The sequence below is a fragment of the Primulina eburnea genome, chromosome 3 (assembly GCF_022965805.1).
Source record: "Primulina eburnea isolate SZY01 chromosome 3, ASM2296580v1, whole genome shotgun sequence".
Taxonomy (NCBI): Eukaryota; Viridiplantae; Streptophyta; class Magnoliopsida; order Lamiales; family Gesneriaceae; genus Primulina; species Primulina eburnea.
In genome coordinates, this window is record NC_133103.1 from 48,195,413 (window position 1) to 48,267,501 (window position 72,089).

General features: G+C 35.3%; 4 protein-coding genes across 4 annotated transcripts in view; 1 reads left to right on the forward strand and 3 right to left on the reverse strand.

The window, feature by feature from the left end:
* Positions 1–12,440: 12,440 nt before the first annotated feature.
* Positions 12,441–16,198, reverse strand: LOC140827749 (uncharacterized). Its single transcript, XM_073190563.1, has 6 exons — positions 15,840–16,198; positions 14,323–14,521; positions 13,994–14,066; positions 13,617–13,666; positions 13,115–13,228; positions 12,441–12,860 (listed from the first exon to the last, which is right to left on the reverse strand). Exons 1-6 carry the CDS (start codon positions 16,129–16,131, stop codon positions 12,746–12,748), a joined length of 843 nt encoding a protein of 280 aa, XP_073046664.1. The 5' UTR covers positions 16,132–16,198; the 3' UTR covers positions 12,441–12,745.
* Positions 16,199–19,750: 3,552 nt separating this feature from the next.
* LOC140827750 (signal peptide peptidase-like 2) lies at positions 19,751–33,374 on the forward strand. The gene is given in 15 exon segments (XM_073190564.1): positions 19,751–20,084; positions 20,087–20,155; positions 21,084–21,242; positions 22,609–22,720; positions 22,835–22,954; positions 23,606–23,763; positions 24,549–24,725; positions 28,850–28,884; positions 28,987–29,143; positions 30,132–30,185; positions 30,264–30,356; positions 31,631–31,773; positions 32,113–32,183; positions 32,760–32,843; positions 33,107–33,374. Coding segments are annotated over 15 exon segments (1,620 nt in total). The 5' UTR covers positions 19,751–19,997; the 3' UTR covers positions 33,208–33,374.
* Positions 33,375–51,862: 18,488 nt separating this feature from the next.
* On the reverse strand, positions 51,863–53,557 carry LOC140828522 (uncharacterized). The gene is made up of 4 exons (XM_073191458.1): positions 53,510–53,557; positions 53,345–53,383; positions 52,329–53,209; positions 51,863–52,183 (listed from the first exon to the last, which is right to left on the reverse strand). Exon 3 carries the CDS (start codon positions 53,169–53,171, stop codon positions 52,503–52,505), a length of 669 nt encoding a protein of 222 aa, XP_073047559.1. The 5' UTR covers positions 53,172–53,209; positions 53,345–53,383; positions 53,510–53,557; the 3' UTR covers positions 51,863–52,183; positions 52,329–52,502.
* A 15,502-nt stretch (positions 53,558–69,059) lies between these two features.
* The window catches only part of LOC140827751 (putative late blight resistance protein homolog R1A-3), a 3,081-nt gene continuing 51 nt past the window's right edge, over positions 69,060–72,089 (reverse strand). The window contains exon 1 of the mRNA XM_073190565.1: positions 69,060–72,089. This exon is cut by the window's right edge and continues 51 nt beyond it. Within this exon, the coding sequence (XP_073046666.1) occupies positions 69,291–72,071 (2,781 nt within the window). The 5' untranslated portion in view covers positions 72,072–72,089 and the 3' untranslated portion in view covers positions 69,060–69,290.

Here is a 72,089-nt window from a genome sequence, read left to right on the forward strand (position 1 = left end):
ATATATATATATATAGACACACACACACACACACATACAAGCACATGCAACTGGACGAGTGGCTCACTCTTTGTAGCACACGTCTCGCGCATATGCGCGACCTATCTTGGCGCATATGCGCGAGACCATATGTCTGGGCGCGTAGCTTCACGGAGACTCGCGCATATGCGCGAGGCCTTTGTTCCAAATTGCCAACTCTCGGGTTTTCTCGCGCATGTGCTCGAATCCAAGTCGCGCATGTGCGCCAACCTCTCTAGGTTTCTCGCGCATGTGCGCGCATATAGTCGCGCATGTGCGCCGATGCTACTATCTTTGCACGTCAATTTTCACATGCGATCTCATTTCGTGTCTCGGTTAGCCCTTTCATAATCGTCTCGATTAAAAATTACTAATCGTAATTTAACATGATATAAAATCTTGGGCATTACAATAAAGATACGACCTTTATTGTTGAGCATGAAATTATGAGTAACTTCCATACCTTGAAACCGAATTCTCATAAATTTTTGTAGAGCTTTATCATTGAGCTTGGATTCTAAAATTCGAAAAACATCAATCCTTTGAGTGCCTGCAATAGATTGGACACTCTTTTGTTTTAGAGGTTTGTGGAAACCTCAAATATTCCAACATGCAAGCTTCATTAAAAACCGAAGGCAATTTCGGGTTGCCGCCATGTCTCTTGGTTCTCAAAGTATCTCATCTTCTCATTGTTATTATCCATGCTCACACTTTCAGTGTCACAGCTGCTCGATTCTTCCATTCCCTCAATGAACGCTGCCATGCTCTTGATTTTTCCTGTTGTTCACTGATCTTTTGTTTTCCTTTTTTCTTATTCTTTTTGTTTTTCTTCTTATTTGATACCACCTCAAAGCCATCCTCACCTACAAACTTCCCACCACAGTCGTCAGTTGTCTCATGGCCTGTATCATTCATTGGTTGTTTGCCCTTATCGAGTTTGTTTGGTTCATCATTTTTGACTAATTCATGTATTTGTACTTCCTCCACAACACATCTATCAATATTGTGTTTCTGTTACATCTGTCTTTGGTCCATCTACCTGCACTGACTTGTCAATACCATCAGTATTTCTCAGTGGTTCTGGCACAGGCCACGGTGGTGTATGCAAATATTTTTTCCGAAATCTTGATCTACCCCTCGAATTCTCTTTCCGCCACACTACACTAGCAGAACGGCTGCATTTGATGTTATTGTTAGCTGCGTGATCTGAATTCTGACCGCCATTATTGACAGCGCTCACATTTCTGATACATGTATCCGAACTATGACCAGCACAATGACAATTATCACAGAACTTGATGTCTTGCTCATATTCGAATTTGATGTCTTGTTTAAAAAATAACGAAACTAACCAGTTTGAATACAACTAAGTAATAGGAATGAACATAGAATTAGCAGCTAAATACATGGGGCAATATTTAATTTTTTTTTTGTTTTTGGTTTTTTTAGGTAAAAGGTGACCAATAGCAATTAAATGTTTTCTAATTTTTTATAATTTTGTGTGTTAGGAATCAAAATCTAGAAATTGCTTTGACTAAGAAGTAATTTATTTAACTTTATTTATTTAGATATTCCATCAATGGTGTTATTGTGAAGGTCTGGTTAAAGCATATATGATATTTTTGTCTAGCTATTGGGTATGGAAAAAAATATATTTCATATATGTTTGAGGTAATTACTATTTTTAAAATTTAGTAATGGGCATGATTTATATATATATGTTATTTTCTTTTGTATTTAAATGTTCATTTTTTTGGAAAAATTAATGATTATATTGTTTGAATAATGGCGTTTTATAAAATAAGGTATAAAATATGTTTAAAAATATAAATATTACAGACAAAATCTATTGCTAAGCCTGAATGCAGTTAGGTTGTAGGTGTTTAAACGTGACAGATATGATTCAGCATATTAACACAAATCAAGGAATGAGTATTCTATATACATCCGTGTGAATACAACATTTTTTAATCGTTAAAAAATTTCAGGTGGTTAGTAATAAGTAGATTTTACATATATATTTGATTTTTAAAAAGTGATTTTGACATCTATATTTCTCAAAAATGGAAGTTTTTAAGTTGTTTAGATAATAAAGTGTGGGAAAAAATATGTAGAGACTTAAAGAATTTTTTATGTATTTATAAACCAAAATTATCACATTCTTAGTTTTGTGAATATTGGTATTTTTTATAAAGCTAAGAAACAAGTTATAGGTTGGCTGAATCTTGCTATCAAAATATTAATAAAGTCTAAACATAATAGCAGCCTGAAAATTTACATATATTCTGCATGTGGGGTTGTACCTGAAGAAAACAAATCACATAATAAGATGAGTTAAATTCTAGTATATTAACTGGTACTGAATTGTAGATATTTAACTTGTCATAAATAAAAATATCCAGAAAATCTAATCATATCATTTTAGCTTATTAAAACTAAATAATTTGTGAAAATGTTCAGATTTTATTAAATTTCTTTTTTCTAATAATAAAGACAAACTATTATTCGTAGGTAATTGTAAACAATAATATATTTGCATAAGCTATATCATATATTGGTATTTACTAAACATGTCCATGATTCAAAGGTTATATATATGATTTATTGACTAAAATTAGAAACCAGCTAAATACATTAGCCATTAGCTAGTTTATTAATAACATGTTAAGTTAGATACATCTTGAAATGATTGAGAATAGATATATTAGATTAAAAAATGGTATGCCAATAACATGAGGTAAAGTTATTTAAGTACTGCAATAGGGAAAAGGCGAGTAAGTGTAAAAAATAAAATAAAGGCAACTTTCATACATGTAGGTTCTGTAGAATATATTTTATTAATTTTAGTAGGTCGATGTAAATGTTTTTGAATTAAACGATTTTTAAACTACAATATAGTTGTTCTAGTATTTGTTTAATATACATACTGGGTTTGTCGAATAATGTTGATATCTAGCTCTGTTTCAATATCGGCTGGATAGTCTAGCAGAAGAGAAAGCTTTGATTCCATGTTAAGTGTTCTTCGTAAGATGAATGCCCATATTGGGTTTGAGTAAAATCTTTTTATTAGTTATTCGACTTCTTTCTGAAATAGAGAGTTGTAGTAACATTAATTGGGTGCAATCAATACAATCACAGTACATGTTGTTTTCCATTGGATTTGGTTTAGAAATAGTATTTTTAGATATTGAAAGAAAAGTATTCAAATGTTCAGGTAAATAATTGTAAAATAATAGATGGTAGATAAACTTATGTATATCATATGGAGAAGGGTGAGTCATAGATGGGTTATGACACATGATATGATTGTTTTTGGCCACCTCAGTACAAGTAACTTAGACGTTTTAAATTGTTGACAAGTGCAAGGGCGTAATTGATTGTTTTATAATATAAGTGTTAGTCATTATATTATTGATTATATTTGCACCACGTGTTGTGTTTTGGAAAAGTAAGACATTAGTTTTTTATTTTAAGTATTAATAGAGTGAGTTTTAGTGTTAAAAAAAATAATATTGTGTATTTAATTTGTGATGAAATTTTAGTTAAGAAGGTATTGAATGTAAGAATGTTGATGCTACATATAACATATGTGATTGGTATACTTATAGATATTCTGTAGTATTTTTTTAATGAGGTGTATTGGTGAATATGATAGAGTGAATTAGTTATTCTGATCTTGTAAGCAGTTGTATACATGAACGTGGATTTGAAAAATTAATAACAGATTTAGAGTTATTTAACAAAATATTTGTTTGACATTTGATAATAGATCTTAAGTATTTTCCTTATATTTTTTTAACTCAACATATTGTGCTAAGTCTGAAATGTTAATTATGTAAATTGCATGAAAGAAAAGGAAATGACAGTATATATCTGATATATTAAGCGTCACCAGCTATTATTTAGGTCATCATTGTCAGGATCATGAATATCCTCATCTATGGATTGGCGCGGTGAGGTGTACTGCATTGGAAGCGGGGGTGGCCAGGGTTGTGGTGGAGGGAAGGGTGTATCTGCTGGAGTATTTGGTGGAAAGCGTTGTGCAAGGAATGAGGTAAAGTTAACCATATAAGTCATGAATGTGGTTGTTGATTGTCTGTGTTCTGCTAGTTCTTCACATTGTTTTTGTTTTAAAGCCGAGGAAAATTATTAGTTGTTTGAAATTGTTTGTAAAAGTAGCATTGATGTAATGCCCGAGATTTTGATTCTGTTAATTTGAGATTATTGATTTTGAACTGATATGATTATAGTCGGGCCATTCCGAGACCAGATTGGGCAAAGCATATGAAATGTACAAATTTGGGCCAAAGGTTCCGCGCCAGGGCGGAATTTTTTGACCGCCCGAGCGCCATTGTCTAATGGAAGAAAGCCGAGCACCTCGCGCCCGGGCGGAAGTTTTTGACCGCCCGAGCGCCATTCAATAAAACAAGGGGGCCAAACCTTCCTCGCCCGGGCGGATAATTTTGACCGCCCGAGCGCCAACCAAATTTGAAAAAAAGTGTGCTACGTATCTTACACATGCACAAGAGATATATATATATATCTTCCTTCCTTCAGAAACGAGAAGAAACAAGGAAAAAGCTCCTGAGAAATCCTCCAGCTTCTTCGTAGCGTTGAATTGTGATTGTGCGAGATCTGTCCGTCAGAATTAGAATCCGACTTCAGTACTGTGATCCTATCGTCGACAGCTATAACTGGACGTAAGTTTTGTTACGTTTGATTATGATTTGGAAATATGATATTGCTGGAATCAGATACGATTCATATATAGTGTTCTTGACATGTTAGATATCGTATAATCGAAGTCAAATTGAGAAATGTGTTGATTATGGAATTGTTATGATTTTTCAGATTATATTGGTTGATGTTGGACAGATTTGAATTATGGATTGACTAAATATTGTATTGGATATTGGTTATAGATTGTAATTAACATCTGGTGATATTGTATTGACGGGGATATCGAGATTGTGCGGTTATGCCGCTATTTGAGTTAAATCCATATTTATCAGATTCAGTATTGATTTGAGCAGTATATTGATACGATATTATTGTTATTGTCATTGCCAGATTGTGTATTGACAGACTTTGAATTCCAGACGGGAACGTCGTCAGAACTGCAATAAAAGAAAGGTATAAGTCAATGTGATACCGGGAGAACGACTCGAGTATGATATACTTGAGTTTCCCTAAATCACATACTTTCTGTTATTATGTGCATTGATTTGAATTTATATGCTTGTTCTATTGATTTATAGAAAGCATGTATTAGACGAGTAATCTTATGACATAAGTGCCAGATAGTGGTGGAATCGTCACTGGCACATTGCACATTGTCACAGGATAGTGAGTTGGTGAAAGTGCCAGAGTCTGTGACGGATAGGTCAAGACACCGGATGTTTGGTTATATCGAAGTGGATAGAATTGGAGTTTCTTTTCTTACTGATGTTCGATATGGAATACCAATGTCTGGAAACCGGGATCCCTAGACTAGGATTGAGTCTAGTCTGAGCCGTGGAGTCACGAGTCTGATTGACAGTCTTATATTGATTATGTTTTCAAACTTTGATACGTATTCCTGATATCTGTTTATGCTGTTATATTGATTATATGATTGCATGTTTCGTTGATTTATACTGGGACATATTTCTCACCGGAGTTATCCGGCTGTTGTCGTGTTTGTATGTGTGCATGACAACAAGTGGGACAGGTTCAGGGTCGATGAGATGAAGAGAGATCGTGATTAGAGTGGAGACTACAGACCTGGATTAGATATAGGGTTTGGACACTTGACATTTAGTTGTTAAACCTTAGTTTGAATGATTGTATATAGTACAAGACTTGTACTTTAATACTGATATGTATATTAGAATTCCATTACGTTCCGTATTTAATATTGTATTTAAAAAAAAATTAGACCTTGTTTATTATAATTGATTAAATTGTCCCAATAATGATTAAGAACTTGATTAGCGTTCGAGTCCCCACAATTGACCTCGCGAAAGTGCCCAAATCAATCTTTGTGGAACCAAATAAGCACTGTCAAGCTTCGTGGATAAAGCAAATAATAAAAAGCAAGAAAACGGGCGGTTGTTGATGTTTAGATAACTCTACATACCTTTGGAAATGATGAATATTCAACAAAACTGAGCTTCTAAGGTTTTACCTTGAGTTAACATCAATTCATTTTTTAAACTAAAACAACAAATTTTTTCAGAAACACGGTGTTTTATCCGTACAAAACAGGAAAGGCTATACTATTTCTTGGTGCAAAACAAAAGTTAATAAAATATTTAAAATGGTTTACTGTTTCGAACAAACCAAAGGTCAAATTTTCAAAGCAACAACAATTAGCCTAAAATCCTTTTAAAAGCAGGACAAAATCCCAAAAGCTGCTGCCTAAGCAAGATATTAACGAATGAAACGCAGGGCACCGATTACATATTGAAACAAAGCTAAAGGGGAGAAAATAAAAGCAAAATAACCTAGGAAAAGCTTTCGGGGGCAAGAAAGAGAGAACACCGTAAAGCCAAAAGCAAAGGACTTAGAAGACAACCAAAATCAGTATGGACATCCACATCTCCAAAACAAGGGCAAACACAAACTAAAACCAAGTACGTCATAGTGAATAGAGAGTGAGAAACAAATAAGCCCAAAGAAATTTCAAAAAAACCTTTAAATGTCTAGGCAAAGATGTGCCAAATTATTTCCTTGAGCAGCTCAATTAAATAACAAAAGTCGCAACAAGAAAAAACCAAGGGCTCTCCGCTCAAACAAGGGAAAAACGAGGGACCTCTACAAAGATACGGTGGAAACGACGTCAAAATAAGGACCGGGGTACCGAGCAACACTTCCCAACATGATTAATATAGCTACGAGAGGGGAAAAACACATGGAGAACAGCAAAATCAAAGCGAACGAAGGGGAACACGCACATGTCGACGATGTCTGGTTCTGGAGCGAGAAGATCTAACAGCAAACGAAACTTTTAAGGGGAAATGAACAAAAGCAGGTGGAGAATTGAAAAAGGTCGAACAACAAATGAACAACTGAAGATAAAAGAAAGCAAAAAGATACATGTGAAAAAGAAAGAAGAGGTGGGCAGAACCGATTAACCTCCTCTTGATAGCACAATCTCTTGATTGTTGGGGAAAGAAACGTACGCCGTGTGTTTTTTGTTTTAACCGGGAACCGTACCGAAACTGGCCAAGCAAAAGTTATCCCGCTTTCATATAAGTAGATATATATAATAATATTTCAATAAATATATATTTAGGGTTTTATTATTAGTTGTGTGTTTTTTTAAAATTCACCAAACTATTATAAAATTGAAAGGTAAAGAGAACAAAGTAATGATTAATGCATTAATTCAAGTTAACATAATCCTTCATCTAATTACTCTTATTTTCAATTTTGTCACACTAACACTATTAGCATTGATATTACCTCGTGTGTTGAGACGTGTATTCTTAGATGTATGTAGGGATGTAAACGATCCAAACCAAACCAAACAGTATCAGGCTTGAGCTTGGTTTGTTTAAAATTGTTTGAGGCTCAAGCTCGAGCTCGATTCGAGCTTCTATTATCGGGCTCGAGCTTGGTTTGTATTGAAATTACTGAGCTCGTTAAAAGCTCGAGCTCGGCTCGTTAAAAGCTCGTTTAGCATGTTAATCAAGTCAGGCTCGAGCTCGGCTCGTGAAAAGCTCGTTTAGCATGTTAATCAAGCCAGGCTCGAGCTTGATTCATTAATAGCTCGTTTAACATGTTTAACAAGCCTGACTTGAGCTCGTCTCGTTTTCGAGCTCGATCAGCATAGGATTGAGCTCGAGTTTGAGTTTGAATTGAGTTTATTAAAAATTAAATATATCTATAAACTAATTTTAAATCAGACATAAAAATGTAAATTCATTCATAAATAACCAAAACGACACAAATAAGAGGAAAAAAAAACATAAATAAGTATATTATTGAACATTCCAAAATCATGTTTGTGAGTCACCTAAACGAGCCGAGCTCGAGCTCGAGTACGAGCCACCTAAACGAGCCAAGCTCGAGCTCGAGCTCGTTATTATCGAACATGTTTGCGAGCTCACGAGCCGATTATCCTTAGGCTTGAGCTTGGTTTGATTAAATTTTCGAGCTCCAAATCGAGCTTGGGCTTGGTTTGATATGATTAACAAACAAACTCAAACGAGCTTTTTATCGAGCCGAGCTTCGAATAGCTCGCAAACTGTTTGGTTCATTTACATCCCTAGATGTATGATTGAGGTATTACACTAAATGTAACATCTCATTAAGAGATTTGTCTCATGAACTTGATTTTTAATTATTTTATTTTTAAAAAAATATATCGAAAAGTTCAGATCTCATGCTAAACAAGATTTTCTAAATTATAAAACAATTTGAACACATGATATAAAAAAATTTATTGTTAGGAAAAAATGAAAAAAAAACAATACAATATCGCGTTGAGAAATCTGTGTTGATTGACAAAAAACTAATTCAAATTACATGAATTATCATATGAAATTATAATAAAATGAAGAAAAAAACATATAGAATATATCTAGGTTATAAGAAAAATAAGAAGAAGAATATGCATTAGTTACATAAAAAAAACTAAGCAAATTTTTGTCGATAGAATATCAAACATCCGAATATAATTAAAATATGATTTTAAAAAAGTTTACTGCTCATTAAGTGTATTAATTAAAACATTTGTGAATTAAATAAAATAAATAATTATATTTAGAAAATTATGGAAATTGAAATTTTTTTGATAAATAATTCACTTTGAAATATTTTAATTTAAATGACATTAAATTTCAATTGACTCAATTCTAAATAACAAAATTAGATATTGAAGTCCTGAACATTTTAACGAAATACACAAACTAAAATAACAAAAAAAAAACATATATCTTAATGATAAATATATTGTTTATGAGAAATATGACAAAATCTAATGCATGTGAATGCAATTTCTTGATTCAATTTTAGTACGCAAAAAATTATATCTGTCATTATTAAAATAAAAATCTATGTACCAAACAAATAAAAAGTAGATGAATAAAAAATGAAGAATACAAATTAATTATATATAGATCAATCAAAGCAATAAACATTGAGATATTTTCTCTTGTGGTTCGGTTTACAACAGTGTAGTAGCCCGAATTCCAAATTGGGTAATTAACGGAGTAATGGTGATTAAGAAGGTTTAAGGTGTAATTTTGACCGAGTCATGATCGGACGGACCGAAGATGGTTCGGAAGCACCGAAGAGTTCGGAAGGTCCGAAGTGAGTTCGGTGGATCCGATCATTAGGTGTCAAGAGTTGATCGACACGTGGGAGTTCGGACGTTCCGAAGTGAGTTCGGTGGATCCGATCATGAGGTGTCAAGAGCAGCTGGACACGTGCATGTTCGGACGGTCCGAAGTGTATGATCGGAGGATCCGATCATGAGCTGTCAAGAGCCAATGGACACGTAGCGTTCGGACGTTCCGAAGTGGTGTTCGGAGGATCCGAACATGGCCTATAAATAGTGGTCGGATTTCCTCATTTTGACTCGCCAATTCAGAGAGTTCCATAGCATTTCAGTCGTTTCTGACAGGTTCTAGTCTTGTTCCGAGATTTGGGCATTAGCGGGGAGCTGCTGGTCTTGTAGCAGAACTGTGCTCTAGTTGGGAGCTAGCGGCATCAGCGGGCTAGCGACGGACGAAGGTTTGGAATTTTATCAGTATTTATCTCAGGATTATCTAGTTAAGTCTGGTAGATAAGTTTAGTGATGGTTTTCACTTGATGAATAGGCTTGGATTAGACCTGTTGTCTGGTGGTTTCAGTGGATTAGGATTGCTGTGATAGAGGTACGGAAGTACTATCCGAGATATCCTGGTTGAGTATACATTCTTATATGTGTTGCATGATTATGTGGTGCATTGATATATGTCATATGATGCATGCTATTATGTCACGTTTATTACTGCACGTTGCATTTCATGTTGAGCCGTATTCTCCTTCGAGATAGCCTTTACTGTTGAGCTGTATCTCTTTCGAGATAAGCTATATCTTGGGGCCGCTCAGCCCTGTCTTGTGGACGCATGGACACCGAGAGTACACAGTGGCCGACGGGTCGGGAGGGCTTCGGTGGTCCGGGACATTTTAGGTCCACGTCTGTCTTGTAGTGGATGCAGTGACCCAGAGGTGTACCGCGCGGCACTATCCACTTGGCGCCTCTAGACTGAGCATTGTTGAGATCCTTTTGTGATTCCTGTTTCTTGACTACCCCGGTATCATGATCATAGCATGTGCATTTCATATAGGTCTGTATACTCATACTTTTGTACTGGGCGTTCTTATCGCTCACGTCCTCGGTTTTGTTTATTCTTGGACACCCCATTCCCACGGGGCAGGCCTCAGGTTGGACAGCTCAGGAGGAGCAGGAGGAGGACGTTGAGTAGCTGGTTGGTTTAGTTATCGGTATTGTTTTGATTTGATATGGTTGTATTGGATATTTCATTTTGAGTTATTCTAGACTTCGATTGGGTTGTATAACCATTATTTTGTTGACTTTTCCGCTGTTATCTCTGATTATTGTTAATTAAGTTAGTTGCATGCTTAGGTCTCAACTAGTAGGTGATTCTGGAACGGGTCACTACATCAACAGTCAGAGTAGTATTGGCATTGTGTGCAGTGTTTTACCTATATCTAGAACAACTAGATGCGAAAATGGTGTTTCTTCATGGAGATATTGAAGAAGAAATCTATATGCTCCAGCCAGAAGGTTTTGCGGAAAAAGACAAAGAGAACTTGATTTGCAGGTTGAACAAATTTCTGTACGGTCTCAAACAGGCATCAAGGTGATGGTACAAGAGATTTGATTCTTATATCACGAGCCTTGGATACAACAGACTGAGTGCATACCCTTTTACATATTTCAAAAGATCTGATAATAATTATATCATTTTGATGTTTTATGTGGATGAGATGTTGATAGCAGACCCCAACAAGTATAATGTCCAAAGATTGAAGGCACAGTTGGCTATGGAATTTGATATGAATGACTTGGGACCAGCAAACAAGATTTTAGGGATGCAAGTTCACCGAGACAGAAGTAACAGAAAGATTTGGCTTTCCTAAAAAAATTATTTGAAGAAAGTCTTGCAACACTTAACATGCAAGATAGTAAGCCAATATCGACCTTTCTTCATGTTAACTTCAAGTTATCCTCTGAGATGTGTCTTAGCAGCGAAGAAAAGAGGATATAGTTGTCTCGAATACCATTTGCATCAGCAGTGGGAAGTTTGATGTTCGTCATGATCCATACAAGTCAAGACATTGACCAAGCAGTGAGAGCAGTTAGTCGGTATATGGGGAATCCTGGACAAGAGCATTGGAGCACAGTTAAGAGGATCTTTAGATACATTAAGGACAACTCAAATGCTGCATTATGTTATGGAGGATTGAATTTTACACTCAGATGCTATGTCGATTTAGATGGTGATCTTGATAAGAGGAAATCTACTACTGATTATGCGTTTAAACTTGCAGAGGGAGCAGTAAGCTAGGTTTCAAAATTGCAAACAGTTGTGGCGTTATCTATAATGGATGCATAATACATGGCAGCTACTCAAGCTTGCAAGGAGACAATATGTATTAAAAGATTATTAGAGGAGATCGAACACAAACAAGATAATGTTCTTTTGTTTTTTGACTGTCAAAATATCTTACACATCGCAAGGAATCCGGCATTTCATTCCATGACTAAACACATTAGAGTTCAATTTCACTTTGTTCGAGAAGTAGTAGAAGAAGAAAGTATGGATATGCAAAATATAAAGTATGGATATGCAAAATATCAACATAAAAAATAACATAGCTGATGTTCTGAGTTCTGACCAAGCCAGTGAACATTGACAATTTTGAGTGGTATAGATCCTCAAGTGGCCTAGCGGAAATGTAAGCAGTAGGGAATGACAAGATTGAAAAGATGTATTTGATTCTCAATCAAATATCTCTCATATTATAATATTTGAGTGCTTAGTTCCATAATATTTGTGAAGCTTTTGTTCTCCTATATTAAGAGAATGTGTGTTCTCTTTGGAAACACAGTGATTGACACTATAAAATATTATAGTAAAATTCTTTTTATCTTACTGTGTTTTTTACCCTAATAATTTTTGAGAGTTTTTCACGTAAATCTCAATGTCCAATTTATTCTTTATTTTCATATTACTATATCAAGTTGTCGCACGTGGGACCAACAGAATGAATGATCATAATTTATCCGTTCAACATATTAACACACGAATTATGTACTGAGTGGCATTATCATATAACTAACATGAACAAAACTCCCCGTAACACATGCAAGACAACGAGTTAAAGTCAGCTGAAATGAAAGGGAAAATTTTAACGTGAATATAAAAGAAAAAATTGAAGTTTTAATCAATTGATATACATTTTCACAGCACAACAATACTGAATACTTAATACCGAATAGCATGATCTAACAAAGATTCTCCAATGCATTATTATAATAATACATAACAGTTTCGTGCATAGTTCTGAACTTCTGGACATCAAAATTTTAAGGAACTCGGGAAAGAGGCGGTTTCGATTTATCCTCACATTACACAAAACCTTTTATAACTCCCACAGTCAGACTTCTCCAGTCCCGTATGCATTTGGTATCACATCAGTCAACATTCATATGCACATAGCTCGTCACCTACTTCTTCTTTCCCTCTGAAACGCTGGGTACTGGACCATACAGACATATGCGTAGGTCGCTTGTCAGCAATGGTTGATGTAGAAAGGTCTTATACAAGTCCCAAAACTCATTTCTGTTAAAATAGTAAGGGGGTAATAAATGAGATCTCTGAATGGAAAATATGTTCATACAATCTAGCAAGCTGTTGCTTAGGATACATTTTGCAAAAACCATTATTGTGCTCCTAAAATAAAACCGAACAAACATCACATATTTCCAAGGAATTTAGGAATATACACGAATGTATTGCACCTAACACATGGCCTGGCAACATTTTACGGGATCTTATTCAGCTTATATACTGGAAAACTAAAACAGAAGTCAAACCTGACTTGAGGGAGGGTGAACAAGGAATAGCCTTTGACATCCGTGTGCATGTCAAGTACAATCACTGCTAATCGAGATAAACCCAATGCTTCCATATCTATTAATTTCTTGATTCTGCAACAAAACTGGCTGAGCATATTAACAAACACTGAAACAGCCAAACGATAAGAAATTTCTCAATACTGGTCGGTGATCTTTCTTAAATTATCTCCATATGATAAGTGCACGCACAGTACTCTGAATATATCCAGGCATATTATTCTCGAAATAGAGAAAGCAGATTACAAGAACAATCCAGATGGAATGCTAACTTTACCAAGTCCAGATACAACCAAGTAGTTCTAAAAAACTCAAAGTAGAGAAAGTTCTGTAAGCTTAGGAAAAGTACAATAAATCAATAGGAACTTCAATGAAAGAAAAATGTAGAGAGGGTAAAGTCAATCGAAAAAGCAGCGATAAGAGATCACGATAAGTATGTAAATAAAATTCAAGCATCATGCACCTGCTTGGCGTCCCACTAGCAATATTAACACGATTCTTTAACATAGACACCTGTTAACATCACCAACCAAGAGAATACTCGTATAAGAAATTTAGCAGACCGGTGTAAATTGAAATACTGAGAGAAAGAAATAGAGAGAAAGAGAGAGATCATAGCAGCTAACCAACATGTATTAGTGCAATTTACAATGGGAATTGATACTGAAAACATGTTTACCATGAGAACAATTATGAAGAAGCTTTTGGAGACACCAATAGTTTACAAAAATCTGAAGGTGTTCCTTTTGATCAAATGCTTCGATTCCAAAATTAAAGAACATACTATGTGAAGCTCGTCATTAATCAAATAAATGTTTCACAGACAGTAAGATTCAGCACCTGTTCCTCAACCTTCATATGCTTAGAGAATAGCTTAGCAGCATGACAGTCCTTTGTCAGAGGTCGCAGTTCCCTGCAAAAGCAAAATGTACAGGTCAATCACACTGAAAAAATCTAAAATATATGCGTCAAAACAATTATTACTGTGTTTCTGATTTATTTTGCATGGGAGGGACTTTGGGGTTGAGTGAATATGTATGAAAAAATATCTATATACGCAGATCACACTGCAAAAAGAATGATTTTGGATTATCAGAAAGCTAAGTAAAACGTAGTTACAAAAACCACAAAAGACATGCATTTAATTAAATGGATGAAAAGCATTAAACCTGAGAAGTTCCAGTGACCTTAGTGCTGATAGACTTATTATAAGAAGAGCAGGATTTCCAGGATCAAGTTCTCCTTCTTGAATATGCTTTTCACAAAGCACTTCTTTCCATGAAGATCCAAAAGCAACCTTCATGTGCTCACCCAAGTTGCTGGTGGCGTTTTGGGCTGGACCCTGACACAGCTCAATAAAGCGTGCTTCTGCTCCAACAAAATTGCTATCGCCAAAGTAAATTAAATGTCTTCAAAACTTATGTTAAAACACTTTGAAAAGAAATAAATTCTGAAAGAAATACCACATGCAACATTTTATGAAAAAGAATTTCAGTAGGTTGTGTCGAACCAAGGCGATTAGGCAACTAATTCACAACTACCATTTAGAGCTTGAATGCAGTGGCGTCTTTTAAAACTTAAATCGATTGTCCCAGCCTGACAGGAGAACGGACCCTTTTTGACAATATTTACAACCATAACCCCCCCTTGAAAGGTCCTTCACGAAATTGACCAAGCATCATTAAATTAAATAAACCAAAAATAACAATCGAATAATGTAAAAAAAAATGTCTATAATTAATTATCTTTTTAACTACAATTAACAATTCTTACCATGGGACCGTAGGTCAAGTTGAAAAAGTCATCCCAAAATTAAAAACACTACTCAACACAACCCTTCATTTGTAGCAATCATTTGAGAATATACAGGCTTATTGCCTCACATTCATGGTTCATCCTCCTCGGCTCCTCCTCACTTCCGTCAAATTGATAGGGCAAATAAAATAGTTGAGGTAAGTTAAGTAGAATATTCAATTTATTTTGAACTCTAGGGTTGACCACTAGATTGTGAAGTGTTGGCTCATATAGGACCAGGTGAGAAAGGGTCAGGCACCCTATTAGGATATGCATGGGGGTCGCGTCTCTGCCATATGGTGCTGAGTCCATAGCATGTGTAAATTAATTGTTTTGATATGCATTTCAGTTTATTTTGTTTCCATTGTCTCCTTCCATTAACAGTTGTGATATGCATGAGGTGTAGAACCAAGTTGCATATTGTCTGCAAATAATCTTATCAACTGCGAGATCACACTACAGAAATTTTGCTCCGCCTTGATTCTTTATAGGTTGATGGAAAAATAAATTGAAATAATGAAGCACAACACACAAATTTTGGCCAATTGATCTGTCCTCCATCCAAATTTACTAAATCATACAAGCTTATATGCGTATCATGTGTCATTAAACATGTGAAGCGGAAAATAAATTTTGAGTGGTAGATCAATCAGATTTCTACCACATAATAGGCCCTCATAACCGAGCTGAAATTCTGTGCATAGCCTTAACAAAAATCAAAGACAATCGCTTTTGTTTGGAGGCATTTTGAACAGAGGCAAATGATAACAAAGTGGCATTATTACACTAGAATGTAAAAAAACACTTAAACTGAAAATAGTAGCAAAATTAACACATATACAAGAGGTAAAAAGCATATTCTTCTTCTACGAAGGAATGAGGCAGAGATCACCTTTGAGAGAATCAAGCTCGAGGGACGAAAGCTTCGCGCCATTGCCGGACTGATAATGGTGGACAAAAAAGTCCAGCTGCTGTGAGGCGGTTGCCAGTTGGACGGCGTCGTTTCTCCGCTGTTTGTCCGCCTTAGCTTCAACCTCATTCTTCTTTTTTCCGTTGCTTTTGATTTTCTCGGAACCAGATTTTGCCTCGTTCTTAGTCTCCATGCTGTTTGATTTCTTCGCCGGAAATTTCTGCCTCTTACGCTTCTTGACGGCGGCGGAGGCGGTCCGGTCGGTGGAGCCCATAGAGTCGGAGGATTTGACTGCTGAGCAGCGATTAGGTTTACTTTGTCGAACTTTAAAAATACCTACACCACGCCGCTTGCATCGTATTATTATTTAATATCACTGACTCTACGCACACACGTGTACGAACTTTTTTTTTTTATTATTATTGATGGACTAAAATAAAATTTGATAAATTATGAAAGGATTAAATTGATATTTAAATTGTTGATATAAAAAAATAAAAATAAAAGTGTGTGTTTAAATTTAAAATAAAAACAAAAGTATAATATTAATATCATATAAAGGTAAAGTTGGAAGAAAAAGTTACTGTCATTCCTAGGTGGTTTCTATCATGGCAAAATTTTTGTGAGACGGTCTCACATGTCGTATTTGTAAGACGAGTCTCTTATTTAGGTCATCGTGAAAAATATTACTTTTTATGAAAAATATTATTTTTTATGATAAGAGTTGATGCCCCGATATGTCCTGGGTCATTGATGGATCCCGGATCACTCGGGTCATGGGGCGTGCCCATGAGCGGTGCTCGGGTCAGGGCAGAATATTTTCAAAATTGAATATGGCAATAAACACTCATATTCTGGGTTATGGGTCGCCTAGGATGTGACGCCCGAGTTCTGGCAAGACTACCCGGGAAGTTTTCTCCCATGTCACCTCGATGCGGGGGGAGCATTTAATGGCGTTGACTTGATAGATCACGCATACAGCCGGCCTATCCCTGGTTAATATTAATGGTTGACAGGACAGATGAGATGTGACTAGCATATGATTTGACATGTCAGAATAATAGGGTACAATCAACCACCCTACTATATTTAATGCCCACACACAAAAAACGAGGTCATCATTGCTTCCTCTACTATAAATACCAGGTTTCTTATTCGCATTTATCATCAACTCAGACATTAATTAACATTTAATACTCTCATTTACTACACACCAATCATCACAGCCATCACTTGGCTACATTGGTTTTCTTGTTTGAGTACCCTACTGATTTAAGCATCGGAGTGACCACGCCGGACACCCCTCCGGCGCCCATTCACGTGGTTATCTTCCTTGCTCGCAGGTCCTCTAGAGTATTCGAGAAGTCACACTCCAGATCCGGCGTCTAACTCATATTTCCTTCAATATTTTTTGATAGCTTACCCGGTAGAGTTCCCGACCCGACTCGACCATTTCGCCCGGGTGGCATCAAGAGTATTACTTTTTATTGTGAATATCGATAGGGTTGACCAATCTCACATATTAAGATCCTTGAGACGGTTTCACATTAGACTCACTCTACTGTCATATCTTGAACAAATATAAAATATTTAATTAATATATTTTTGTTCATTTGATTAATTTTTAGCAATTTTTGCTTTAAGTACTTGTATCCATTAAAAAAGATAACTATTATCAAAATCTCAAGAGTGAGTCTCATGTGAGATCGTCTCACGGATCATAATCTGTGAGACATGTCAACCCTACCCATATTCACAATAAAAAATAATACTCTTAGCATAAAAAGTGATACTTTTTCATGGGTGACCCAAATAAGAGATCCGTCTCACAAATAATACCCGTGAGACCGTCTCACACAAGTTTTTGCCAAATCTCAATATTATCATTATTTTAACATAACGAATGTATATTTCATTAAGAGTTTGACTCAATTTCTATCATAACTTAGGTTAAAAATAATTTAGTTATCTACATTTTTCCATTTATTATCTCATCATTTATTAATTATTTCATGAGTCAAACACTTAGTTGTCTCATATTAATTATACTTTGCAACCAACGGTGGAACAGTTTGAAAATTTCAACTAGTTAATGATATGATAATTCTTATTATCGAATCCTATACTTAGAGAGTGATGTTTTCGACAAAAATGTGATGCAATTAATATTAAAATAAAGTTATAAACTTGTTTGACAAATTAAATAAATGGAAAATATTGAAATTAAAAACAGACTCGTTCATCTGACAAAAATTAGACTGAACAGATTCAGTGCGTCAGTTGCGATTAAAACAACATATAGTTTGTATGTTATTGTGTCAATTCGAGGATTTATCCAATGTGCAACTAAGACAAATATAACAATGATTTGCTTTTTTTTTTTTTAGAAATAAAATTTATATAACAATGAATTGGGTTAACCTCATATCTGATCATGTAATTGCCTTAGGCTAACACAATCTAAAATTTTGATACATGATAGTGATTATTAGCCAAAAAATTAATTCACACGCGTTATATTTAAGAATTTTTTTTAAATTAACGAATTTTTTTATTTTTTATAAATATGTTATTTTTTAAAAGTTAAATATCTATTCATTTTTTACTAATTTTTAATAATATTATCTCGTGCATCGCACGGGTTAAATACTAGTCTGAATATTAAATCCAAGTAGAACGTGTGATTAATTTGAGATTTAATGGGCCCAGCCCATTAGCCCGACCCGATCTATAAAATCCTAGGTTTTTAGTAATCTTCAGTTGAAGTTAATGATGCCGAATAAATTACGTAAAATATTTACAATTTTATAATTATACACTAGTGTTCTTAGGCAGATGGTGTATACATATTGAATTCTTTTTTAAAATGAATTTTTTGTAAAACTTTATAAATTATATTAATTTTCAAACATTTAGGACCAATTTTTAAATTATAATTTTTATTTTATGACTTATGAGTGACATGGTTATTAAAAAATTCAAAAATATAGATGAAAATAACAAATATTTTATTAGGTTATGTTAGTTATATATCAGAAACAAATTTAATAAAAATGTATTTATGATTTTTTTTATTAAACAAAACAGATTATTTTTATAATGAGTAGGTATATTGTTAGATGATTTCACACATGAGACGATCGATCTGATCTATATATATATAAAGATTATTTTTGATATATCAAAATAATATTTTTCATGAGCTGTGTCTCACAAAACTAACTCTTGAGACGGTTTCACAAGAGTTTGTCTTTTATAATTTGGGAAAAATGGTATTTTTATTTTTTTAAAAAACATATAATCCTTGACATTGATCGAACATGAGAAATTTTAATACACTGGATAAACATATTATTTTCTTAAAAATATAGTTGGTCGAGGATGGAGATGACAAATTCGTTCCCTCTGCAACATGCGAGGCATTTGGAACATAATATATGTATAAATAATTACTTGAATTAAGTGCATTAATAATTACTTTGCTCTCCTTACCTTTCAATTTCACAATAATTTGGTGATTTTTTTTAAAAAAAACACTTAACCATGATAGTTTTTTCTAAAAACCATGAAAAACTAATAATAAAATCTTAAATAAATATTTATTCAAATATTATTATTATTGTTAAAAAATAAAAATATACGGTAAAAAATAAAATCTTAAATTAACAAAATATATTAAATTACATATTTTATAAAATTTTATCCACTCAATTATGTATTTTTTTCCACAATTGAAAGACTTATTTATATGATCTCTTTAAAAATAATTTAAATATAATTATATTATTATATAAATTATCACACACTAATTTTCAATATTTCCGAATATAATTTTTAACGATTATGTTATGCATTACAAATAATAATAACAAGCATTTTTATAACGAGAACGTCGTGTCCCTATGGTATAATCGCATGAACATTTTTTTGACGTGTCGACGCATCTTTTGCCCTTCTGTCTCCCCTCTTCCCCAAATTCCTCTTCTTCTCTTCTCGATTCTCCATGCTTCAATCAGTAATTGGCATCCTAAAATTGGATTTATCAATTCCCTGCATGGAAATTATGTGAAAATTGAGGATGAACATGTGAAATCTGCTCGATCAATCTCCATTATTTAGAAAATCTGAAATTTGTTAGGTATGGGTGCTTCATCTCATAGATTGTCCCTGGGTGTATTGTTTTTGTCCCGATTGTGTGTTTTATTGCTCTTTCTATTGTCCAATGCCACCTGGGGACGACTGTCTCACGCGCCGCCCCAAGAGGCGCTCCTGCATCCTGTGGTAACGACTTCCGATTGGTATGATATTCTAATCCTAAGTACCATGTCGTTGTTTTTGTTCTTTGTTGTTGTTCAGTTACTTAAAATATTTTTATTGTATTGGGTGAATATGCAAAGACAAATGTGAACGGAAAGTAGCAACATTTTGCTGACATATTGGTGCAAACATGTGCATTTAGGATCCAGTGGCTGCTTGAAGTTTAAGCAATGGCATGTGTTCTTTGAATAACGATGTCAATATCCTTATTGACCACTAAGTAGCACTGTAGTACTAAAGCATTCAGGATCGATGAGATAATAATGAGCAATTCCTATCACCTGACAGTGATTTGATTTTGAGGTTTTGAATGCATTTTATAAACAATACCTGGTAATTTCTGTTTGTTTTTTATGGGGCGTTTGACTTTTTCAGTTCACAATTTAAGGAGATATGATACGGTTACCCATTTTATCATGTGTGACAAACCCAATTATTTTAATCAAAATAAATGTTCACGAAAAAAGCACCAATTTCCGTTCCTAGGTTTGTCCTTTATTCAATCCTCATCTATATATTTTACCGATTTTGTTTCAAGTTATAGTGTTTGGTTGTTGATTGTGTTTGATTCGTGTGATGAAGTGATGTACTTGGGGCTTGATTTCCATGATAGCCACTTGCTAGGATTTTTAGTACTTATGCTATTTGCAAAGAAGGGCGGGGCTATTTGGGTACAAGATTATATGAACTTGAGTTTATTGATGGATGTTATGTTGATGAATTGGCTCCAAGGTGTAGGTACGCGAACTAATCAAACTCATGTTTTTGTTTCTAGAGAGTGAAGTGAAGCTTCATGGAATTTAAAATTTTCTTGTTGGCTATCAATTTATGAGAAATAGCATACCAACAGTGAAAATGAAGTTTTCTTGGTTGATGTTAATTTTTAATTATCGATCATTTTGTTTCCAGGTTAAGGTCAATAGGTGGGTAAATGGGGTTGAAAAGGATCCAATAAGTGGGATAACTGCAGCATTTGGCTCTATATTGCCCACTGACACTGAACAAGGTCACAGACTGCCAGCTATGTTTTCAATTCCCTTGAATAGCTGTTCATCCTCATCTGCTAAGGTATTTCTTCTATGCAGTCTTTTTTCTTTTTATTTGGAGTTTCCTTTAGTTTTGGAGCATCAATTAATCTATCTCATTCAGCGAGTGCATAGGGCAAGCACCCGTCACTTTGATACCTGAGTCTGCTATGTTAGCTTGATCTTGTAATGGGGCTAAGTCTAGACCTTAATCCTTACTCATCCTCATTCACCCGAAGAATGGAGTTTTGGATCTTAGCTGATGGATGATATTTGTCCACAAGCTGCATCACATGTACTATAAGTGTGCGCTAATTGCATTTATATTGAGTTAGTAACGTATGTTTTTTCCTATCTCTGATTAGGATTAGTTCTAGATCTATCGATGTCCATGTGGTCTTTTAAGCTAATTCAATTAAAATTTTGCCCAGAATAATAGGTATATAATAAAAGGTACATTTTCCCCCAAGGGTCACCTTTTTTTTGCATATTTTCTTATTTTCTTTATGCAGTTATTCATCTTCTACAAGTATATGGGGTAAACAATATGTTTTGAGGTGGGGTATTGGATGGAATTCGGCAAAACTCGTCTTTGAGGGATGATATCGGAAAAAAATCCTGAATACCTAAAGTAAAGCTAGGAAATGTTGTACGTAGTTCTGGTTGTGATAGATTTCATTTTGAAAATGCAAAACATACTGAAATAGTCAGGCAATGAGGTGAACACTATTGAACCTAGATTCTAACATCATTTTTGAATTGTCGGTGTCCCCGATGTTATACATGTACCTGAAATTCAAATCTCTTTATTTCTTTGATTTCTAATACTGCTGATAATGATCTGTAGCTGGTGGTTTTCGACTTTTATGTTTTAAAATTCCTCGAGGCTGTACTGGATATTGTCATAAAGGAGGTAGCTTATTGAAAATTCAAGAGAAAAACAAGGTCTCGTACGTTTTTTTAATGCAAGAGGCCTACATCTGAACATCCTAGCATTCGCTGTATGTTTAATCCCTGTAATGAACTAATATTGAACTGTCAACAGGAAATCAGGATAATTAAAACCAGTAAACCATCTGAGTAACACATCAATACACGATTCTTTATATAATTTGTTATGTTTTCGGTTTTTTTGGTTCAGTAATGTAATTCTCACTCCTTAACGGTAATTTCCTCCCTTCATTCCTATGTCCCCATAACTGGTGCTCAAGATTTTCGAAGGATTTGTCATTTCCATCTTTACTATGTTGTGGTTATTGTAAAATCAATTAGGCATAGTTAAGTGTCAAGAAGCATTCATTTTGTTCTTAGATGCAGGAGTCTTTGCATTTATAGCTACTTTGAATACGAATTCTTTGTCAAACCAGTCACCAATCATCACACAAAGAGCGTCTGATATTTCCTTGTAGTTATCAGGATCTATTGTATTGGCACTACGTGGTGATTGCGGTTTTACAGCTAAGGCTAACATTGCACAAGTGGGTGGGGCCGCTGGATTGGTGGTGATAAATGATAGTGAAGGTAGCTTTTATTATTTATTATGCAAATTCATAGAGCTTGTAGTTTGTTTCTGCCAATCTTGGCTTAGTTCATTCTTTTTGCCCTTAATGATGCATCCTTCCTGAACTTCCATAGATCTTTTGGAGATGAGTTGTGCTGCAAATGACACCACTTCAAACATTACAATTCCAGTAGTTGCAATTACTAAATCAGAAGGAGCGGAATTAAACAATTCCCTAGTGGAAGGAATGAGAGGTAATCCCATTTTCATGAACAAAAAATGCTTTATCTATTTCGCTTAATTATGCCAGATTACATGCAGTTATCGATCCATTTATTCATTTTTTTAGTTTCAGTTTTCTGTTGATTCAAAATGATTTGGTATTGGGAATTATTTGAAATTTTGCAATTTAGATGTGCGTATATTATCAATTCTCTGAGACTTTTGATTTATTTTAAATATCATGTAGGCAACTCTATCGAAGGTGCTCTTATGCATCGTTTCTTGTTTTTTTTTTTTTGGAAAAACAAATAATAATAGTTGCTGAATAGGTTGAACTTTTTGACAATCCAACTTACCTGCCAAAACAATAAATCTAGGAATAAAATGTTCAAAACAAACATGTGAGGATGTCTTATTACTGGAGCATGGCCATGAACATGGACTGAACTCAATCGGATTAGCAACAGCAGAAGCCATTCCTTGATGGATATCTTCAATATTGTCAGGAAAATGACATAAAGCTAGCTTTCAATCATGTTTGCCTTAGTCCGATACCTTGATTTTGTCATATTTATTAATATTTTGCATGGTGCTCTTGTAATATCATGGTATCTGTGGATCTCATTCCAAGATATTTGTTTGCTGAGGAATCTGAAGTGCTAAATTTATGTTTTCAAATGCAGTGGAACTTTTGTTATATTCTCCAAATCGTCCAATTTTAGACTACTCAGTGATATTCTTATGGCTGATGGCTGTTGTGACAATAGTTACTGCATCACTTTGGTCAGAATTCACTGGGACAGAGCAAAGTGATGAGCGCTACAATGAATTGTCGCCCAAGGTTACATGAACTAGTCAAATTTTCTTTATGTTCTTGTACAATACAGTTCTTTACTCTTTCTGGATAGACATGTTATTTACAAAAAAAATATATGTTGTTTCTTGAATAGCGTCATGAAGCATGCGATATTGCGATTGGGCATTATGACTGGCGTTCTTACTAACAATATATCAAGTCAATTTGTGAATATTAAAAAGATCTGTTGAATGGTGATTTAATTTATCACCATCGACTCTGATTTTATGTTTCACTTCTTTATATGTGATAAATCATTTACAAGAGATACGTTTCAGGTATGTGTATGTTGTACAATAAGTATATCTGTAGTAGTGATTCTTGGTGCTGATATTACTTTCTTTCGTTCCTTAACCAATTAGCCAGTCGTATCACAGCCTTTGTGAGCTAACTATTTATTCTTATGTTGATTTAAGCTATTGGGATCTGATATAGTTTAAATCAGATTATGATTTTTGTATCGTATTATGTAACTCTCTCTTATTACTTCTTAAATTGATCCCTTGGTTCCTGAACTCGTTGACTAGGATGAAACAGAATAAGACTTAAATAGAACGTGAGAATAAAGTTTCCTATCAGAGTTTGTGCTGTTATTAAAAAATTTACCGAGTTATCACATGATAAAGTTGTTGGCTTCTAGTTACTTATGTTGAGAATTAAGTACAAGAGTTCTTTCTTTCTTCAATTTGTATTTTTTCTCTGAAAGTCGAAGCTTCGTCTGTTTTCCTATGGTGAACACGGGATGCATAAAGTCTCTTTTTTCATGTTAGGGGTCTAATGCTACAGCAGCCATCGATGAGGAAGACAAGGAAATCCTCCAACTTACTGCAAAAAGTGCTGTAATTTTTGTTATAACGGCGTCAACTTTCCTGGTCCTGCTTTACCTGTTTATGTCGTCCTGGTTTGTGTGGCTGCTAATTGTTCTCTTCTGCATTGGAGGTATCGAGGTAGATATTAACTTCAATTACATGTTTGCCATTTACTTCTTGATATATAGATGATACAGATTATATATTATGGTGATCTATAGTCGCGCAAATTACAAACATGAACTATCATGATTTTGGTGATCCTGATGGAGGCTGGCAAACTGTAAACCTCTGTGCATACCATGAAACTAAGTTGAAAAACACAGTTAAATTAACCACAATGAATGGAATAAGTGAATATTCAATCTATTATAATATACTGATTAGATTATTGAAGAAAACAGTGAGAACTGTTAACAATGTTACGCAAAAGTTTTTGTCATCCGACTATTATGGGATTGACAAAAATACTGTATTAGGATGTAGCCTATTAACTTAGAGAGACAGGTAACATTATTCTCTTACATCACCACCATCATCAGATTGTTATATGTATGTATGTTTATTCTTTAGTGCAGAACAACTGTAATGATACGAGCCTTTATAATTTTACTTATTCTTTAGTGTAGAATGAATGTAATGAGCATTTATAATTTTGCTTCATAACAGGCTGTCTTTTTTTTGTGACAAAAGCTACATGTTTCGATGTGGTGCATCATTCTTTGGCTGCAATGAAGTAGAGAATAAAAGAAGTCAAATTAAAACCTTATTTTCAATAATACTGAATAAAGGCTGCAGCTTATTCTTTAGTGCAGAATGACTATAATGAGTCTTTATAATTGCTACATAACAGGGCTGTAGTTTTAGTGACGAAAGCTACATTTTTCGATGTGATTGCATCATTCTTTGGCTGCGATTAAATAAAAGAAGTTAAATTAAAAGCTTATTTTCACTAGTACTTGATTTGTCAATTGCGGCTTATTCTTTAGTGCAGAATGACAATGAGCCTTTATAATTTGCTACATAACAGGGCTGTAGCTTTAGCGACCAAAGCTTCATGTTTCAATGTGGAGCATAATTCTTTGGCTGCGGTGAATTAGCTAATAAAATAAGTTAAACAATAAAATAATTAAACGGAAACCATTTTTTACTAGTGCTGAATATAGGGCAAGTGGTTCATGCATGGGCTTATATCTTTATACCACCCATGTAGAACAATCTTGCTGATATTACATTCTTCACAGGTTTTGATGCAAGAAATTAAGAGTGAAGTTTTCGTCTGACCTGTGAAAACTATTTATATTTCTTGGGACCACTGTTTTATACAGAGATTGGGATTGCATGATTGGGGAAGGTGCTGTGATGGATTGAGTTTGATATTTGATGAAGTTCATCTTCATTGGAAACAACATATAACTTGAAGTGTAGCGTCTCACTACTGAAAAAACTAATAAGCATACATGATTAAAACTTAATAACAACAATTAAACAACGTAAACAATAACTCAAGTACTTTTACAACTCAAACGAAAACAAAACAATAATTCCGGTCTTAATCGTTAATACAATTAAATCGAAATCATAATTCTTCACGAGAATACGAGAAATCAAATAAAACTTCCACTTGATAACCACCAAAAACCCAATTGCTCTAGCCACTGCCATGACCATCCAAACCGTCCAACTTAAGAGACCTGGGTCAATGAAATGGGGTGTCCAAGATGTGAACAAGGATGTGAATGACAATTACCCAATGCGAGAATGTGCGAGTATACGAACCAATATGATACATGCAAAATACAATATGCTCAGTTATCAAAGATCAAGTCAGGATTCTCATGCTCAATCTAAAGGCGTTGAGTGTGTATTCTCGGATCTGTCATAGGCATGTTTTGGCTCTTACATTCATCATAGGACGCGACCTACAATGTCCAGGGTCATTAGAATCCGCGGGTCCCATCGGACATTGTAGTTCTCGATATCCAACCGTCCACGATATATAACATGGCTAAGCGACCCAAACAAACGAGATATCTCAAAAGATATCTAGCCCAAAGTGATATTTGATGCATAATATGTCAAAACAATAAAACATGTATCATGCAACAAATAAATATACATCATATAAGCGTGTATACTACACTTGGATATCTCAGTCAGTACATCACGTCTTTTACTAAAACAATCTGATAGAAAGTCTACTCGTGTGAACCTAGACAATATCAACATACTGAAATCAATATCATGTCAGATCCAGAATCAGTAAACATGCTTCAAAGTTCTTCATAATGATCCTTAAATCACTATTTAAAGCTTTATAATTATATCTGCGTCCGTCGTCAGACCGTTGATGACGTCTCGATCTGTGTGTCTCAGTTCATCGACCCCTTCGAGTCGACACTAGTTCTGAAGCTTCGCGACACTAAACTGCCTTAGAAACTAGCTAAAAACCCAAGGCATATTGCTAGAACTCGAGAGAGAGAAACTGAGAGAAAACGATATAGGAAACAAATGAAATCAACTTCTATTTATAGGCTGCATCCGGGCTAGTTCAGAAGGTCCGAACTCAATATTATCTGCCGTTTGTCATAATCTCATTCATCTAGTTAGATTTCTTTGGATAATATAATATGAAGAAGATTGAGTGGTCCATTTTAAATTCAGTGGATCCCAATATTTCCTTTGATTCAGTGGATCCCAACACGCTGATAATAAATTAATCACTTCTTTAATAATGCTTAATTAATATATCTTCAATAATGTCTTAATTAGTACTTCATTCAAGTACGGATTCGGGTTATTACATTAACCAAACTTTTCATATGGACTTATTATGTTATTTTCTGTTTTGGAACATAAGTCTTGGCTTGTAATGTATGGTTTCATAAACTCCCTCGTAGCTCGTTATTTTGGACTCTCAATTATACATCAGTATGCAGTGTTTTATTTTTTTTACAAAACTATTGTAAAACTAAATATGTTTATTAAAATATAACATAAACAAGAAGTTTATGTTTTTATCATACACCGGGTTTTAAGTTGTAACCAGACTATTCATAGTTACTTAAATTTTTTATTTTAAAAATTTAGAGGAAGCGAAGACTTGGAGGAGCTGCAGACCGAGTCCTAGGCTCCTAAAACACTTTAATATAAATTTGGTGCTTTTGATTCTGCGAAGAGCCGCGGACCTCGTGAAATCTAAAGCACTGAATTTATAATAAATATTCTTTTGAGGAGCCTCAGTCCACGACTCTAATTCTTTTAAGTTGTTTTTTAGAATTGGCAGCCTGTAAAATTCATTGGTGCTTTGCATTCCTGTACAGAAAAAAAATTCTGATCCACGTCTCATTCATCTATTTATTTAGAAAAATTATTTTTAGGAAAAAACCTATTTTTTTTTTAAAATATTTTTAAGAACGTGTTCATACTGGATCAGCGGGTACTACTAAACTACAGGGCTGGTCCGTGGTTTATTATAAAAACATAAACATTTAGTTCATGTTATATTTTGGTAGATATATTTGTTTTTAATTTTTTTAAAGAAATCATCAATATTCTTGATGCTATGAAATGTGCTAATTTATATGCACTAGCCACTGGATATTTAGCGATTTTCTTTACAAGGAACTTTTGGTGATTAATACAATTTGTCATCTGCCCAAGACAAAAGAGGTACTATGTGTAGAAATACTAAGAATAATGGAAAACCATAAGTTATTGTGATGGAACAGCATAGGTGATGAGGTGAATGACAGAATGAGTGAATCAACTTATATGAATAATAAACAAGGCTGCTTGATTTCTGCAGTAGGCATGTGGGACTTATATTCTTTATTGACCTATGAGTGCTGGTCACACATGCTGTGAAAGTTCTTGTTAAGTGAGACATAGATTCAATATCTGATTGGTACAGATCTTAATGTATTCAATAATTCCATGTTTTTTTTTTCTTGGGGATAAAAAAACCCAAAAAACTGCATCCAAGGTGTTATGTCAGAGAATGATGTTATGTTGCCTCTTTATACGTTTGGGACTTTACGTTTGCTGTGACTAGATCTAAATTTTGTGACTTGAATCAAATACTTATGGGACTGACTATTCAGTGCATTTGCATTATAATGTGATGAACTCAAAACTTGTATCAGCTTTTACATCCTTACGAAGATGCTATATAACACCTCCCATTAAAATTTTGTTCATATCTATAAGCTATTAAGGTTACTCCTGCTTCATCGTGATTATTGAATACTTTCTGTAATCAGGGAATGCATAATTGTATTGTATCATTGACGATGAGGTATGATTTGATTTTGTTTGGTAAACTTAAAAGTTTTTATTATTAATGAGTCCCTTGTGTTCTTGTATATATGTCTCTTCTGTGTTGTTGTTATTTGAGCAGCAAACGCAAAAGTCTTGGACAAAAGACATTGAATCTGCCCCTTGTAGGGGAGGTTTCCGTTTTCTCTTTAGCTGTGTTGACATTCTGTCTGCTATTTGCCATTGTGTGGGCTGCAAATAGGAAGGCGTCATACTCTTGGTTTGGCCAAGATGTTCTTGTAAGCTGTCACCTGTTTCTTTCATGTTTACCCTGTTCCTGAATGTATTTGTTCAGTTGAATTATTCCTACCTGCTGTGCTGATTTGACATGTTGGCTACTTGGTTCTGCTGGTATGATTCAATCCTGCATATTGTAAAACAAATGTGTATATTCTGGTTTAGCCCTTCTGCAAACTGGAAAATTTTAGCAAGTGGCTTATTTATATTAGATTAGCATTAAACTGGGTTTGGTAGATTCTCCTGTGGTCTCTGAACGTGAATCTCCAAGTGCTTTTAATTCACACATGCCCTTTCATTTCATCAGAAGCCCACTGGCCACATGCAATATTTCCATGGATAGTTTACCATTGCAAATCAAAAAATCTTATAAATTGCAGCGAGTTTGCTTTGACGTCCGGATTTATTTTTAGTAAGAGATAGGAATGGGAAATGTTGATATGAAGATGAGTTAGTTTGATCGAATATAAACAAGATTTTAATTCGGTATGAAGTATTGACTTTATTTGTGAAATCATTATTGGCTTACATTTATAATCTTCAAAGTTTTTTGAAATTTATCTTAAAAAATTTTAACTGCTAAATTTGATTATATCTACCATTAACACTTGATTTATTATTGATTGAAAGCAAAATATCAACGGTGGAAGCAATGTGTTTTTCTACTTGTCTTTGCATTTAAAATCAGGCTTCCTGGGTTTCATTTCACCTATATGCACTGCACCTGTTTCTCTATTTCACTATAGCTGTCTCTCCATTATGGCTTATGATATTTATGAAAGATGTCTGGATTAACACAGTAATATATTTGTGAGTTTTGGATTATTTGATAGCTGTTTTTCCATTTGGGTCTCTGGTACTGTTATTTAATTTGCATTTATGTTGCCATTTGACAATTTCTCTCAATATTTCTTAATCAATCCTTGAAAAGCTGTTGATTGTTGCACATGAAATAACATTGCCGAATATTTAATATTTTCTTTATTTCAGGGTATTTGTATGATGATAACTGTTTTGCAGTTGGCTCAATTACCAAATATAAAGGCATGTAGAAAATCCGTGCTTTGTAATCCCACTATTGGCTCCATATTCATCAACTCATAATTTTTTGTTGTCTTCTAGGTTGCCACGGTACTTTTGTGCTGTGCTTTCATATATGACATCTTTTGGGTTTTCTTGTCTCCTCTTATATTCCATGACAGCGTAATGATTGCTGTAAGTTTGTATTTATTTGTCATTTCTCTCTTTAATTTTATGCGATTAGCTTATCAATTGTGAACATGGTTCCTATATGGTCTGCTACTTTCCACGGGTAAACTAGATTTTGGATGCTATGGGCTCGATTCTTAAACAACATCCTTGTGTAGATGTGACATGCTTTCAACTTTTCACTACTTTTCCTTTATATAGTTGTTTTGTGGACTAGAATTCGTTTGTCTTCTGATACAAGTACCCCAAGTGTTTTCATTTATATGAAATATCTTCGAGCAACAGGGAAAAATACAAGTAAAAAAACATTTGGAAATATCTGTTGTGTCATATATTATCTTTCGAAGTGATTAAAAGACCAATCTATATGTGAAGCATCAGCCCTTTTCTTTCTCAGTGTTACTTGATGTTTTGTGGATATTGTGTGAAAAATGACTCTGAAGCAAGCTCAGATAGCTACTTTTGCCAATAATTCTTGAAAAATTACAAGCAAATGTGGCCATATAGAATATATGCATTAAACAACCTCTTTGTATCTTCTTATCAATCTTCTTCATGTTTTACTCTTCATTTTAAGGTGTTTCAGACACTGGAGTGCGTCAGTCCATGTCTTCTGTCCACTTTAACTGTGCAAGGGACCTTTGTCATTTATAAATAAAGGTTGAGAGTTTTTTGTGTCTATAGCTTTGACCATTAAGAAATCTAAAAGATCTCACAGTTGTGGGTAAAATTGGTCTAGAACTAATGTCCGACTCAACTTTCAAGTCTTGCTCAAAATGTTGGATGTCTGCTGAAAAGTTTTACCTATATCACAGGATGTGTGAGTGTATTTGATGCTACTATAAGTGCAGGAGTTTGAATAAGTTAATGATATGCTGTTCAGTGCCAATAAAGTGAGATAAGCTTCAGAATATCCAAGCTCAACTGGATAAAAAGCTAACTAATCATCGAAATGTATGTTAGATTTTCTCTGTGCTATATGTTTTCATTGTGCCACCTTTTGTAGATTTGTTGTCTTTGCATTAACTCTTAATATTCTTCTACGTTGAATGTTTTATGGAGTTCCTATATCAGGAAAGTGAGTAGTGATGCGTGCTTTTATGGATTCTTTTGGCACTTTATGTTGTCTGCCAACAATTTGAAATTTTTTAATCTGTGGTATTGAATTGGCTGAATTTAATGGTTAATTAGAATTTGGAGCACATGATACTTGCATTGTTATTGCAATCCTTGTGAATTACTTTATATCGACTTGAAATATTTTTTTTCAAATAATTTAGGTTGCTCGAGGTGATAAAGCCGGTGGAGAATCAATCCCCATGCTTTTGAGGATTCCTCGACTAGCTGATCCTTGGGGTGGTTACAACATGATAGGTTTTGGGGACATTCTCTTCCCGGGTTTACTAGTTTCCTTTGCTCATAGGTACCCGTACGACATCGTGGTTGATGGTGATAAATATGATGATTTACTCTACAAATTTTTTTGAATTGCTTTGGATGAATAATCGTTAGTTATAATGCATTTTTCGGGCAATTTGAATAAATTGCAGCTCATCAATAAAGATGCTTTATTTCGCCTTTTTTTGGATGAAAATTTGTGAATGTTTTTTCACATACCTTTAGTTATGTATATCTGTCTTTGTACAAGTACATGCCCTCTTTTAAGTATACTTACATGTTAGTTAAAATGTTTTAATTGAAAAATCTGAGTTTTTAGGTAATCCACTGTATTATTTGACTGGAAAAAATTGTTTTATTGCAGATTTGACAAAGCCTATAAGAAGAGTACATTGAATGGATACTTCTTGTGGTTGACAATTGGTTATGGAGCTGGTGAGTGTATTTGCTGGATTTTGTGTATCGTTATATTCTAATGTATGGAACATTTGGGCTTGTACTGCTTGGATCCAAAACAATACCTTTCTGGTTTCATCACCTCTTTAACTTCAGTTTCCCATCGGTAAATTATTTATTGATTAAGAACTACACAAATATGTTGGGCATATCTAGGAAAACCAAAAGCTCGCGACTTAAGGATCAACCTTTGTGGTTAGAGTGGGGGATACAATAAATACATGCAATTAAAAGCATGAGTTTAATTTTACAAACAAGTACTTAATCAAGGGATTCAGCATAAAAAATCTTTTTTTCCTTGCTATCCAAAAGTGGTAGATAATACTCCGCTGTCCCATGATTCTTGCTAGTTATTTTTGTTATCATTCAACATTACAGGCAAATGATTTTTTTGCCATGTTCCGTTACTGCATTTGATTTTTTTGCCATGTTCCGTTACTGCATGAAAGATCTGAGTTATCTTTGTTGAAGAACTATGAGATTTTCCTATCAAGTTTCTCTCAATAAATGAGCTTGAACTAAATAATAAGTGATATTGAAGATGCTTTGCTGCAGGCCTGTTCTTTACCTACTTAGGCTTATATTTGATGGATGGGCACGGTCAGCCTGCTCTTCTTTATCTGGTTCCCTGTACACTCGGTATGAATCTCTTGCCATCAATTTATACAGTTAAAGAAACTATTTCCCCCTCTACATCATTTGTAATCTTTAGTTCCATAATTGTTTCTCTATTTCATGCATATAAATGAATGAAATTGCCACTTTCAAGTGTATTTCTAAGGAACGATTGTATTCTTTGTATATGAACACGTAACGGCTACTATTATTATTTTCCTTTCTTTTTTTGTTTGAATTTTAGCTTTCCAACTTTTACAAATGCAATATATGCATGTGAACTTCAGGAACTTGTGTTTTGTTGGGTTTGGTGAGAAAGGAGCTAAAACAACTTTGGAGCCATGGCATCGTTTCTACCGAATCCACATCCACATCAGGCGAAGCTTGACGGATCGGACTCGTTACCAATACACTCAGAATTGACTCATAGTTCGCCTTCCCCTTTCCTCGAGGCTTCTCCTGACTATGGGAATCTTGTAAACTTTGTACTTCATTTATGTGAAACTTAAAGGTTGATTTTTAATATGATCTAAGAAGCATGTACATATTGAAATATGTGAAAGATTATTTGTAAAAATATTTTTTAACGTAAAATATTAATTGAATTATTATGTGATTATGGTTTTGCAATAATTCTTAAGATTATTTTTTTAATAAATTATTTTTTAATTATGGTTTTGTTATCTGTATTTCTCATTGCGCGGGGTAGAAAACATGGTATCATGTATGAATGTGAGCCGCTTTAATTTTTAAAATATAACTAATAAAATTTATGAGATTTTCAACTCTGTTTTTCAGTTTTTCATATTATTATTAATAAACTATATTATTTTTTATATATTTAATTTAATATAACTAATAAAATTTATGAGATTTTCAACTCTGTTTTTTCAGTTTTTCATATTATTATAAATAAACTCTATTATTTTTTATATATTTAATTTAAATTATTTTTATTAATTAATATTTATAAATTTGTGAAACATCTTGATATTTTTATATAGATAGTAAGAAAGATTAAAAGTTGAAAACTTCTAATAAAATGTTTAAAGTTTCGGATATAACTAATAAATTTTGTGAACTCTTCAATTTCATTATATGTTTTCAACTTTCTTAGGTTATTACAAGTATACTAGATTATTAAAAAAAAATTAGAAACTTGAGAATTTTTTATGTATTTAAATTATTTTTATTAGTTGATATCAAAATATTTATGAAACTCATGATATTTTTTATGTAGATAAAAAATGCTAAATATTGACAAATTCCAATAAATTGATTTAAGTAATAATTAAATAAATAGTAGCTTAATAATTAAGTGATTTCACTTATGATTCATTATGTGTTATGATAATATTTTACATAATAATGTTTTTTAAATTAAATTTCCTATTATTACATATTTTGTTATCCAATTTTCAGTCGCGTTCTAAATATAATACAAATTATGATTATATTAACATTATTCTATTACGAAATTATTATTATTATTATTATTAATATTAATTTGCTGTCTTGTTTGTTCTTTTCAAGCTATTAATTAATTTTTCATTGTATATGATGAATTATATATACATAAAAAAATTATTTTCCCTCTTTTTTACATATTAATGAATTTATATACATAAAAAACTATTTTTTACGTTTCAAAATAACAAAATTATTATTTAATATTACTCAATTATCAGATTATCTAAGTTATGTTTAACAATTCATTGTGCATTATTACTATGATTGCAACTTAATGGATCATATGTGATGGCATAGGGTTGTCACCCAAACAATTAATATTTGTGTTAAATTATTATTATTAATTAAAATTACTTTGTGTTCGATGAAATTATTTGATTTGTGAGAATAAATTTGATTTACAGAAATAATTTCTAGAATGTAAAATAACATCCATATTAGATTTGTGTAGGTGTAATAATTGTTTATGCTAAGTAGGACATTTGAAATGTGACGATTGAGTTGTTTTATGATTTTAAAAGATTTTAATTAACGTTGCACCATTACCACCTGTTATAAATTTTGGTAAAGCAGCAAGTATCTGATTCTACAATTGATATATATAACAACCAAAGTCATGTGATCGATTTTCATATATTGCAATGAGTGTAATTATTGAGACTGAGATTGTTGGAGCGCAATAATTGTCCTCGGAGTAGGTCTCATGTGAGACCGTCTCACGGATTGTGATCCGTGAGACGGGTCAATCCTACCCATATTCACAATAAAAAGTAATACTCTTAGCATAAAAAGTAATACTTTTTCATGGATTATCCAAATAAAGATCCGTCTCACAAAATACGACCCGTGAGACCGTCTCACACAAGTTTTGGTCTTGTCCTTGTTGGATACATTAATCAAATCATGACGATTGAGCTACTTTACCATTTAAAATATTTGAGTTGCAGCGTTACCATCAGCTATAGCTTTGGTAAAACGACAAATATCTGGTCCTACAATTGGTATCGGAGCCTATGTCAAAAATCTGATTATCATTGATTGCAAAGAGCACAATTGTTAGGGTACAATATTGTTCCTGCTGAATAGAGCAATCGAAACGTGACGTTTGAGCTACTGTACGGTTTTAAAATATTTGAATTAACGTTTAAGCATTGTTACCACAACTTATAACTTTTGGTAAAACACTAACGCTCTATCTTATAAGATTTATTTCTATCATGACTCAATTAATATTACATTAATTTAACTAAATAATAATTTAATTTGAAATTTTCTTAAATACATTAATTCAAACAATTGATGGAAACTATTTAAGAAAACTTTCATTGACAATTTTTTCAGTAAACAAAATAAATTATTTAGTTTTATTTTTTATTTTTTTCAAACCCCGAATCATAAATTCTAAATTATAATCGAAATTCGAAATCTCTAGTCATTTTCTCTATCAATTCTAAATTGATTTTGTAATATTTGACATTATTTACTACTTTAAAAATGTTTATATATTTCTTAGGGTAGTTTTAACTATTATATGGACTTATAAATGTGGCCAAAATTAATTAAAAATGTAGTGACAATAGCTTAAATGCTTTTGTAATATTTAACATTATTCAAAATATTGTTTTGCTATATATTATTTTCTAATGATTACATATATTTTGTGTGTATGTATATACATTCTAAATTAATTTTTGAATTATGTGAATATATGCATATTTTATGATATTACGACTTAAATCTAAAAAAAAACATTTAGTAACATTTAAAATATTAATATTTGTACCTAAAAATTAGGAAGTGTCCTATTATTTTTTTAAAGGAAGAAAAAAATATATTTTAATGAAATTTAAAATAATAATAAAAAAAATACATGTTTTATTTTTTTTTGTTTTTTTCAAAATTATTAATAAATTCTAAAATAAATTGAAAAATGAAATTTAGCCACTATTTTTTGAAATAAAATTTATACTCTATTTTTTAAAAAAAATATTTTTAATATAATTTAAAATAAATTGAAGAATAATATAATTTTCACTCCATTTTAAAAAATGAATTATATCCTTATTTTAAAAATAATTATTTTTGTTTGATTTCTCTTTTTTTCTTTTTGTTTTATTTATTAACTCTATTTTTATTTTTATTTTTGATGTCCCTTTGTTTGATTTTTTAAAAATATAAATTAATGAATTTAAAATAAATCGAATGAAAATGAAGTATACAACTTGTTCAAAATTTTATAGTTCTCTAATTTTTGTGTTGGTCTTTTGTAAGCCGGTCTCATGATAAATATCCCTGAGATGGATCGACCCAGACCATTTCTAAAGTGGAAAAAACAATTTTTTTTCATGATCCGAGTGGATAGGAAATATGTTTTTAAAAATTGATCCGTGAAACTGTCACATATGAGTTTTTGTGCTGGTTTTTATTTTTAACTGGAGTAAATTAACATATACGAATAATGTAAATAATACACGAATAATAAATTTGAAAACTATAAAAAAATTGTGTGAATTTACATGTATGTCCTTATCTTCGTTAAATAATATTAATAAATACATGTTTTTTTAGGAATTAATTAATTTTAAAATAAATTGAAAAAAATGAAATTTTATTTTTGGAATGAAATTTACACTTCATTTTTTTTTAAAATAACTACATCTCTAATATAATTTAAAATAAGCGACACAATGTCAACAACTTAACGTATGAGAACTTATCAGGAGTTCACCATCCCACTACTACTCTCACTCATACACACTTAACCCAACAAAATTGAATGATAGTGAAATATTAATCTTTTAGATCAAACGTTTCTTGATCTTCAGGTCAAAAGTTATATTTGTATTCAAGACATGACTTTTGTTTTGTGATATCTCGTGCTAAACTAACTAATAATACTTTAAAATTTGCGGAAAACAAAATTTTTTCTTATTTAAATGGTAAATTCCTCGCATTCTGAATTAAATAAAATGTTTGACTAAATTCTTGAAATTAGTCCAAGTACAAAAATTTTTCATGGCATAAAAATATCATTCATAACAACTGAAAAAAACATTATTTGAAAACGAGCATAAGAAAATACTTGGTTGTCAACAAAACGTGAATAAATAAAATCAGATAAAAAAATGTTTAACGTGCATAACTCCTTTCATAACAATAGTGGTCCTCGGGTTTGCACTGCATAGTCCGAGCAAGTTTACTGGTCAGCACCTTCTGTCTCCTCTAAAGCATCAACATCTGCATCGATCAAGTCTACTGAGCCTAAAGACTCAACACACATAAACCATGAATAACAAATAGTACTTAGTAAAATCACATGTATTTGAAAGTAACACGTACGAAATAACAAACATACATAAACATAGACGTGTCATAACTGCATATATATTTTCATAAAAATGCTTCCATCATAACATACATAATCATACTTAATTTTGCATAGAAATATGTTCAAATTAAGCAAGTGGTCTGTAACATGAACCGTCTGATCAGACTAAACCACAATACTGGATTGGCAGGGATCACCACAGTATTTCGACCAGATGTCCACTCCCACATACATAAATCCCCGGTCGTACTTTACCGGGTGGAGAGGTCTCCGGTCATATTTTACCGCTTTTCGACCCCATAATCATAAATCCCCAGTCATGCTTTATCGGGTGGCTACAAGGTAAATCACATACCTCCAAAATAAAATATATTTTTTTGCATGTCAATCACACTTACAACATCGTGGGCTTCGTTTAAACACTCTAGACATGCTGCCCCAACCACAACAGCAAAGATCCAGGAGATTCCAATGAAGTCTGCAACCAAAAACTTGAGAAAACATGAAGAACATGCACAAATTTTCACAGCTGAGTGTTTTACGATAAAAATCATATCTATATAATTTCTTATCGGAAAATTACGAATTTGCTATCGAATCGAAGGTAACACAGAGAGCTACAAATCATATGTTGAAAATATTTCCAAACAACCAACCTATAATTTTCAAAATTCAAAATAACAGAGGGTGACATGTTTTGTGACAGAAATTTCACGGTTTGTGCGGTTTTAAGATAAATATCACATCTCCCTCATTTCTTATGAGACAATTATTATTTTGCTATCGAATCAAAGATAACATAGTGTTAAAAATCATATGTTAAAAATGTTTCCAAAAAACTGACGGATAAACCGCAAGAATCGAAATGATAGCAAATGACGAGTTTTATGACTCAAAATTTTCGAGAAATCGTTTAAACCATAATCCATCGAACTTTGCATATAAAAAGCGAATTTTCATGCACAATATACATAATACATAATATGATTAGATCGACGCATAAAAGAAAAGTTTATGTTGGGTGCAATAATTGTCCCTGCTTGGTAGAGCGGTCGAATCGTGGTGTTTGAGCTGCTATGAGGTTTAAAAGATTTGAGTTGCACCATTACCACCAACTATATCTTTTGGTAAAGCGGCAAGCGCTCGGTCCTACAATTTGTATCAGAGTTAAGGTCACGGGTTCGATTCCCATTGATTTCAAAGAGTGAAATTATTGGGAGGGAGATTGTTGGTGCAAAAATTGTCCTTGCTTGGTAGAGTGGTCGAACCATGGTTCTTGAGCTACCGTGCGGTTTAAAAGATTTGAGTTGTACCATTACCACCAGCTATAACTTTTGGTAAAGCGGCAAGCGCTCGTTCCTACAGTTTATACATGATTTTGTGTATAAATGCTTGAATAAACGAATACCGGCACGAGGGAACGTGAAGAGGAACGAAGGACGATTCCTTGACGTTTTCTTGACAAAAACTCACCAAAATCTCCAAAATATTTCTAGGATGAGTGCTCAAGAGGCTGCTGCTCAAGGGAGGCACAACCATAGCTTTTTCCTCCAAAAGTAACGCATGTGCGTGTGTGTTTAGGTGTAGGTGTGTGTGATTAGTATAAGTAATTAAGGTTAATAAAAGTCTAATAAAATAAATTAATGGGCTAAACTCATACTAATTTAATTATTTAGACCCACTCAAAAAATTAATAAAATATTTAAGTACCAAAGTTTTAGATTAAAATCTACAAATTTTGAAATAGCTAAATGAAGTATTTAAAATCTTAATTTAACTTAAATAAAATTAAATAATTTAACTAAGGCATAAAATTCATTATAAAAATAATTTACACCCAATTTAAGAATTAAATCTTCAAAATCCAAATTTATATTTAAAGCGCTTAGAATTTTATAAATCGTCTAATAATTTAAATTGAATTAAAAAATGCTAAAATTCATACGTCATTTAAATAACTAATTTGCTTGGTTTAAAATAAAAATATAATATTTAATTTTATCACCTTAATCATCTCCAATCTCTTATCCCCGGCCAAGCATCGAATACTCGCCTGAAAAACTCAAACTCAAGAAATGCATTTAAATCTCATAAAAATAAACATATAAATATTTAAAATAAATTAAATATGTTGAATTCATCATTTAATTCTTTTAAATCAATTAACCTATTAAATTATGCATGCGATTTACGTGTGCTGATTTTTGGGTACTACATATTTCTTATAATTGCGATCTACCATTCAAAGCCCTATATTAAGCTGATGGTGAACATAATGATGATTGCACTGACGTGGGTGTCAATAGGTCAAACCGAAAAACTCTATGCATAACAAACACAAATAATTAATTGGTGCAATAAGAGAACACTTTAAAAGAATCAAAATGAGTTTAAAATGATTTTATTTGTAATAAATACTCTTATATACATGAAAGTGATAAAAAATGAAGAACAAGAATGAATTTAAATCGTTTTTATGTGAAACAAAGTGCTCTTATATCTACAGTTACTTAAAATGATTTACAATATTTTTAAAATTTTATTATATTTATTACATTTTTTGTTCAAAAAATAAAAGTTTCTAAAAATGTTGTAGTTATCTTCACGTTTTATGTCATGTAAAAGTTCCATCGATGAATATTGTAGAATTTGTAGATATTTTTTCCAAGAACGTGATTTATGTATAGAATTTTATAACTTTGAAATATATCATGAGAAATTTAGAAATTATGGTTGTTGTAAAAAAAAAATTGATATATATATTTTTTGCTTTGTTACTTTGAACACTCATAATTGACGATTATTGATTTATAATTTGAGGTGATTACGAGAGGATTAATCGGGACACGGTTTGAATTCAGCATGAAAAGATGTATGTGCGAGGATGAGCTCTCGCGCATATGCGCGACCCAGCCGGGCGCATATGCGCGAAATGTCCAGAGAACCTCGCGCATATGCGCGACATGAATCTGCGCATATGCGCGAGGTTACCCGAGAGTTGGGTAAAATGATCAAGGGCCTCGCGCATATACGCCGAATGAGGGCGCGCATATGCGCGAGGTGCTGTGCAAACGACGCGCCGAGACATATGGCCTCGCGCATATGCGTCGAGTGATGTCGCGCATATGCGCGAGACGTGTTTGACAAAGATGAAGCCACCCGTACTTCTACATGCACTATATATATATATATATATATATATATATATATATATATATATATATATATATATATATTTATATATATATATTTATATATATATATTATAAAACTCAGTATTCAGACGGTAAGAAACGGAAGAAAAGGAGAAACGAGGCCAACTTTACGATTTTGATTTTAGAATCCGATTTACGAGATATCTGTCCGTCAGAATTTGAATCCGACTTCGGTATTGTGTTGCTATCAACGTAGGCTACAATTGGACGTAAGTTTTGTTACGTTCTGACATGTTTTGAAATTATGATATTGTTGGAATCGAATACACTTCATCTATGATGTTCTTGGCATGTTAGACATTGTAGAATTGAAGTCAGATTGAGAAACGGATTGATTATGAAATTGTTATGATTTTTCAGAATATATTAATTGATATTGGACAGATTTGGATTATGAATGAATTACAGATTGTATCGGATATTAGTTATGATTTGTAATTGATGTCTGTTGATATGGTATTGATGGGGATACTGAGATTGTGCCGTTATGCCGTGATTTGAATTAAATCCAGATTAATCAGATTCATTGTTGAATTGAGAATGAAATATTGATATTATGATTCCCGATACGTCGTTTCAGATTTACAGAGACAGTCTTGAGTTCAGAACGGTTATTGCTTCAGACCATGACTACAAATGAAATGTATAAGTCAATGTGGTATTGGGAGATCGACTCAAGTAGGATATACTTGGGTTTCCCTAAATCACATAGTTATTGTTATTGTATGCATTGATTTGATTATTATATGTTGTTCCACTGATTTATAGGAAGCATGCATTAGATGAGTATTAGATGAGTAATCTTGTGACATCATGCCTGATAGTCACCGGAATTATCCGGCTGTTGTCGTGTTTGTATGTGTGCATGACAACAGGTGAGACAGGATCAGGGTCGAGGAGATGACGAGAGATCAGAATTAGAGTGGAGACCACAGACTTTGATGTTGCTGTAAATAGGGTTGAAACACTTGATAGTTAGTTGTTGAACCCTAGTTTGTATTGAATGTATGATGTATAGGACTTGTACCTTATGTTATACTGATACACATAATAGTATGATTTCTATTACATTCCGCATTTTAAAAAAAAAATTTAGACCCTGTTTTTTATAATTGATTAAATTATCCCAATGACGATTATGAACTTGATTAGCGTCCGGGTCTCCACAAATAGTGTAGATATGAGTAATATTTTTTATTATTAAAAAATATATAATAAAAAATATAAAAATAGTAGTTAATATATGTTTGATTTGATTAAATTTTAGATAATGTGATATTACCGTTTTGTCTTTTTGAAAATATTAATAAAATATTTATAATATTATTTATTAACGGTAATATTGTAATTTCAATTCAATGATTTGATTGATGTGAGATAAATGATTGATAATTTGATTGATGTAAGATAAATAATTGGGAGCAAACACCCAGCGAGCATCATGAAATGCTCGTATTTCATCTACAAATGAGTTAGAACTATGAGGTGATAAATGAACACTTATTTTGTCATGGCACTTGTAAATATATTTGTATAAATATTTTACAGCCGTTAGCCCAGAACAAATTTCAACATTGATATGAAAATCATAGCGATAGAGTAGATAAGGATTATAAGGAACAACCCATTGAGAATTCAATGTACAATTCCGAACCTCAACAGAGCGACCATCGTTTCTCCTCATGTACAGATATAGGGTAACCATCAGATCGTGAACAGAATGTTTTAAAAAAGGGGGAGGATAATGGTTTTTTGCTTTTTTCATTAAACATACATGAGCATTATAAATTTAACGTGCCACAAGGTCCATGCATCATATGTCGTGAGATCAAACCAAACAATCGAGGAAAAACATCTTTATCTGGAAGCTCAGCAACAACGTAAGAGTCGAACCTTTCAGGCGAGTTAATCTTATAATTAGATTGCAGGATAATAATCATATGACAACAAGGTAGACCTCGTTTCTGGAACTCGACAACATAAACATAAGCAACAACAGGGCCAAATATAGACTTTTTAAGAATATGGTCCTTAATGTCACGTCCCGAAACTAGGGATTTGACACCGGCGTTGTTTAACAATCACACAATTGAAACAACAAGCCTTTCGTAGCACAGTATAAATCGAACCAATTTATATATCATAATTTCAATGAAATAACATTGTCCTTACAAAACCGAAATCTAAAAAAAAAACGACATAGTTAATGCGGAAACGTAAACTGCATAATAATAACTTAAACTTAATCGAATTTCTTGAATCGTCACCATCCCCAGAATTTTTCGGACTCTTCGTCCTCAACCTGTTCTTCGGACTTATCTGGGAAGGGTTGTAAGGGGGTGAGTATTTGGGGAATACTCAGCAAGTGGAGGAAAATGGAGCACAATAAAAACAACATGAATAAATTTCGAATCATAAATCATGAGTTCATACGTACTTCGTAACACATGCATAAACTTTACTAGTCACTGTGATTTATCTAACTTTCTACGGTTTGCTGACGTCAGTCCCTAATTTTTACTCCTCTAAGGGGTCGAGGCCGTATAGCGGTTATGTCCCCCACAGCGTAATGGTACGTCGTGGTTAGGATTCCCTCCCATATACAGTCGACTCTTCACAGTTCTTTTGAAATCGTATGACAATACAAGAAGAGAGTAGAAAGAGGATTGCGCTCGACTATTTATTTTTTTCTTGTAAAAATCAAAAACATGCATACCCAAATCCGAAATTTTAAAGTTAAAAACAAGCTCACTTACAGTGTGTATTGATACTAAAACGTGGATGATTGGCTTAGAAAATAGGTCGCTCCTTGATCCTCACTTCGGCGCGATTTTTCTTGGACGACTTTGAGTGGATTTTGGCTGGGGAGAGGATGCTGAATTTCGAGAGCCTCATCAAGGGTTTTCGAATTTTTTTGAGTGTGAGAATGAGTGGAAGTGGTGGAGTATTTATAGGTGGGGAATGATGGGTCTAAACATGGCATTAAGATCTCACATATTTGCACTCAATATTCCCACGATTTTCTTGCCCAAAACTTCATTCCATGGTGAGTTTATTTACTACCAATTTTTGAGATTCATTCCTTTGTCCCTAGCCCTAGATTATTTTCGAAAACATATGCTAGCTAAGTCAAGGATTTTGTGCACAATTTGATGATTTGTCTCCACTTTTCCTTGAAATTTCCATGCATCCATGCATCACAATCTAGGCATATATATTCTTAGGAGGATCTCGAAAATTTGGTTACCATAGCATGCCTTAATTCTTTAGATATTGTAGGATACCTCAATCTTGTAAATCCCTCATCCCCAAATTTCGAAATTTGCATGCCTTGGTATAACTCTTATTGACATGGTAATTGAGATTCTCAATAATAAGATTTCTAATACAAGGATTTCCCTTATTTTTCTCAATTATCTCAAGGGTCTAATATCTTAATTTCCTTACACATGATTAAATAAAATAAAAAGTTGAAAAATTTTGGTTCTCACATCCCTCCCTTCTTATGAGAAGTTTCGTCCTCGAAACTTGAGTTGGCTTGGTTTCCAAACAAGTAAGGATATTCCTTCCGCATCTTTTCTTCAACTTTCCAAGTTGATTCTCGCTCTGTGTGGTTGGACCACTGCACTTTGACGTAGGGAATGATGCGTCGTCTAAGGACTTGTTCCCTGGTGTCCACGATTCTGATAAGAACTTCTTCGTATTTCAGTCCTTCTCCCAAGTTTCCTTCGGTCAAGAGTGGTTCTATTTCTAAAACGTGACTTGGGTCTGGAATGTACCTTCTCAGTTGGGACACATGAAACACGTTGTGTATCCTTGACATGCTTGGTGGCAATGCCAGCCTGCATGCTAGCTTGCCCACTTTTTCCTGGATTTCGAAGGGTCCAACATATCGAGGGTTCAACTTCCCGGATTTACTGAAACGGACAACTCCTCTCATAGGCGAGACTTTCACATACGCTTTTTCGCCCACGTTGAACTCTACAGGCCTTCTCTTAAGATCTGCCCAGCTCTTCTGTCGGTCTTGAGCTGCTTTGAGCTTTTCTCGGACAATTTTAACCTTGTCTACTGTCATCTGCACTAGCTCGGGCCCTACTATAGCTTTCTCTCCCACTTCATCCCAATAAAGTGGTGATCGACATTTTCTTCCATAAAGGGCTTCGTACGTATCCATTCCGATGCTGTTGTGATAGCTGTTGTTGTAAGCAAACTCAATTAGGGGTAAATGAGTGCTCCAGTTGCTACTGAATTCAAGAGCGCATGCTCGCAGCATATCCTCTAAAGTTTGTATGGTCCTTTCCGTTTGCCCATCGGTTTGAGGATGATAGGCCATACTTAGGGTCACTTTCGTTCCCATGGCCTCTTGAAAGCTCTTCCAAAAGCGCGAGACGAACCTCGGGTCTCTATCAGATAAAATGCTAACTGGCACTCCATGCAGTTTCACGATGTTCTCCATGTACAGTGAAGCCAACTTGTCGAGGTTGTAATTCATGCGGACGGGTAGGAAGTGTGCAGTCTTAGTGAGTCTGTCCACGATCACCCATATACCGTCGTGGCTTTGCCTAGACTTTGGCAATCCTACCACAAAATCCATGGAGATATGCTCCCACTTCCATTCGGGAATTTCCAAAGGTTGCAGTAATCCCCCAGGTCGCTGGTGTTCTGCTTTGACCTGCGGGCATACCTGACATCTGGAGACGAATTCAGCTTCATCTCTCTTCATGCCATTCCACCAGAAACTATTCTTGAGGTCCCTGTACATTTTCGTACTGCCTGGATGGACTGAAAATTTAGACTTGTGCGCCTCTGCCATTATCTCTTGGCGAAGGTTACCACTGTCGGGCACGCACAGTCTTCCCTTCATCCATAAGATTCCCTTGTCATCAATATGATGATCCTGAGACTTCCCTTCTCTGACTTGATCCTTAAGTTTTATCAGTATCGGATCTCGATCTTGGTTTAACTTGACGGTCTCCCGCAGACATGGCTGTTCCGAGAGGGAAGCTAGAGTTATCTTGCATGGGCTCTTCCGACTTAGCGCATCAGCCACTTTGTTTGCTTTACCCGGATGGTAACTTATGGTCAAGTCGTAGTCCTTCAGAAGTTCGATCAATCGCCTTTGCCTCATATTAAGTTCTTTTTGGGTGAACAAGTACTTGAGGCTCTGTTGGTCTGTGAAGATTTCACATTTAGCACCATAGAGGTAGTGCCTCCAAATCTTTAGGGCGAATACAACCGCTGCTAGTTCCAGATCATGAGTAAGATAATTCTGCTCATGCGGTTTCAACTGCCTTGATGCGTAGGCGATCAAATCTTCCTTCCTGCATGAGTACGCATCCCAGACCTTCCTTAGATGCGTCACTGTAGATGGTAAAATCCTTATTCTCTGCAGGCAATATTAACAATGGTGTGGATGCGAGTTTTCCTTTTAATGTCTGGAAACTCTTCTCACAATCGTCATCCCAAATGAATTTAGAATTCTTCTGTGTGAGCTTCGTCAGTGGCACGACTATCGAGGAGAACCCTTCGACAAAATTCTGGTAGTAACCCGTCAATCCAAGAAAGCTTCTGATATCGGTGGCGTTCTTAGGTCTTGGCCACTCGGTAATTGCCTCTACTTTCCTTGGGTCCACTGACACTCCTTCTCTCGAAATCACGTGTCCCATAAATGACTCACTCCTTAGCCAGAATTCACACTTGCTGAACTTAGCATAGAGCTTATTCTCTCTTAAGGTCTGCAGAGCAAGGTGAAGGTGCTCTTCATGGCTCGTCTTGTCAGGAGAATAGACGAGGATATCGTCGATGAATACCACTATGAACTGATCCAGGAATGGCTTGAATACTCTGTTCATCAGATCCATGAATGCTGCCGGTGCATTGGTCAGACCAAAAGTCATCACTGTGAATTCATAATGCATATACCTGGTTCGAAAGGATGTCTTGGGGATATCTTCAGCCCTGACCTTCAACTGGTGATAACTTGTCCTCAGATCCAGTTTAGAAAAGACGACGGCTCCTTTAAGCTGATCAAACAAATCGTCTATCCGAGGTAGAGGGTACATGTTCTTGATTGTGATCTTGTTCAATTCTCTGTAGTCGATGCATAATCTCATACTACCGTCTTTCTTCTTTACGAAGAGTACTGGAGCTCCCCACAGGGACACACTCGGTCGAATATGCCTTTTATCTAGCAATTCTTGGAGTTGTTCTTTTAACTCCTTGAGTTCGGCTGGTGCCATTCTGTAAGGTGCTTTAGAGATTGGTGCAGCACCGGGAACCAAGTTGATTTCGAACTCAATCTGACGGTCCGGGACCGTCCCTGAGAGTTCTTCAGGAAAAACATCTGGGTACTCTCTCACTATCGGGATGTCTTCCAGTTTCAGTTCGACTTCTTCTTTTACTTCACTGACCACCGCTAGGTAGATGTCCTCCCCGGATTTCATGGCTTTCCTGGTTTGAGATGCGGAAAGTAGTGACTTCCGTTCTTTGGATTTACCGTGAAACACGACTTCTTCCTGATCTGGGGTTCGGAGTTTGACTCTCTTTCCTTTACAATCTACCACCGCACTGTTTTCGCTAACCAATCCATACCTAAGATTACGTCGAAATCGACCATGATCAACTGTATCAAATCGGCGCTAAAAGTCTGATCACTAATACTGATTTTACAATCTCTGTAAATCTCGTCCGTTTCCACGGCTCTATTAGTAGGTGTGGCTATTCAGAGAGGTTCAGTTAGCTTATCGGGCTTACGTCCTAGCTTCTTAGCAAAACTCTTAGACATAACGGAATGTGTAGCACCACAGTCAAATAATGCGTAGGCAGGTACTGATTGAATTAGAATGGTACCTGACACGACTTCAGTTGCGTCGTCAGCCTCTTCCTGAGTCATGGCAAAGATCCTAGCATTGGGTTTGTCCTCCTTTAGTTTGCTAGGGCCTGCTCCCGTATTTGGCCCAGTTCCTCTGTTTTGCCCTGCTGGTCGGTTGGCGGCGGTAGGACACTCTGTAATTCTGTGCCCCGATTTTCCACATCCAAAGCATACACCGCTGGCCCTTCTGCATTCCCCGGAGTGCTTGAAGCCACATGTTGAGCATGGCTTGAGTCCTTGATGGTTAATGGCGGGGAATTGCCTTGAGGGAGGTCCACCTGACTGATTGGGTCTCTTGAACACTGGTTTTCCCTGGGAAGGCTGGCTGACAGGGGGTCGCTTGTTCCTGTTTTCCCCTTCTCTTCGACGAATATCAGCTTCGGCTCGGATAGCCGCACCCATCAGGTCTGAAAAGTTGGCAGGTTGGTAGACTGCTAGAGCAGATTGGATCCTGCTATTCAACCCCTTCTTGAAACGATGCAATTTCAGAACTTCGTCTGCCATAATCGCTGGAGCATATGATCCAAGGGCATTGAACTGAGAGGTGTACTCCACTACTGTCATATCTGGAGCCTGACTGAAATTTTCAAACTCACTAAGCTTCTGCAATTTGATTTCTGCCGGGTAGTACTGTTTCAGAAATGTTTCTCGGAAGGTTCGCCATGTGATTGGTCCAGCAGCGGTCATGGCTGGCGAGACTGCTTCCCACCATTTAGCTGCCTTGTCTTCCAGGAAGGGCACTATCACGTCCACTTTTAGTGCATCCGGGACTTTCAACAGTCTCAACTGAGTTTCCACACTCTTTAGCCAACTCTGGCTAACTTCAGGGTCAGCAGCGCCACTGAAAGTTGGACACCTGTTCTTGCGCAGTGACTCATAGTGAAACTTGACTCCATGCTGTGGTGGAGGTGGTGGTGGTTGATTGGCATTCGGGTTCACTAACCCTTAGAGTGTCGTCGCCACGATCGTGGCTATAGCCATTAGGTCCGCTTGATTGAGATTGAACTGAGGTGGAGGCCCATTGCCTTCTTCATTAGTGTTGTTGTTGTTGTTGTTAGCATAACGAGGGTTGCGGTTTTGTCTTGGTGGTCTACCGGCCATTTCCTACAAGTTAAACGCTTCTAAGAATTTGTTGTATATATAACAAGATTGAATAGATAAGTTATGCTGGAACAACTGAAGTTAATAAGTAAGCATAACTTGAATATACATGAACAACTGAGATAAATAATCATAATTTTATTAATTTTTTTGAATGTAAAGAAACAACTAAATGAACAAAGCGTACTGAATGGAAATAAATCATACTGACTGAAATAAAATAGCAACAATGGAAAGATAAACTCCTAGTAATAGGGAAAGGTAACTAAGAACTCTAATCATCTATCTCTCCATCTCCTATGGCAGCTATAGGCTCTTCGATCTCTATCGGCTCCTCTTCTTCCGGCTCTTCCTCCGGCTCCTCCTCTTGCAGTAGCTCCACCATGTGGGTGAGCTGGGCATTCTCTGCATTAAGCTGCGCATTCTCTGCATTAAGCTGGGCCACCTGTGTCTTCCACCCCTGAACATCTGCCTATGCCTCGTCCAACAGATCTATGGTACTCTGGTGGCGTAGTTCGTACCCCTTCTTATTCTCCTTGATCTTGTTCTTCAGCGCTTCACCATGTTGAGTCAGCTGATAGTTCACCTTGGCAATGCAGCTTATAGCCTCACTCAAATTTTCAAGTCACTTTCTGCTCCTGTCATTCAGCTGTTTTTCTTCCTCCAATTCTTTGCGATAGCGCTCCACATCCTCTCGCAACTTTCCATTTTGATATTTGCACTGCTCTATGACGTCCCGTAGGTCCATGTTATCTCCCCTAACTAGTTCACCCTGATATATAGACTGATTAAGGCAGACCTGAATCTCTTCTTTCTCAGCGGTTAAGGTTTCGACCTCACTCCTCCTCTCACTCAATCGGGCTCTAAGTCGCCGAATCTGGCGTGACTGGTAGTGAAGGGCAAGCTCCTTCAGACGAATGGCAGCTTGGGCACGAGTGTGGGGTCACATAGGGGTAGATGAAGCCATTTTCTGAAATCAAAAAAAATGAAAATGCTCAGAATCCGAAATAGACAGTATATAACAGTGAGAATATGCAATATATATGAAATTTTCGAATTTTAAATAAATATATATTTTTTTTTCCAAAAATGTAAAGTTTGGAATTTGACATATGGGTTCGAAGAATATGTCGAGAGGATTCCGGGACAATTGACGAAATCAAATTCGGAATTTCCTATGAGAAGTTATAGGGTCTACAAATATTTCTTAAAACGGCAAAAACGACGTTTCGGAGGCCTAAACGAAGGATTTTCGCGATTCCATCCTGGTGCTCACGACTTTAGGGTGGTGAGCCTTGCTCGTTGGGCCGTTTCGGAGGGGGTAGCATCGGCCTCGAGTTAAAATTCCACCGAAAATTTTTAGGGTTTTTTTTTTTCGAAAATCGATTTTTTTCCACTCGGATTATGAACCTGGCGGCACTGATACCACTTAAATGTCACGCCCCTAAACTCGGGATTTGACACCGGCGTTGTTTAACAATCACACAATCGAAACAACAAGCCTTTCGTAGCACAGTATAAACCGAACCAGTTTATATATCATAATTTCAATGAAATAACATTGTCCTTACAAAACCGAAATCTCAAAGAGTTAATGCGGAAACGTAAACTGCATAATAATAACTTAAACTTAATCGAATTTCTTGAATCGTCACCATCCCCAGAATTTTTCGGACTCTTCGTCCTCAACCTGTTCTTCGGACTTATCTGGGAAGGGTTGTAAGGGGGTGAGTATTTGGGAAATACTCAGCAAGTGGGGGAAAATCGAGCACAATAAAAACAACATGCATAAATTTTGAATCATAAATCATGAGTTCATACATACTTCGTAACACATGCATAAAATTTACTAGCCACTGTGATTTATCTAACTTTCTACGGTTTACTGACGTCAGTCCCTAATTTTTACTCCTCTAAGGGGGCGAGGCCGTATAGCGGTTATCTCCCCCACCGCGTAAGGGTACGTCGTGGTTGGGATTCCCTCCCATATACAGTCGACTCTTCACAGTGCTTTTGAAATCGTATGACAATACAAGAAGAGAGTAGAAAGAGGATTGCGCTCGACTATTTATTTTTTTCTTGTAAAAATCGAAAACATGCATACCCAAATCCGAAATTTTAAAGTTAAAAACAAGCTCACTTACAGTGTGTATTGATACTAAAACGTGGATGATTGGCTTAGAAAATAGGTCGTTCCTTGATCCTCACTTCGGCGGCACTTCGGCGCGATTTTTCTTGGACGACTTTGAGTGGATTTTGGCTGGGGAGAGAATGCTGAATTTCAAGAGCCTCAGCAAGGGTTTTCGAATTTTTTTGAGTGTGAGAATGAGTGGGAGTGGTGGAGTATTTATAGGTGGGGAATGGTGGGTCTAAACATGGCATTAAGATCTCACATATTTGCACTCAATATTCCCACGATTTTCTTGCCCAAAACTTCATTCCATGGTGAGTTTATTTACTACCAATTTTTGAGATTCATTCCTTTGTCCCTAGCCCTAGATTATTTTCGAAAACATATGCTAGCTAAGTCAAGGATTTTGTGCACAATTTGATGATTTGTCTCCACTTTTCCTTGAAATTTCCATGCATCCATGCATCACAATCTAGGCATATATATTCTTAGGAGGATCTCGAAAATTTGGTTACCATAGCATGCCTTAATTCTTTAGATATTGTAGGATACCTCAATCTTGTAAATCCCTCATCCCCAAATTTCGAAATTTGCATGCCTTGGTATAACTCTTATTGACATGGTAATTGAGATTCTCAATAATAAGATTTCTAATACAAGTATTTCCCTTATTTTTCTCAATTATCTCAAGGGTCTAATATCTTAATTTCCTTACACATGATTAAATAAAATAAAAAGTTGAAAAATTTCGGCTCTCACACTTAAGATCAAGTAATTTTGCACGAAACACTCGAGAGACCAAATCTGGACGATCATGAGCAAGCCGACCTTCAAATAAATTTTCTCGAATCTCTTTCCAATCCGGATTGCAGGTCATTGTAATAAACAAGTCAGGTTTTCCAAACTTCTGAACCAATGCAATTGCATCAAAATATCGATGTCGCATATCTCTTGGAACTCCTATGAAAGATGCTGGTAAAACAACATGTTGCCCGACCTCACTCCCACGTGATTCACCATTGGCTACACTGTCAACCACACTTTGGTACAATTCTGACCTTATCTCACTTTGGTGCCTTCTGTAGTAATCTAATCTCGTTGTTTCTAGTTTAATGTACATATGGAAAACAAATTGGTGCAATGATCAACCACCATACAATATTAACGAAGTGTTGCTGTCATGAATTTGCAACCTGTAACAATAGTACTCCCTACAAGAAAGCATCCTATCATTTTTTCCACGAACAACTGCATGAAAAAAATAAAATACACACAAATTAGTTGCAGGAAAAATATATAAATATATGCAGCCGACCATTATCTTGTTTTTTTAGGGGGTAATACAAGAAATAATTACTAAAATTGAGTATGGGGTAAAAGATTAAAAACGCACCACGACTTTCACCAGCGATAATACGATCGAAGGAATTAACATCTGCAAGCGGTAGCACACTCTCATGCACGTCAACATGGGCATACCCATTTTTTACCTTCAGAATATTCTGCTGCCACCCATTGTCCCCATACGGGAAAAAAATGGATATTGCAAGGAATCATAATAGCCACACTAATGTTGTATTTGATGGGTTTGACCATCACGACCACAAGCAACTATGTTCATGTTATGTGAAATGTTAGCATCATCATTGCTTTCGACCCAAATAGCCGCAACTTGATCAGCGGATGGGCTGTTGTAACATCTCTGGTCAACAGGAACATTTTTGGAAATAAACAATCTTAAGTTTCCGATTGAAGAATACTGATTTATCCTCTTTAGAAGTTGTGCATAAGGGTTTACTTTCATTATGTCCATCAGCAAAACCATGAGTTCTCTGTCAACATAAGCGTCCGGGAAAACGGACATCTTATTTTCCCACTCATTATCGTTGTCCCAAAAATAAAGTTGGAAATACCTTGGACCATTTGAATTAGGTATAAGTGGTGTCAATGAATGAAAAATCTGGCCAGGCGCACGAAATGTGTATACCCCGCGTTGAAGAGAAGCCAATTCCTTGTCAAGCCTAACCCCAAATGAAGTGAAAGAGAAAACATTGTTGTACAATCGTACTTGACGGCGGAATAAAATAGCTAAGGCAGACGATGGGTCCTTGAATAATTCCAGCAAGGCAATCTGAGTAATAGGAGATGCCAATCTAATCTTACCACAGGCGCAACAAAAAGATGGAGCTTCACAAGGGAATCTATGTGCGCCACAAAATTGACATGAAGGAACCATTGACAAGACACTGATACCAGCAATATCTCCTTCATTGTCTGAATTTTAAAAAGAAATGCAATTGGGGAAAAATCCCACGTATTTCAGGTGCAAAAAAATGAACATAGGAAAGCCGAGCAAAAAAAATCCAAGTAAAATAAAGGCACGATGAAAAAAAACAACATATTACTTACAAATAGGAGAACACGCCAGAGGAACGGACACAATATGTGCTATATGATGGAATTATATCATTGAACGACAACAGCACATAGGATAAAAATATATAAACAGATCAAAGGAGGAAAAACAATCCAATCGATGCAAAAAAACATGGTGAAAATAACAGAGCAGCTAACCGTTGGAAGTAGATAAACCGGCACCACCAACGCGCCGAGATTGAGCAGCGCCGCTGCCAAATTAAAATGATTACATGAAAATCTTTAAGATAACACACATAGCTAAGAGGGAAAATAACATTAGGAGAACACATCGAAAATACAGGAACTCGGAAGATGCAAAGAGGCCGCAACATAGCAAGCATGAGAGAAATGAAAAGAGCGAAACACATATCCTGAGACAAATCTTGAGATGGTAGCCGGCTGTTAAGAAATGAAATTTCAGGAATTTTGGTATATGATAAATTAGAAATTCTCAACCGCGGTTAGAAATTCTCAACCGCTAGTTTTCAACCGTCTATTCCTTATGGTTCAGTCGTTTCATTTAAGAGATCTACTTATTGCTTTCCAACATTCCCTGACCTGTTGAATGCAATTCAAATTCTCGAAAGTCAACGATCTCACATCAATTCCAAGGAAGATATGCATTAATAACTCTTTCCTAGAAAAGACATTCAGAGACAGTTTTCATATCCTACTGCTGCATGTACAGTCGCTCAAAGGAGTAAACCTCAAGAAAAGAGCTTCAAATTTATGATAAGCAAAAGGAAGTTTAAATACAAGTATTTATTGCTCATAAATGAGAAAGTGACTCATCTGATTCAGGAGCTCAGGCTTACGGTAAATGTACTTTCTGACCGTTACATCACTCGGTTATATTATCTGGAAAGAAATGAAAGCTAGACAAGCAAGCTACACAACTCTAACACTGATTGAAAGAAGTCTTTCAGCTTGCCTTCACAAAAATCTTAGAGCGCATTCACAGTTTACATCTTCATTATCGATCATTTGCACGCAGCTTTACAGTCATATATTTGATCTCTCAAGGATCCTTTCGTGCTACCAAAACAAACTACTGTTTTATCAATAACCTATGGTTACTTGATTAAAGTTTGGAATTCTGGTGAACTGAGGGTTCGTAAACATCCAGAAGTGTAAAGTGATCACTAGGAGTTCCAAAACAGGCAATGGGATAAGTCCTGATTGGATTGGGCTGTTACAAATGATTTGTAAAGTCAAAGTCTTTTAGTGGATTCCTTCCTACCAAGGAAGAAGGGGTGACGTAGGAGTATTTAATCTCCGAACATCCATAAAATACTGTGTCGTTTATCTTATGCAATCTGTTATTGATATTCTTGTTGTTTAGATTACTAAATATTTGAGAAATATCTGTCAAAAGGAAGTGAACCATCTTCCGCACATTTCTGTGGTTCACCTCTTTCGACCGTTTGAGAGAGAAGTATTTCGAACCGCCTAAAAACGGTTGAAAATATATTTTACAAAAGAAAATGTGAAAGAGTTCATTCACCCCCCCCCCCCCTCTTAACTCTTTCTCGATCCTAACAATTGGTATCAGAGCGGGTTCTTCTCAAACATTGATATATCTTGAATAATATGGCTTCTTTCAACAAAATCCCTATGTTTTCCAAAGAAGATTATGACGATTGGAAAATTCGTATGCAGGCACATCTGGCAGCTCAAGATGACGATATGTGGTTTGTAATTACTGATGGACCAATGAAGATAATGAAAGCAAACACGGCTGTTGGGATAACTGAAGGTGCTCCTCAAATGATGGAGAAGCACAGATCTGAATGGACCGCTGAAGATAAAAAGAAAGCAAACTTAGACAACGTAGCAAAAGACATTCTCTATAAAACTCTTGATAAGAACATGTTCGCCAAAATCAAGACCTGCACTACTGCAAAAGAAATATGGGAAAAACTCACTCAACTGTGCGAAGGAAATGATCAGACCAAAGAGAACAAACTGACAGTGGCTATTCAAAAATTTGACAATGCAAAGATGAAGCCAGGAGAAACTCTTGCAGAATTTGATGAGCGATTCAGCAGCATTATCATCGAACTTACCTCACTTGGAAAAGAATACTCCAACAGAGAAATTGCTTTAAAGGTCATGAGAGCTCTTCCCAGAGAGTGGGATGTGAAAACAATAGCTATGCGCGAATCCAAAGATCTAAACAAACTGGAACTACATGATTTATTTGCTGATCTCAAGGCATATGAATTTGAGCTAGGAATACGAACTGAAGAAGAGCCGTCCACAACCCAACAAACAAAAGCCTTGGCAGCAGCTACAGTGACTCTTCCGGTCGAAGAGTCCACAAGTAAGAAATCGGCTGAGCAACTAAGCAATGAAGCCATGTCTTTGTTCGTTAAAAAATTTGGTAAATTTATGCGCAAAAATCAATCTCAAATGAATAAACCTTACTTCAAAAAAGACCATACTGAGGATGGTCAAGGGTGTTTTAACTGTGGAAAGAAGGGACATTTTATTGCAGAATGCAATAAGCCAAAGAAGGATGAAAAGAAGCCGGAAAATAGAAGACGATTCAAAAACGACAAGAAGTTCTTCAAGAAAAGGAGTCAGAAAGTTTTGGTTGCAGAAGAAGACAAAGGCAAATGGGCTGAAACAGAATCAGAAAAGTCTTCTTCTGAAGAATCTTCGAGTGAAAGTGAAGACGAAAGAGTCGAATGTCTTATGGCCAAGGAAGATCAAGAAGCTGCTGATGAAATGGTATTTGATTTTAATTCTGAAGAATTTACACGTGAAGATCTTGTTACAGCACTTAACGAGATGGTGAATGAGTTCAAAGGACTATATATGAAATTCAATGAAGCTGATACAGAAAAGAAAGACTTGAAAAACAAACTAACTCTCTCCAGCTGTTCGCAGCACAAAGAGGTTGAAAGTTTAAAAGTCAAGCTAAGTCTGATAGCAGCTGAGAATGATGATTTACGAAAACTGTTCCATGCTACTTTAAAAGAAAACAAACGTTTATTAAGCACCATCAACATGTGGAACAAGTCCTCTGCTTCTCTTGATAAGATACATGAAATGCAGAAACCAGCCGGGGATAGAACTGGGCTCGGTTACTGCATAAATGATTGTAATACCTCAGAAGCTTCAACTCAACCGTTGCTAGAAAAAGACAGTTTAAGATCAATTAAATTTGTCAGATCTAGCTCGGTATATGAACATGATGAGCCTACGGTTCAAGGCATTCAAAACATAAATCTTAAGAACAACGGGAGGCGATGTGGTTTGGGTTATGAATCCAAACAATTTTGGCACAAACTCAGGCCAAATCCAACTAGATACGAAGGGTCAACCAGACATTACTTAAAAATCAGACCTTACAATTACTACAATTGCCGACCAGTTCAAAAGAGGTATAGATTGAATGATGATAATCAAAGGCCCAAACAACATGTACTGCATTCACCAGAGTCCACTTTTGATCATGATTACCCTGGAACATATCACAAAAAATCCGCAAGGATAATTCAAGTGTGGATTCCTAAGGGTCTAATTAACCCTGGACCCAAATAAAAGGGGTACCAATCTTTCATTGTCAGGAACTAAAGAAGAAGAACCTAGAAAAGTCATCATGGTTCCTAGACAGTGGATGCTCAAGACATATGACTGGAAATAAAGATCTCTTATCAGAAATTGTAGATCTCAAAGGACCAACAATCACTTTCGGTGACAACTCTAAAGGTAAAGCTATGGGTAAGGGTAAGATTACTCATGGCAAAATTATCATCAAAGATGTTCTGTTAGTAGAAAACTTATGCTACAATCTGATCAGTATAAGTCAACTTTGCGACAATGGGTACACGGTTGAATTTCATAAAGAAAAATGCATGGTTAAAACCATTGCAGGTTACACAGTGTTGACTGGTTATCGAAGTCAAAATACTTATAGAGTAGAATGGAATGATCAAAATTTAAATGCATCTACTTGTTTCGTTGCTTTAAATGGAAATAAAAATTGGCTATAGCATAAACGACTAAATCATCTAAATTTCAAATCCATCTCTACTATTAGTAAGCTTAAGTTAGTATCTGGACTGCCTAACGTTGATTTTGCCAAAGATAAAGTATGCAATGCTTGTTAGCTTGGAAAACAGGTTCGATCAACTTTTAAAAGCAAAGGTAGACATTCTTCAAATAAATGTCTAGATCTTCTTCACATGGATCTATTTGGACCAATCCCGGTAATGAGCTTAGGGGGAAAGAAATACACTCTCGTTGTCATTGATGATTATTCTAGATTTACATGGGTAATATTTCTTGGCTCCAAAGATCAAACTGCTGATCATCTAATCAAGCTGCTCAAGAGACTTCACAATGAAAAGAGGGAAAACATTAACAGAATCAGAAGTGATAAAGGAACTGAATTTCTGAACAAATATCTATCATCCTATCTTGAAGATCATGGGATTAAACATGAGCTATCAGCTGCAAGATCGCCCCAACAAAATGGAGTAGCAGAAAGAAGAAACCGCACATTGAAAGAAGCAGCTAGAACCATGCTGGCTGAATCCGGTATCTCGCAAAAATTTTGGGCTGAAGCCATTAACACAGCATGTTTTACTCAGAATCGATCTATGATTAATAAAAATTATGAAAAGACTCCATATGAAATATGGACCGGCAAAGTGCCAGAAGTGGGGTATTTTCGCATCTTTGGCTGTAAGTGCTTTATTCACATAAATGGAAAAATACATCTCACTGCATTTGATGTAAAGGCTGAAAATGGCATCTTTCTGGGATACTCAGCAGTAAGTAAAGCATATAGAGTATATAATCAAAAATCTCTCACTGTCGAAGAATCCATACATGTTGTATTCGATGAATCATCCATATGTCATGACAATAGCAATAGCAACATGCATGATCTAATAAATAATTTTGAAGCTGCTAACCTTGAAGCTAGCAATGATGAAGATGAAATAGACTTACGAAGAACAGGTGAAACAATCTTCAAAGAGAATCCAACCGGTCAAGAAAATTGTCAACAAACAAATGATCAAGAGAACAACCATCAACCACAGATTACACCACTGGCAGAAGAGGCAACAGAACGAGAAAATGACATCATTCCACCAACCGAGGAAGATCAATATGGACCATGTCTCCGGTGGAAAAAGGATCATCCACTCGAACTGGTCATTGATACAAACTGGATAGAAGCCATGCAAGAAGATCAAGCGTTGAGGGCTTATGTCATCATGCCTCTGTTGGGAAATGTGAAGAGTCTTTATCATATGCAACCGACGGTTTTATCCCATTCATGCACGTGTTTAGGGGGAACATGGTTAAGAATGTTAATCATTGTCTATAACCGGTTCTACCTAATAATATTAATGATCCGGTTCATATTTTGTGGACAGAATTAATCCACGTCATTTTCTTAAAACACACTCTAAACTATTTTTCGTCTGCCCCAATATGACGTGACGGTTATCTCCTTGAAATTTGAAAAACACTCATTTTGCCGCCGTCCAAAATTTTAAAATATTTTTGAACACATTATATCAACAGTCCTCTATATGGATATGTTCGTACATCCTTGAACCGGACATACATATTTTTACTTAATCGTTTCTCATCTTATTGCAGTCCACATTACAGGAACTACCTTCCAAAAATCCTTTCTAGTATCCTCAAATGGCTGCATCCATCTCTCAGAATACAGTGGCCATCAACTTTCCATCTGTTTATTCTATGCCTAACAAACCAATGAAGGCCATGTTCCGTACACTTGAAGAATCTGGGCTTCGAACTTTTCTGGGTTGTCGATACTCATACTCTGAATTACTGCTGAACGAGTTCTTTGAAACTGCTCACATGAAGAATGGAGAAATTATATGCTCTGTTCAGGACAAACATTTTACTTTCACCCAGAAGGTGTTTGCTGATTTGTTTAAGTTACCTACGGCTGGCATTACTGACTTCTCTACACTACCAGATGGTAATATTGACATTTGGCGTCAAACTTTCTCCCTTACTGCCTCTCCTATCTCTCATCCAACTTGTCAAAAGCGAGATCTAAAAATTGAATATCGACTGTTAGCTGATATTGTGGCTAAGGGAATTCTTGCTAAAGCTGGTGCTTATGATAAGATTACACTGGAAAAATTTCTTGTTATGGCAACCATTTCTTCTCAATTAGGAGTCAATTGGTCTGATATCCTCTTCAACATTCTGGTGGCCATGGTAAAGAAAGTCAACCAATCTCAAGGGTTTGCAGTTCAAATCTGCCATATGCTACTTTCTGCCGGTGCTCAACCAGTTGAGATGATTGAAGTCGGTAAAACCAAACTGTTTTCATGGGTATCGGTCGACAAATTTATATCGAAAAACAAACCGACAGATGAAGAATTCGTCCACATCAAAACAGAAACTGGAGTTGAATTTGTGAAACAAAAGAAAGCAACTGCCTCCACTCCCAAGGAAACTAAGAGAAAATTGGTTCTGAAATCCAGTTCTGACGAGGAAACTAAGGATGATATTCCGGTCTCTCAGGTGTTCAAAAAGAAACGGACCGCTCCTGCCAAAGTAACAAAGATTAAGTTAATCAAGCATATCTCTGCACCACTTATTCCTGCACCTATCCCATCAGCCTCGATTTCAAAGTTGAAAAGTATTCAAATTACAGAAAAGGACATCCAATCATCTTATTCAGGAGTTCCGATCATTCTGTCATCAGACAAAGGCAAACAGGTTATGAGTACAAACCCTCCGCAAAACCATGCAGTTCATACGGCAATCGTTCTCACAAGTCAGCGTGTTTGTGAAGTTGTTGAGTCCCAAATTAAGAAGTTTGATAAATGGGTAAAATATCGCACTTCTATCTCTTTTGATTCACTCCTCGAAACCGGGAAGATACAGACTGCAGCCAAGCTTGAACGGTCTATTTTGGAATGGGCAGAAACAACAGACATTCCAACCGCTCTTCAAAGACGTGATTTTATAGAAATTCAAATGAAAGAGAGCACTCTCAGAATCATCATCCAGTTAAAGAGGAAAAATTTTGATCCGAATAGTCCTACCGCTCAAGATGACTCTGCAGTAATTTCTCAACTTGAAATGGATGCTCTGTCTCTTGCTACATCAATCGCTTTCATGCGAAACTCGCTCCATCTTCCAGACAGTGCCGCACAGAATAAATTTGATTCTTTGATGGACATTCATGATTATTTTAGCACAGAAACAGTTCCCACAAAGGCTTCTCCGAAGGCTTCCTCGTCACACCCTTGCACTAGTTCTAAATTTTCTACACAGGGCATTCCGACCGCAGATCAACTGGAGCTAAAACTCGTTCCGGAAACTCAACCGTCAGATCAACATGTAGCATCTCCCACTTGTCCAGATGTTTTATCTACTCCACATGATAAATCTGCACTACCTACGGTTATCGTTGAACCGATTCAATCAACTACTCAAGACACGGTTCATACACCGTCTGACCCACCTCTGAACAAAGATTCTGTCTTTCCCATCCAACAATGCGGCCCAGAAATTGTCTCAGTCGCTTCGTCACCACATTCCGATGCTGGCATCCTTGCTTCTCAGCCTGTCATTGAGTCAGTCAGAGCTTCGGTTCTTTCAGTCGATGAAGCAGAACGATTTCTCTCTGACTTTGACGCTGTTCAACCATATCAGGACTCTATTGTATCTTCGATAGATCCTCTCCCGGTTGTTGCTTCCATGGAACTTCACACGCAGCCCTCAGCTTCTTTGACAGACATTCCGCCAGCTGAGATAACCATCTCCTCACAACCTTTTTCTGCTGCTGACCGAATTGACAACTCAGAAGAATCCAAGATCATTAGAGCAGCATCTTCTGTATCAAATGACGACATTGATAAATTTATTGAAAGTATCGCAGATGACCCCACTGCTATTAACCCATCGCCATATTCTGCCAAAGCCACATCATCTAAATTAATCGCTTTCAAAGGCAAACTTCTCGGTGATCCCAAAGCAGCTGAAGTCCAAGAATTGTTCGACCCTGCGGACGAAGTAGTTGTCGAAGCAAACTTTCGTCAGGATCTGCTCAGTCGACTTGGCAATATGGATCAGTCTATCCTTGCTCTTAACCACAAAAATTTTGATCTAAAAGAGGATCTACGGTCTATCAAAAGCAGTATAGCTAAGGATTTTGATGTTCTCAATTCAAAGGCTTCCAACAATCATACGATAAGTGTCAATATGTGTCTTGGTCTTTCCTCTCAAATCACTCGTATTGAACAAAGGATGGATGCTCAAGGAGCTCAGCTAACAGAAATCATGGACTTTCTGGTAAATGGTGATGTCAAAAAGGGGGAAAAAGAGCAAGAAAAGAGAAAGCAAGAAAAGCGTATTCAAAAGGAATTGGCCGCTCTTAAAACAAAGGAAGCCAAAAATTCAGAATCCAAGAAATAGCAAGATTGTCTCTGATTTGGCTAATAGAATTTCAGCTCAGTTTTATCATCACCAAAAAGGGGGAAATTGTTAAGAAATGAAATTTCAGGAATTTTGGTATATGATAAATTAGAAATTCTCAACCGCGGTTAGAAATTCTCAACCGCTAGTTTTCAACCGTCTATTCCTTATGGTTCAGTCGTTTCATTTAAGAGATCTACTTATTGCTTTCCAACATTCCCTGACCGGTTGAATGCAATTCAAATTCTCGAAAGTCAACGATCTCACATCAATTCCAAGGAAGATATGCATTAATAACTCTTTCCTAGAAAAGACATTCAGAGATAGTTTTCATATCCTACTGCTGCATGTACAGTCGCTCAAAGGAGTAAACCTCAAGAAAAGAGCTTCAAATTTATGATAAGCAAAAGGAAGTTTAAATACAAGTATTTATTGCTCATAAATGAGAAAATGACTCATCTGATTCAGGAGCTCAGGTTTACGGTAAATGTACTTTTTGACCGTTACATCACTCGGTTATATTATCTGGAAAGAAATGAAAGCTAGACAAGCAAGCTACACAACTCTAACACTGATTGAAAGAAGTCTTTCAGCTTGCCTTCACAAAAATCTTAGAGCGCATTCACAGTTTACATCTTCATTATCGCTCATTTGCACGCAGCTTTACAGTCACATATTTGATCTCTCAAGGATCCTTTCGTGCTACCAAAACAAACTACTGTTTTATCAATAACCTATGGTTACTTGATTAAAGTTTGGAAGTCTGGTGAACTGAGGGTTCGTAAACATCCAGAAGTGTAAAGTGATCACTAGGAGTTCCAAAACAGGCAATGGGATAAGTCCTGATTGGATTGGGCTGTTACAAACGATTTGTAAAGTCAAAGTCTTTTAGTGGATTCCTTCCTACCAAGGAAGAAGGGGTGACGTAGGAGTATTTAATCTCCGAACATCCATAAAATACTGTGTCGTTTATCTTATTCAATCTGTTATTGATATTCTTGTTGTTTAGATTACTAAATATTTGAGAAATATCTGTCAAAAGGAAGTGAACCATCTTCCGCACATTTCTGTGGTTCACCTCTTTCGACCGTTTGAGAGAGAAGTATTTCGAACCGCCTAAAAACGGTTGAAAATATATTTTACAAAAGAAAATGTGAAAGAGTTCATTCACCCCCCCCCCCCCCCCCCCTCTTAACTCTTTCTCGATCCTAACACCGGCCTTCTACCCCGCGCCATGAAAAGTAGAAGAAGTAAAAACAAAATAAAAGAGAAATTGAAGATCACATCGACGTAAACAAATTGCAGGCGATAGAAATCGGTGAGTTCACTTGAAGGTGGATGAAATAACCCATCAACAATAATGACCATAGTGAAGCAGTAATAGGAAAGGAAGAAACGTAGGAAGAAAATAAATGAGAAGGAAATAAATGGGCCCATATATCTATCAAATGGTAGTAAGCAGCGAAAAAATTAATCCTCCATGAAGCCAAATTGCAAAATCTAGAAATATAAGGGTACATAGGGGAAAACACAATTGAAAGTGACATATATGTATGTTAGATGTTAGACTAAAAATTTCTAATCTTTGTGATATAGTAAAATGTAAATAAATAATTTTTCTGGCATAAAATTTAAAAAATAAAAGAAATGTGTATTAATGTCCAAATCCATTTAAGATGGACAATGAATTACAAAAAACTCTTAAAAAAACCTATTAATTTAATTTGCTAACTTAAATTAACAAGAAAATTTAAATAAATAATTTTTTGGCATAAAAGTTAGGAAAGAAAGAGAAATGTGTATTAATGTCCAAGTTCATTTAAGATAGACAATGAATTACTAAAAAAAACCTTTAAGATAACCTATTAATTTATTTGCTAACTTAAATTAAATAAATGAACAAGGACATATAAAAAAATTCACAAATGAAAGTGGTATATTTATATGTATGTTATATATATATATATATATATATAAATCAGTGAGTGGTATCATTGACTCAGCTTCTGTATCTCGTCAGACCGCATGATGCCTTTCATTGACGAGACTTCTATATTAAACTTGACTTCAAATTCTATGGTCCTTTGTTTTAGCATCAGCCCATCTCTTCTGACGAAGCAAAGACAGAACTGATTAGCTTGAGAATTAAATGAGATATTCACGATTACCTTCCTCATTTTCCGGTTTGTTTCACCCTACCCGTGCAGGCAGTGCCTGCACGGGCAATTAACGGCCCGGATCACTCCACATGAGTGATCCGGGCCCACCTCCCTGTAAAAAAAAAAAAAAAAATTGGCTCGGAAAAATCCGAGCCGTTGGATCGACTCCTGCAGACAGTGCCCGTAGGGGTAGGATCGAACGAACCTCATTTTCCCATATTTTCAACAATAAAGGCATTCTGAATTTGTAGAGGACATCAACATGCAAGTATGATTAGATCACAACATTTTGCAAGACATTTCTTTTCAACCAAAATTTGAAGAGCAAGACAGAAATTTTAGCACCATCACTGCACAAACCACAACAGCAAAACAGAAGCAGTTATATTAATGTTAAACCATCACTGCACAAATATAATGTTATATTAATGTTAAACCACAACAAGCCAATTATCTAACATCGTTGCTATTCAATCTCATATTTTTTTTTATCCTCCATGATTTTGAGTCGGTACCATGTGAACCAATTAAAAGTTAAATATTAACTAAGAATATTCTTAACCACCATAATATATAATATCCAAATTAATTGATTAAAATAATCAACGCTTTGTTGTCCAAGTACGTTATTTATCTATTTTTAAAATTTATATTTAATAATATGAAGACGGAATGTTATATTAATATATTTGTGGTGAAAAAGTAAAAATTTACGGTAAAAAGTAAAAATCTCAAACTTTCAAAATTTACAAAACTACACACTTTATAATATTTCTCTCTACTCAATTGTGAATTTCTTCACAAATGATGAGCCTATTTATAGAATTTCTTTACAAATAATCCAAAAATAAAATACATCATTACCTACATCATCACACACTAATTTTCAATATTTACAATCTTATTTTCAACATTCAAATATTCAATACACACATTTTAAGTATTATTTTTCAACACTCCCCCTTGTGATGATGCTCATAATGATTGTATTCATTACGTGTTTTTATACTGCCTCATTAAAAACCTTACTAGGAAAAACCCATTGGGATAAAAACCATAGTAAGGGAAAAAGAGTGCAGTCACGTAAACTCCCCCTCATGTTGACATGAACAATTCTTCACAAATTTCGTAGATTGCGCATCCCAATATTATATATGTGCTTTCTGAATATTGTCATAGGAAGTGCCTTTGTGAAGAGATCTGATGAGTTTTCACTTGATTGAATGTGACGAACATCAATACATTTATTCTTCTCAAGCTCCTTGGTGAATGCAAAGAACTTAGGAGGAATAAGGTAGTTTGTCGCTTTTTATGTATCCTTATTTCATTTGAGCAACACATGCAACATTATCTTCATATAGTATCACAGGCTTCTCGTCGAATGATAATCCGCATGAGATTTGGATATGTTGGGTCATTGATTTTAACCACACACATTCACGACTTGCTTCATGTAGTGCAATAATATCGGCATGATTTGATGAAGTTGTTACGAGCATTTTTTCCTGTGAACGCCAAGAAATTGCAGTGCCTCCAGGAGTAAATACATATCCAGTTTGTGAACGTGCCTTGTGTGGATCAGATAAGTATCCAACATCGGCATAACCAATTATACTTGAATTAGCATCTTTTGAATACAAAAGCCCCAAGTCTGTCGTTCCTCGTAGATAACGGAATATATGTTTAATTCCATTCCAGTGTCTCTTTGTTGGATATGTGCTAAATCTTGCCAACAAATTTACGGTAAAAGATATATCAAGCCTTGTACAATTTGTAAGTTACATAAGGGCACTGATAGCACTTAGATATAGTACTTCTGGACCAATTATATCTTCATCATCTTCACATGGACAGAATGGATCCTTTTCTATGTTTAACGATCTAACAACCATTAGAGTACTTAAAGGATTTGATCTATCCATATTAAAACGTTTAAGGATCTTTTCTGTATAATTTTTCTGGTGAACAAACATTCAACATTCTTTTTGTTCAATTTGTAAACCCAGACAATACTTGGTTTTTTCAAGATCCTTCATTTCAAATTCTTCCTTCAAGTATGATACAACTTCTTGAATTTCCTTATTCGTTCCAATGATGTTTAAATCATCAACATATACAACAATAATTATGCATCCGGATGTTGTTTTATTAATGAAAACACAAGGGCATATTGAATTATTTACATATCCCTTTTTCATCAAGTGATCACTTAGTCGATTATACCACATTCGACCTGATTGCTTTAACCCATATAATGATCTTTGTAATTTCACAAAATAACATTATCTGGGTTTTGAACTTTGTGTTTCAGGCATCTTAAATCCTTTAGGGATTTTCATATATATATATATATATTACTATCAAGTGATCCATATAAGTAAGCTGTAACAACATCCATAAGACGCATTTCTAAATTTTCAGATACTGCCAAGCTAATCAAATACCGAAACGTAATTGCATCTATCACGGGAGAATACGTTTCTTCATAATCAATTCCAGGTCTTTGAGAAAAATCTTGTGCAACAAGTCGAGCTTTATATCTTACTAGTTCATTTTTCTCATTTCGCTTTCGAATAAAAACCCATTTGTATCCAACAGGTTTTACACCTTCAGGTGCAAGGACTATAGGTCCAAAAACATTACGTTTATTTAGCGAATCCAATTCAACCTGGATGACATCTTTCCATTTTATCCAATCCTGCCGATTTTTACATTCACCAAAAGATTTTGGTTCATGATCTTCTTTATCATTTATGATTTCGATTGCCACATTATAAGAAAACATATCATCAATTTCTTCTATATCTTTTCGATTCCATATTTTTTCAGTATTAATATAATTGATAGAGATTTCACGATTCTCGTCAGTTTGTGATTCTGACAGAACATTTTCATCATCATGTGTTTCTCCAGGAACATCATTCTCTATTTTGTGATCACCGTGTTTCTCTATGAATTTTCTTTTTCAAGGATTTTTATCCTTGGAATCGACTGGCCTTCCACGCTTCAGGCGTTTAATGACATCATGAGTATCTTCAATTTGTTTTTTCGGAATTTCAATTCGAGCAGGGGCATTTGCAGCATGTATATATGATTTAGTTACCCCTTTTGTGTCTGCTAATGCATCTGGTATTTGATTTGCTATTCTTTGCAATTGCACAATTTGCTGTACATCTTTTTCACATTGTTTTGTTCTTGGATCCAAATGTAACAATGATGATACATACCATGTAATTTCATTTTCGATATGTTTCTGTTCTCCTCCTAACATTGGGAAGATTTTCTCATTAAATGAAAATCAGTAAAACGTCCTGTGAACACGTCGCCTGTTTGAGGTTCACCGCAACGAAAAAAATGGGACCTCAAAGAAAGGTTGGAATTTATGATATCCACTTGGTCTGATACGAATTAATGCAGAAGCATGTAAAATTGCATGTCCCCATATAGAAATATGTAGCTTTGTTTTCATAATCATTGGTCAAGCAATCAGTTGCAGACGTTTAATCAATGATTCAGCCAATCTATTCTATGTATGTACATGAGCAACATGATGCTCAACAATGATTCCCATTGACATACAATAATCATTGAAAGTCTGGGAAGTAAATTCGCCAGCATTATCGAGTCTAATTTTCTTGATTGTATAATCGAGAAATTGATTCCTCAATTTTATTATTTGAGCAAGTAATCTTGCAAATGCAACATTTCGAGTTGATAATAAACATACATGTGACCATCTGCTGGAGGCAGATATTAATACCATAAAGTATCTGAATGGTCTACATGGTGGATGGATTGGTCCACAAATATCACCCTGAATACGTTCAAAAAACATTGGTGATTCAGTTTAGTTTTTTGACTGGTGATGGTCTTATAATAAGTTTTCCAAGAGAACATGCTTTACATTGAAACTTATTATTCTGAAAGATCTTCTGGTCTTTCAGCGGATGACCATGTGTATTTTTTATAATTCTTCACATCATTGTTGAACCAGGATGTCTTAATCGATCATGCCAATCGGTTAATGTTGAATAATTATCAATTACCATGTTTAATTTAATGAGACTTATATGTGTATAATGCAATCATGTAGGAGCATTGGTAGTTTTTCAGTCACATATTTTTTTCTTGATTTATATGTGATAAGATATATTTCTGATTCCGTTCATTCATTGTTTGAGTATCATACCCATGAGAATATATACCATTAAAACTCAACAAATTTTTTTTCGATTGTGGTGAATATAAAGCATCATTGATAAAAAAAATTTGTACCATTAGGTAACAAAAATTGTGTTTTATCACATCCTTTAGTCAAGTCTACAGGACCTGATATTGTAGTCACCATTGTTTTTTTTTGTTTTAGTTCCAAGAAATATCTTTTATCTCGGAGGATAGTGTGCGTTGTACCACTATCGGGTATGCAAACTTCAGCTTTGTTCATAGCATTTTCCATATTTGAACTTAAAAAAAATATGCAATGAAATAAAATTACTGACAATACATTTATAAAAATAAAATACAATACAATACATATGTAAAAAAATATAGCACACGATAAAACATTATCATACGAGTACATGAAAAAATAAAATATTTTACATATTTATTCCACCAGCAAATTGATCATTGTCTGATAAATCAATCAGAAAATCTCCGGCATCAAAATTAGTTGAATCACTCAAAGGTTCACTCTGTTCAGTGAAGTTGGTCTCCTTTTCTTTCCCATTTATTTATTCTTTTTAAAGTTTACAAAGGTGCTCAGGGGCTCGACAAATAAGAGACCAATGTCCTGGAGTACTACATCTGAAACAAGAACTTTCAAATCTTTTTGAATGATTCTCATTAACACTCATATTCTCATGATGCCTTTTCGGTGGATGGTTTGGGACGTTCTTTTGAGATGAGTTATAAAAGTAACTATCTCGATTATTTTCAAAACCACGACCGCGTCCACGACCACCACCACTTCCACGTCCACGTCCTCGATTTCGTCCTCGACCAAAATCTTGTCTATAAATTCTGATTTTGTAGAGGACATTAACATGCAAGTATCATTAGATCACAACATTTTGCAAGACATTTATTTCAACCAAAATTTGAAGAGCAAGGCAGAAATTTTAGCACCATCACTGCACAAACCACAACAGCAAAACAGAAACAGGCCAAAAAGAGAGTGAAATACCAACAACTAAAAAAAAAGACGTTTACTTTCTCGGAAAATGCAACCCCCAAAGATATCGGAATTGTTTAACTATGCTAGCTTACTATCTTGGCCAGAATTTGTACTTAAAAGTTTCAGAAAGTATCAACAAATCATAAGATGTAGAAAGTAAATTACAACGTCAAAGGATGATACAGCATGATTCCTTGATTGACTCACAGAGATGTTGAGCAAATAAATCTAAGATATAACGACCAGTAACAGGAGGCTCTTTGGTTTCATCATTGGAAATTATGAGCTTGATGTCACTATCTTCCCCGAGCACTTCCTTTGCCGAAGACTCCGCTGCAGGCAAACATCCCTTTAGTTCAATTATTTCAAGGGTCGAAATTTCTCCGATTTCACACGGGATTGCCTCCAGTAAACAGCAGTGCTGGAGGATAAGGTGCCGAAGGCTTGGGAAATGGTCCTTTTCAGTTTTCCATTCTACCAAAGTAGATAACTGAATCAAGAGGAATTTCAATCGCTTGAATTCTCCGTCATTCGTCTCCCAGAATTTTCCTTTCGTGGCTCTGAGCTTCAGCTTGAGGACCTCAAGATTGGGCAAGATACCGATAACGCTCATTTTATCCCAAGGAATTCGACAGCCTACTAACACCAGTTTTTTTAGAGAAAAAGGGAAGGCAAGGTTCTGCAAGTTATACTCACCTGGCCAGAAATCGAGGCGCAATGATTCAAGTTCGCACAGATAGACAAGATTGTGCAGAGATTCAAATGACCAGCGAACAGCATCCCTGCTGTACAAAAGTTTTAGCTCTTTAAGATTAGGGACCCTTGCGATGACCTCTCGCTTACAAGTGAAATCGATTATCTCTGAAAGTGTCTGGAGACATTCGAGGAAGTATGCATATGTCCCTTCGCCTTGAACATCAGGAATATCAAGAAGATGAAAACCACCGATCAGAAGATGCCTTAGTTGTTTCATCTTCCAAATTTCAGATGGCATAGACTTTATCTGCATAACCCGAATAATAAGTGTTTGTAGGTTCCTGAGTCTGGATATTGAAGATGGGATTTCCCGGACATTGCCAAGATGAAGGTACTTTAGGTTGACGAATTCTAAAATTCCCATTGGAAACTTCGTTGATCCCATGCTAATGTTCAATACCTTGAGCAATCCTGAAGCTAGTTTAATTTGTTGTGAAGTATCAATACCATGACAAACTAAAGAACGGGTCGTTAACATAATATCCCTTATGTTGAATCGATATTCATGTTCATTTGCAGGAGTATTATCACTTCCATCATACTCAATATTAGTATCTGAATAGTTAGAATCTTCAGAGTACGAAGAATTACTGTCATCCCAAACAACATGATAGTCATCGTAATAATCACGAAGGGTTAAGTTACTCTCCATTGAAGGAGATTCGTAACCCTCTAGAACACAACGCCGTAAGTTATTTATCTCCAAAAGATCGTCGGGCGGTTCATCTGTATCCAAGACATAAAAAAGCTTTTCTTTTTTAGCCTCCCTAATGCATATGTCTCTAAATAGATCATGGATGCCACATCTCTTCGGCTTCCCAAACGAATCATATTTATGCACGAAAACAAGATTTCTCTCAATGACCTCTCTCAAGTATTCTTCTGCGACGTGTTCTATGCTATTCCATCTACTTGGCTTTACAAATCCCTCAGCAACCCACAAATTCACCAGTCTGAATACCTCTATGGGACGATCTTCTTGAAAAAATCCAAAATACAGGAAGCATGCTTTCAAATGATGGGGCAAGTAGTTATAACTCAGAGTTAATATCTCCAATGTCGGGTCATTAGTTGTCTTTAAGACCATATTTACATTTCCAGAAACATACTCCCAGCATTCTACTGTATGTTTCTCCTTTTTAAGATGCCCACCAATGGCAGATAGAGCTAGAGGAAGACCGTGGCATTGTCTTGCAATCTCCTTTCCAATTTCAACTAGTTCAGATGGACAATTTTTTTGGGGAAATATCTCTCGACATAGGAGACTCCAACTCGAATCCTCATCTAGAAGCTGCATCTCATGATAAGCGCCAAAAGAGTTGGCATATGCAGCCACTTTCGAATGCCTAGTAGTCAGTATGATTCGACTACCATTTTTCTTATCTGGAAATAGCCTTCTCAAGTCATTCCAGACCTGTATATCCCAAACATCATCTAATACAATTAAATACTTTCTGCCATATAAAGTTTGATATAGTTGTTGTTCGACATCCTTTTTTTTATCCAAAGGTACACCGATGTCTTTTAGAATGCCTAAAACAACTTCCTGGACTCTATATGTTTGAGATACTGTGACCCAACCACGAATGTCAAAAGACTCCTTGATCAGCTGACTATCAAACAAGATTCTAGCAAGAGTCGTCTTACCAATCCCTCCCATGCCAACGATCGGAATGACGTCGATTTGAGAACATCCTGCTACAAGTTGTTCCATCAGTTTCATCTTCAGATCATCGTCCAGTGCCTCCAAACTAGAGTTATTGCCCCTCAAAGCCTCCCTCGAGGAACCAGCGAGAGCTGAAATTCTCCGGTCATGAACATCATTCCCATCTAGCTGAATATTGCTCACCTCTGTGTTAATCCATTCAAGTTTTTCCACGATTTGTTCGAAGCTCATCTCTCGAAATCTCTTCAATCTCTGATAACCATCGCTTCCATCTTTTTGCAGAAAGTGAGTTGCTATTAGGGACTCGAGGATATCCTCCGCTCCATACGATACATCTCTGATTTCCCTTATCAAATCATTGATTTCTTGGCTGCAAATAGGTGGGCACTTATCAAGAAACGCCACTAAAGAATTGATTGTTCCTTGAAAAGACTCGATTTTTTCCCTTGTGAAAGGGAAGAAGCACATATCCAAATCAAGAAACTGGTCTGTGGCATGCAAAAGTGACACAAGAGCAGCATACGCCATTGTTTCAACAAAGAAACT

Coding starts and splice junctions, on each gene's coding strand:
- LOC140828522 (XM_073191458.1), bottom strand. CDS start 53,171: ATGGTTCCTTCATGTCAATTTTGTGGCGCACATAGATTCCCTTGTGAA.
- LOC140827749 (XM_073190563.1), bottom strand. CDS start 16,131: ATGGGCTCCACCGACCGGACCGCCTCCGCCGCCGTCAAGAAGCGTAAG. Junction 14,522..15,839: donor CGAGCTTGATTCTCTCAAAG/GTGATCTCTGCC, acceptor TTGTTGGAGCAG/AAGCACGCTTTATTGAGCTG. Junction 12,861..13,114: donor TTCACCCTCCCTCAAGTCAG/GTTTGACTTCTG, acceptor CTATTTTAACAG/AAATGAGTTTTGGGACTTGT.